A 72,089-nucleotide genomic window follows, 5' to 3' on the forward strand; every position below is an offset into this window, starting at 1 on the left:
AATTACAAACCATAGAGTTAGCCATCTATTCATATCTTTAATCTAAATCATTAACCCTTTGAGAGAGCCCTCTCAGGCTGAGGAGGCTAAGCCTTAGCTAAAAGATTGGTTTGAAATAGTTACACTGAGATAGTCTGATCAGCAGCCTATCAGGGTCCTATTTTGGTGATAACATTTTGGTGCGTCTGCCGGGAGCCTGAAGTCTATTCATTCCCGAAATTAAGAGGCTGAACTTCTGAAGGTAGCAGGAGCTCAGACATCTTTTTGAGGCTGAAAAACTACCTTGGTGACTCCACACATCGAATGAGAAATTGGAAGGTGACTCCACTGCTAGAAGATCAGTAGCTTGATGAAGTTTCAAGATGAATTCCACTGCAAGAATGAATGCCAGATATGCTCCTATGAATCGGTTTCATATCCCTGGTTTTCCAAATCCTATGCCAAAGGTTGATTGGTTAGAGAATCTTCCGATATTCAAAGATGAAAAGAAAGACAATGCTGCTCTTCATTTGGTTAGGTTTCATATGCATGTACGCAGTCTTAAGGTTCACTTTCCTGAGGATTGTCTCATGAGGATGTTTATGACCACTTTAGAAGGAAAAGCATGGTCTTGGTATAAAAGTTTGGAAAATGGTTCAGTATATTCTCTTGCTGATTTCCATGATGTGTTCTATGACATGTATAAAGAATGTCATCCTTCCTTATTGTTGCTCAAAGATTGCTGTAGACATTCTTTAAGTCTTATTCAGTACTTGGAGGATTGTTATGATGATGATGAATTTATGGATGAAGAAATTTTAGAGGCTCTTCATAACAATGCATTTCAGCACCAAGAAGAAAGTATAACATCTCATGAAATGCATCATGAAGATCAGCAGGGGTTTACTTATGAAAATCATATTACATCCTCTGAGATTGATGTAGAGATGCAGCAGACTTCTCAGTCTTCGAATCATAATGAAGATGAAAATGATTACACACAGCAAGAAGAAATACTGGAGGAAATGTTCTATGACCCTCAGGCGGAGGAAAAGGTTGTTCATTTTTGTGATTCCTTGCAGCAGCTTGCATCAAAGAATGATCTTTATAATGAAGAAAATTACATTGTTTGTGGGCATCATTTAGAAAGGCAGTTGGATAGCATATCAAATAAATTTGGTGTGGCTGAGGATCAGTTGTTTGAAGATATAGAATGTTATGAGAATCATCAAACTAACCATGTGTTTTTTGACCCTATAGCTGACTACATGGAAAAGATTTACTGTTCAGGCTTCCAATTATATGTTCATCTTGAAGAACAGTTACACATCATGCTTCCTTGGTTATTTCAGTATCTGGTTTATTTATGCTTCAAGCACAGTAAGGAAATCCAAGTTTCAGATCAGATTGATGATTGGCTTCATTGGAAGTTTCATGTTCCTTGAGCTACAATTGGAGAATGCAGCTGATAGGGTAGGTAGGTAGGAAAATGCAAATAAGCTCAAGGTTGACTGAGCATTTTTTTTAGTAGTGGTAGATTTCTTTATCTCACAATGATCATCAAGTTTAAACCTGAGGTGAAGGCCCAAGAAGTTGGAAAGGAATGCTCGTCAAGCAAATCTATGTTTTTCATAAAATGGACAAAGCACTGGACCTACGAGTTCTTAGTGTACCACAAGGGCACACTATCCCAAGTGGAGCCACTGTTATCACTGAAAAGATTTCAAAGGAAAAGGGTAAGGTAAGGGAGAATTGGTCTTGGTTATTCTCATACTCCTTTCATGCATAAGAAGCACTTGGCAAACTCAGGGTCAGCATACATCAGAATTCTTTGAAGGCTCAAGCAAGGCATGTAAGGTAATCCTAAATTTTGATATAGATTACATTTTGAAAGTTTTCCTTGAAGAATGGTGTTTATTATATTCAGTTTTGAACAAGCTTCATGACATGTGGAGAAAGCCATTTCAAGAAAAAGAAAGACTCAACAAGGTTAAATTTTGGTCTTAAAGTTGTGTTTTGAAATTACACAGCAGTTTCGTAGCGCGCTACGAAACTGCTGTAAGTGATGCCTAATGCACAGCAATTTTGTAGCGCGCTACGAAACTGCTATAGCTTCATATTGTGATTTGATGGATCATTTTTGTAAGACAAAAGGATATCTTTTTGAGGATGGGCAGCTAAAAGGGATTACTTACAAGGTATAAACATCAAGCAAAGGTGAAACAAGGACAGGAAGGACATTCATGAACTCTAAACTCTATGTTATGAAAATGGTCATTATCTCATAGTTAGTATTGATTCATAATGCTCCAGGCGCCATTAAAGAATTTTTGTCTTAGCACAAGTATTTGAGCAGGGTATATGGTTGATTTAATGCATTTCATGTGGTTAAAGAGACAGCATGGTCAGCAGAAGGATTCGAAGATGAACATAAGAATGAAACTCTAAAAAGGAGGAGTTTTGTTTCCCTGTTTTTACTAGTCAACTTCCAGAAGAGTTTCTGAGCAGTTGAAAACTCATCTCTGAAAATTGAAAAATATTTTTATTCATAAGATACTAAAGTACAAAAAACTCTTCCACTTTCTTCAAATCCATTATGATCTGGGAGAAATGAAGGACCAAACTTGCGCTACGAAACTGCTGTAGGTGCAGTTTTCTACAAGCTTATTTCTCTGTTTTACACCTGTTTTTCAAAGACGCATTCTCGGCGGTACGAAAAGTGTTTCAAAAAACCAAGAGAGGTTTTTGTTAAGCACAGATTGTTTCACAAAAACCTCCTTCATTTTTTCCAAATACAGTTTTTACGAGAAGTTATGACCTCTGTCCCAAGACCTATTTTTCAGCCAGAACAGAGCAAGGGACAGTTTCCTGTTTGACACGTGTTTTTCAAGGACAGATTCTGAACAGCTGGAGGAATGTTTTAAAAAACCAGGAGAGGTTTTTGTTTTAGACAACATGGGCTACAAAAACCTCCTTCAGTTTCATAAAATGTGTCATGGATGAAGAGATAAAGGCTCTGCAATTTTCAAGGATCTAAACCTAAAAACAGGGAAACATGTTCCCTAATTTCTAGGGTTTGTCATCAGCAGTTGGGTGACCACGTGGGAGGCTTCATCAAATTCGACTTCATGGAGTGTTAGGTGTCAAAGAATGCTTTAAATTTTTAGATAAGGTTGTTGTAATCATAATAAGGAGTTACACTCCTAGTTGTATTAGGTCACTAGCACTCCTAGTTAACAGCTAGTTCTAATTAATGGTTTGTTTTATGGTTAGAATAGGTGTCACTGATGGAAAATTCGAATTCTCTTGATGAGGGATGATGGAATACTAATTGTAAATGCTTTATATAGAGCAAGAGGTCGAATTAGCAAAGGGTTGGAGACTTTTTGGCTCAGCTGCTGCTCTATGTGCAGACTGTGTATATTTTTAACCTAATGCAGATTTCTACTTAGACAACTCAAGATTCATGAAGAGTTCTTGTATGTTCTTGTTATGATGGCATCTTCCAATACTTACATTGCAGTGGTGTTTACTTATGATACTCAGAACTCATCACTGATGCTCTGACTTCCTTCATAGATAAACTTACTATGTTTCACTGTTTTGTATTGTCATTTCTACACTCGAACTCTATAATGCCTTGACTTCCATGCTAGGTAGAATGCTTTGGCTTCAATACTCAGGATTCATGAAGGATTTCTTATATTCATAATGTGTGTTGTCCTTTCCTTAGTTTTGTTTACAGTGGTATGGATGTATAATCACTCAGAATTCACTGAATGTGCTATGATTTCCTGTATGCATCTATAAACTGTGTGGTTCCATATGAGTGTATGTTCTGAATATTCAAATGCTGAATGCCCTGACTTCATGTTAAGTTGATCTTGTTGTGGTACTGAAACATACTTTGACTCCATAGCCCAATGGTAGCCAGCCTTCATCTTTCAACCTATAAACATATACAATTACAAACCATAGAGTTAGCCATCTATTCATATCTTTAATCTAAATCATTAACCCTTTGAGAGAGCCCTCTCAGGCTGAGGAGGCTAAACCTTAGCTAAAAGATTGGTTTGAAATAGTTACACTGAGATAATCTGATCAGCAGCCTATCAGGGTCCTATTTTGGTGATAACAGGCGCTCTGAGCGATGCTGGTCTACCTATTGCTTCATGCGGTTTTGAGCTTGATGAAGATTCTCTCTAAGATGAGCGAGCATGGTTGGGTGGTTTTGTAGGAGTTGATCCACTGCTTGTACCTTTGAGCACCCCTTGATATAAGAAGTAGGAGAAGGAGGGAGTTGACCATATACTGCTTCAGAGGGAGTCATTTTGGTGGTGGCATGATAGTTGGTGTTATACCACCATTCATCCAGAGGTAACCACTGTACCCAAAGATGTTGCTTTTCTGAAGTGAAACACCTAAGGTAGGTTTCCAAACATTTGTTGACGGCTTCAGTTTGACCATCTGTTTGTGGATTATAAGAAGTGAGTTTTAGTTGGGTGCCTTGTAGCCTGAAGAGTTCCTGCCAAAAATTACTGGTGAAGATCGGGTCGCGATCGGACACAATAGAAGTGGGCATGCCATGCAATTTAAAGATCTAATCCATGAAAGATTGAGCGACCAAAGTTGGTGTAAACGGGTGGGGTAGGGCGCAGAAATGAGCATACTTTGAATGTCTGTCCACAACCACCATGATGACTGACTTGTTTCCTGACTTTGGAAGACCTATAATGAAATCCATAGAAACCTTCATCCATATTGCTGCCGGGATAGTTAACGGTTGTAATGTGCCTGGTGCTTTGACGGTCTCCCCTTTGTGGCATTGACAGACATCGCATTCTGCTACAAAAGTAAGGATGTCCTTTTTCATGCCTGTCCAAAAAAATGATCTTCTGGTGCGAGCATACGTCTTCTGAAAGCCTGAATGTCCTGCAATGGGGGATGAGTGCAATTCTGCCAAAATGCGACTTTTGAGGGTGGATGTTGGTGATATTATGACTCTGTCCCTGTAGCGAAGAATCTCATCCTGCCACGAGTAGCCCTTGGTGGAATTTGGATCTGCCTGCAATTGAGAAATGAGTTGGGAGAGCCCGGGATGTGAAAACCATTCCCTGCGAGCCTCTTCAATCCATTCTAGAATGGGAAGGGAAATTGCTAACAGGGTACTTCCCTCCTCAAATTGGCGAGATAATGCATCTGCTACACTATTTTCTTGTCCTTTCTTGTAAATGATCTCATAATCATATCCTAGCATTTTGGTGAGCCATTTATTTTGTTGTGGGGAGGATAAGCGTTGCTCCAAAAAATATTTAACACTGTGATGGTCTGTGCGGATTTGGAAATGTCACCCCAATAAGTAAGGTCGCCAGGTCTCTACTGCATGTAAAATGGCCATCATTTCCTTCTCATAGGTAGATTGGCCCAGATTCTTCCCACTTAGTTGTTGGCTTGTGAAGGCCAAAGGTTGCCCTTCCTGCATTAAGACCGCCCCAATACCAGTACCTGAAGCATCACATTCAATGACAAAAGATTTGGTGAAGTCAGGGAGTGCTAAGACTGGAGTGGAACACATGGCATTTTTGAGAGCTGTAAATGCCTGTTGTGCGTCCACATTCCAGAAGAATGAATTTTTCTTCAGGAGTTGAGTGAGGGGCTTCACTATGCGACCATAATTGCGGACAAATTTGCGATAATAGCCTGTGAGACCCAAAAATCCTCTCAGGCTCTTCGAGGTCTTAGGTTGAGGCCAATCCTGCATTGCCTGATCTTTTTGGGGTCCACCTTTACACCTTCACGCTTCACAATGTGGCCCAAATACTCAACTTCTTCCATGCCAAACTGACGCTTGGACATCTTAACAAATAATTTATGCTTGCGGAGCAGTTGCAAGAGTAGATCTACATGCTGAAGATGTGCAGCCCAAGTGAAACTATAGATGAGGATGTCATCGAAGAAGACAAGGAAAAATTGCCTGAGATATGGTTTGAGAAGGTGATTCATAAGGCTCTGAAAGGTAGATGGGGCATTACAAAGACCAAATGGCATGACCAGGAACTCATAATGGCCTTCATGAGTTCGGAAAGCAGTCTTTGGAATGTCGACTTCCTTCATGCGAATTGGGTGCTAGCCTAAGCGAAGATCCAGCTTAGTGAAGAATTGAGCCCCATTGAGTTCATCCAGCAAATCATCAACCAATGGGATGGGAAATTTATCTTTGACTGTCAACTTATTGATGGCCCTGAAGTCTGGAAACATCCGCCACTCCCCATCTTTCTTGAGCACCATGACCACCAGTGATGAATAAGGACTAATGCTGGGACGAATGACACCTGCTTCCAAAAGTTCCTTGATTATTTTTTCTATTTCATTCTTTTGGGTGAACGGATATCTGTATGGGCGCACATTTGGGGGTTGGGCTCCTAGAACCAAGGTGATGCTATGATCATGTTCCCCTCTCGAGGGTGGAAGCTCATGAGGCTTGTCAAAGACCGGCAGATGGTTATTTAAAATCTTTTGCATCTCAGGATGAATTGGCAGAGACTTGGTTTCGACTGCCTGGATGGCATTAAATTGAGCTATAACTCCATGATGGCCATTTTTTAGCAGTTTTTCCATCCTATGCGAGCTGATGATAGAGGGAGCTCCCGCCTGGAGTCCACGGAGGGTATGTGTGGAGTTGTTCTGCTTAAAACTCATATATAACTCTTGGAAATCCATTGTGATTGGCCCAAGGGTGCGAAGCCATTCAGCACCGAGGACAATGTCGCACCCTCCCATGTGTATGGAAAACATGTGGGTCTTCAACTGATAATCCCCCATTTGAATTTTGACATTTTCACAACGGCCTTCACATTTCATTGTGCCCCCATCTGCAATTTGGACTTGGAAGTTAGAAACTGCTCGTACAAAACAATGCACTGCTTCCACGACTTTTTGATGGATGAAATTATGTGTACTTCCACTATCAATCAGGACTACTACTGGGCGATGTTTAATAAAACCTCTGATTTTGAGAGTTTGAGGTGAAGAAATTCCGGCCAAAGCATGCAGCGAAATAACGGGTTCGTCAGGGACATTGTCCTTTTGGTTGTCCTCTTCTACCGCCTCATGTTCCTCCAGTGGTGGATCTTCCTCCGATGAGCTATAATCAGTGGCATCAATTTGAAAAAATTTGGGCTCCTTGCATTTATGACATGGGGAGTATTTTTCATCACAGTAGTAACATAATCCTTGCTTTCTTCTTTCGACCATTTCTGCAGGTGACACCTTTTGAACCTTAAGTGTTTGAGTCGTGCTGTGAGCTTGTGGGGGGCGACCCTTAGCTGTGAAATTTGGGCGACTGTACTGGGCTGCTAACGCACGTTCCACGTTACGAGCTACCTTTCAAGCCTCTGTCCATGTGGGAGGCTGGTGTAGTAGGACGTGGGCTTTTATGGCTTCTTTAAGACCGCTGTTAAAACATTCCGTGTAGAACACATCTGAGAGACCCCTAGTGTGGAAGGCTAAGGCTTCAAAGGTTGTAACATATTCATCCACTGTGCCAGTCTGTCGGAGCTTAGTAAGATGACCCAGAAAAGAAGATTCCTGGTCAAAGCAGTCTGTAAGAGCTTTTTTGAAGGTGGTCCAAGTCACAAAAGGTCCATTGCAACATTGATGCCATTCCCACCATTGCCACCTTTCAGTGTCCAAGTACATGCTCCCCACCATAAGCTGAGTCTCATTATCTAAGATGTTATTCAGATTGAAATACTGCTCCATTTGTGCTATCCATGCTGCCGGGTGAGAACCATCAAATTTATGCATATCCAACTTGGGAGGTCACGGACGGGATTGTTGGTGGGGGCCCCAGAGGTGAAGAGAGTGTCGAGACTCACCCTTACTGTGTCCATTGCCAATATACGCCTCCTCGTGGGCTTCCTGCTTGCCCTTCGGGATTATGCTAGTTAGTCTGTCAAGCTGAAGTTGGAGGGATTGCAAGGTTTGTTCTAGTTTGTCCATCCTCTCATTAGCCATATCTTGAGCTCTAGTTTCTACCATGCACCGACCTGATGTTCTTGAAATTTGGGACCGCCCAAAAATTTTTTCACTAAGAATTGAATGGTACCACCGTGCTCAGCTCGTCGTCCTGATTCTGATGGGCTAGATCACCAATAAGCGCCCCAGAATACTGCAGTAACCGAATACTCCTTTAGGAATACTGCAGTAACCGAATCCTCAAAATGTCAATGCTGCCAAAAGTCCTGCGAAAATCATGCCCGGTATAGGAACCCCACACAACTACTCAGATTCGGTGGATTTGAGAGATCTGAATGGTGGATTGGATAGCTCTGAATGGCAGAACAGATTGCTGCTGCGGATCTGATGGATCTAATAGATCGGAATGGCTGGTCGGAACTGTGGGACTGATGTCTGCTGCTGCTACACCCCTTTGCGCGAGCGGATCTGGCAGAGATGATGCGTGATCCCAAGATAGAAAAGGGAACTATGGTCTCGAGGAGTGTCAAGTGCTACAGATCGCAATATACATAAGGGTCTGAGAGTAGTACTCGGCCCAATGTTTCAAGGCTCTAACTAAGGAGGATCAACCGTACCCTTAGCCGTACAACCCAACTACCCTATCGTACGGGCGAGTAATCTCTCCGAGTGCTGTTCTCGGTGTACTGTAGCAGCAAGACGGCCAACGGTTTATCTATGGCGAGGTTGCAGAGGAGCTAAGGGGCTTCCGATATACCCAGAAGGTAGTTGGAAGACAGTCCGTACGCGGTTCTATCTAATGCACTACTACTCGAAGGGGTACCCACAGGGGTTACAAGGGAGTCCAAGAAGCATGACCACCTCTTGTATTTCTTGCGTGCATGCCTCCCTAAATCCGCAGGTTTATGCGCTCAACGACAGATCCCGTGGTTTAAAGACGCCGAAACACGTGTCTAGCCAAATTTTTTTTTGCTAAGAAATGGAGATCCCATCGGCCCTGGAAAGTGCTCTGATACCACTTGTTATGCTCTTAACCTACAAAAAGATACCCAAATACAGAATATGCGAAGAAAGATACCCATAACATAGAATAGTGAGAGACAACAGCAAATATTTTATTATTCAGAAAGCAATGTTCACTGGCCTCTTCGAGGGGGCAACCTCCAATAGAGCAGAGCTCGATACAACAAGAAGACACAATGCTCCTCGCAGGGAGTCTCTATTCTTTATATATGACTCATACATGCAATACCATGAGTTTTATTAATACCATCTATCTAATACCATGGCCCATTTGCAACTAACTGTGGTCCCGTCATTAATTGCGGGTTAACCACTTAAAATTATTAATATGGGCTTTATTGACTCTTTACTATGACTCGATCCCACTACATAAATAAGGGGGTTAGGGTGGGACCCTAACAGGATGGGACCAATGGAGAATGACTGTAAATGTTACAAGAAAGTATAGGCTAGGTCTGAGTGGGATTTATTTAAATGTAGGGTTCCTCCATTCCAGTCTAGCTGTAGTTACACATTTTTTGTTTTATAAAGATGCCCTTACATGCTCCAGATATCCAAGTTATCAGCGTATCTCACATAGTTCCCAACAGATGCCCATGAGGGGTTTCGGTTTGCATTCCACTGCTGATTCTCAAGTGCTCATAGGATGATAGAAAGTTTGTTTGATTTGCAGGGAAATGATGGATTCAGGAACAACAGAATCATCAACAAGTTAATGAGGAAGGGAAAGGGCGAGAGTGGTGAATGAGGGAAAATCTGAAAAGTAGAATGAGACTGGAGGACCACCATCAACTGGCTGAAAAAGGAATGTAATTCAAAACAGCAGGAAAATAGACTTTGTAGAAAACAAAAAGAAAGGACAGGAATACAACTACACTAACAACAAAATGAAATGAACTCTAACCTACTCAAGAGGTAACCACCATGTGGTGGCTACTGGAAGTATCTCTTGAGATGCTAGCCATTGACAAGAAGTTTTTCAGTTTCTCCCTGTAAGGTTTTCAATCTGTAAATTCCATGACCAATTTTTTCCACAACTTGGAATGGGCTCAGCCATGAGTGTTGTAATTTTGTGTGCTTACCTGTTGGCTCACTCATGAGAGATGAAAAGTAAATAAATTTCTCAATGAAAGATATCACCTTGTATGCACTTCCATTTATAAATTTTTCATGCTCCTTTTTGTTAATGGCTGCGTTTCTGAGTGTTCTTTCACAATGCAGGAACTCAAGGATTTGATTATCACCTTCGAACACCTGCCAATTTGAGATGTTATCAGTTATGGATGATCCGAAAATCAATTCAACATAAAATTTATTCTTGTTTAATCTAAGATTAGGCAAAATTTTTGCAGCCATAGCAGCCATCAAATCGGCATCGTGGTTGTACTTTCGAGGTATGTATGTAACATTGAAAGAATAGAAATTGCCAATTAAACTGCATACCTCATGTTGGTACCTCACCAGGTGTGGCGGATTGCAGTGTATCTTTTTCTTTACCTGGTTCACCATTATCAGTGGGTCATCAAAACTTTGAGCTTTTTTACATTCCTTTCAATGGCTCTTCTTAGGCCTTTCAGCAAGCCTTCGTGTTCCTCTATGTTATTGGTTCGCGCATTCCAACCGGCTGGCCATGAGGCATTGGTTCCCTAGTGGGCCAATGAAAATGCTCCCAGCGCCTGCACTTTCAAGGCAGTTAGAGTCATCAAAGTGGAGTGTCCCAAAAATAAACTCTAATGTTACGCTAAAAGAACTACTTCCTATGAAATTAGTCCTATCATCTACTATAATACAAGGTAATTCATCAATTGGATTATGGGGGTGTTTAATTCTTTCTTCCAACTGTGTGTTTGTCAAAGCCTCCTTGACTGTTTCTGCACGGCACTCCTCGAAACAGGTTTTCGTGGCATAAGAATTGGAACTGTAATTCCCAAGGATAGAGTTATAGAACATTACAGGTTCATTGGGGTTGTTTGGTTCCGTTACCACGTACTTCATGTATCTTTCCTGATCCACTCTCAGCATATCACTTTTTCCCCTCTGAGGCAACAAAAGATGGGACCAATCAGTTGAGAAATATCCATTTAGATTTGATGACCAGTCCCTACTAAAAAGCATCCCATAAGCCTCAGGTATATCCACTACCACTATATCAATGACTTGAGTGTATTGAGGTTTGGCAGCCATCCGAATCAACACATCTTTCAGCTCCCCAATAACTCTCACATTCGTTCTGTCCAACTACATAATTCGAGTTTCAGTTTTATCAGGTATTGCCTGAAGTCTCTTAGCAACAACGTAAGGCATAACAATGGATGAGGCGCTAGAGTCTACCAAGCAATTATGCACATTCATGTTGAAGATTTTGAATGTGATAAGGAAGGGTGGAGTCATAGATTTTTATTTCCTCCCTATCAAGGCTGCATTGACATCTTTTGGCTTTCGATTTATTTTAGATAATGCGGCCTCCATATCTAATGGTATTTGGGCTGTGCTAGTCATACTAATAGGTTTGGACATTGGCTTCTTGGTTTGGGTGCTTGAGGTAGTGGGGATTTTGCAGTTCCGCTCATTCATAGCTTTCAACAGCAAATCTCTTTGTTGCGTTAATTTTAACAAGTAAAAATATGTGATATTAGCCCTAGACTTATTGAGATCATCCACAATATTGTAATCAATGTTGTAAACTGGATATGGCAGAGTAAACATACCTATTTTTCCATTATTAGATGGGAGTTTACCGTCTTGAGTAGCCTTTGTTGCAGTGGGAGATGCATTTTCTTTCTCTGGGTGACTTGCAACAGGGGCATTCTTGGATTGACCGCCAGGTCTACTATTCTTGATAGGAACTCTGGGAGTGGATGCTTTTACAGGGTGAACATCTTGCTTTGTTCAGTCTAAGGGCTTTGTCACATCTGGGAGCGGCCCTTTACTTCATGTGTGGATTTCATTAGCGTTGATTTCTGCAATGTTATCTCCTTCGTCGTCATTCTCATCACTATGGAAATCCCACAGCACATTAATCTGGGTTTCCTCATCTAAGGGTTATTCTACTTGGTATTCCTCCTTCTCTCCTTGCTCTGGTTTGAGCTCTAGTATAGGTTCTTCTTTGTTAAGGAGCAATCCAATAAGATCCAACTCTTTTGTGTTTAAAGCCCCTTCATTAGGTGGATCAGGCAATGCAAGTTGGCCGTGACCACCTTCTATTTTCTTACGATAGAAAGGCTTGAAGGGCTTTCTGTTGTTATAGTCTCCTCCATTACCACTAGTACTCTCTCCATGATTCCTTTTCATATCAATGACTGTGTTCGTTAGTTTCTTAATGATCTGATGCAACCCTTCCACATCCATGGTGTCCTTTTCTTTAGTTTCAACCCCTTTGTTATCATTTCCATTATTCTTCTTGGATGTCTGAGAGGCTTTCTTTTCTCTAGTTGTAGGGTGTCATGCTGTAAGACTGAGCATTTCATTCTCGACCTTTACTGCTTCATCGATAGCACCTTGTAAGGTTTGCACATTACTCCTTTTAACCCACATCGTTGTAGGGACAGGGAGAGCAGAGATATAGAATTCCATTAGCACCTCTGTAGTAGGTCTAGTGGTGGCTGGGATTCTGTTGAACAAGGTGTTGAACCAAATGTTAAAATCCTTAACTTTCTCCTTACTTTCCATTTTCAGATGGGATAATTCTAAAACTAAGGCCGCAGGTGTTTTTCATCACCAAACTTGTCCAAAAAGGCCTGTTGAAAAGCATCCCAAGAGGTGATTGACCCTATTCTCAAGCTGAAATACCACGTGGAGGCTGCACCAGTCAAAGTAAAAGAGAATAGGTGGCACACCACATCTTCATCGACGACCGCCAACCTGCGCAAAGCTAGGAAGAAAGAGCAAATATGGTTATCGGTGGTATCTCCCTGCTCAGGATCAAAATTGGGTAACACTCTTTCTGTATTTTTGGGTAAGGGATGTTGCTACCCAGGTACCGCTACAACATCCTGTGCAAGCCAAGGAGGGAGTGCTCCCAGAGGAGGTGGGGGTTGATTCCCACCCAGAGGAGGAACGCTGGCGATATTATGGGCAGGGAAGTTTTGGTCGGAGGCTTCTTTGTTAGGATTCTCAAAATCAAGCGAGGAGTTACCTTTAGAGGGGGAATCCTCAGGAATTTCTTCCCAAGGGGTGTCGATACTTTGCAAGGATTATAGCACAATATCTTCGAGAGAAGTGGCTGCAGATGTATCTTCGCTTAGGGTAAAGATCCTTGGATTTCTCTTAGTTGTTGGAGGTAAAGAGTGTGTTAGTGTCGGTATCTTCATCCCTCCATCAGTGATCAAATTCTCTTGTTGCATTGCATGTTAGGTGTCTCACTCGATCAGCTGCATTCCATTAGGGTCATGGATCATCTGATGGTAGTGGCATATTATACATTTTCCCTCATGTTCTTTACCTGTTGGCCCATTTTCATACATCTAGATCATCTGTAGTCATTTTTTGTCTTTAAATATGCAAAAGTCATTTTTAGGGTTTTAGGTCTCATTAGGTCTAGGGTTTCGTCAATAAGGTCTTCAAAATACTCAATAACGGTCAACAGGCGCATGAGGAGGTCAAATAAAGTCTCAAAAACAATAATTTCAATAATCACATGCTCAGTGATTGATTTTTCCTCAAAACCCTGTTTTGAGGAAAAACAAAGTTTTTTATGTTTCATGTACAAATTTGATGTAATTTCATTTTTTCCATATGTAATAATTTCAGAGGCAACCCTGGTCACCTTGCCAAGCCTCTGCAACTCCACCACCTACAAAACAAACAAAAAGTCAAAGCATTCAGTCCATCAAAGGCAAAAAGTAAAGCAAACTGCCCAAAAACAGAGTTTTTAAAGCAAGTGAAAATCAAACATTAGCAAAGTGGGTTTTATTGAGTAAAAAATTAAAGTCATGTCTATATAAAGTTTTTTCAAATCAAAGGAGGCCCATTTGTTTCTGCAAGTGAAGAGAGCAAGTGCATTTCCATTTTTAAAGGCCAAGAGAGCGATTTTATGTTTGAAGGGTGAAAATCGGTGGCGCGGCGCACCTGGGTTAGAGCGCGGCGCACAGAGCCAGCGCGGCGCACCGGGCAGTAGTTCATAGTGTAATTTTACAAGGGGCGCGTCACACAGAGTCAGCGTGGCACACTTGTAAGGTGGCATGGCGCACAAGACTGCAAGGCACGAAATTTCTCACAACTTCCTCCAAATCAAAAAATCGCTAACTCCTCAATTATCCAAGTAAGTTGATGCTTCTTCATGGCCAATGAATGAGTTTATCTTGGTGTTTATGGTGATTGAATGGGAAAAAATTGAAACCCTAGATCCTTGCATTTATTGTTGAAAAACCATTACATAGGGTTTATAAATTGCATTTCTTGTTGCTAAATCCCACTCCCATCATTCTCACTCCCTCACTCCCTCACTTCATTTTCTCCTTCCCTCTTCATTTATATTTACCCATTCCATATTCCCCATATCCCTAAAATACTAACCCTAAATCCCTAATCCCAATATCCCAAACCCTAATTGCTATCCCAAACCCTAAATCATCCCTTAAACCCTTTTATTCCCCAAATCATACACATTCCCTCCATAGTCCCTCATACATTCATATATTTGGCAGCAAAAATCTATTGACACCATAAAATATCTTCATACTCATCTAAGAAAACTCAAACATTGGCAAACATGGAGTCAGATTCTTCCTATGACAGAAATGAGGAAATAGTCAGTGACTCTTCTAGAGAAATTCATGCACCAAGGAGGCCTCATAAGAGTGGAAAACATAACCAGGAGGAGCCTACTTCACTTGCCGAGCTGTTGGCCTGTCCTCTTGCTGTCACTTGTTTCCAGTATCAATCTTGTTATCAATTTTGTGAGATGGTGGAAAGAGTCAAATACCACCATGAGCTGGCCAGACTGTTTGTGCTCCATCTTCATAATGGCCAAGTCACTTTGGCAGGTGTGACATTCACCTTGACACCTGAGACTATTGCTCAAGCAACCGGTATTCCAAATGTAGGTGAGCAGTGGAATAAGGGGCAGCTGGTAGATAGAGATCATTATGAGCTTTACATCAAGGCTGGTTTTCAGAGACAAATCAGTAGAGTCTTCCCATTCAAGTACCTACAGGACACATATGCTCCCTTGATGAAACTCATAATTAAATATTTCAGCTGTGAGGGCAGATTTTCTCGTCTGTACACCTATCATATCAGATTGTTGATGCACTTTACTAGGGTGAGAATGATGAACCTCCCCTATTTTATTTGCCAGAATATTGAGAAGATGACTACATTAGTGCAAAGGAAGCCTCCTCATCAGCAGTATAACAACATTTATCACTTTGCACTAATCAAAATTGTGGTTTTGCATCAGCTTGGTTTACTGAATATCTCATGGGAGGATTTCATTGCACATGAGGTCTTTACAGGTCCTCAAGTGCCCCCAACAGTTTTTCATGAGGCAGGAGAGCCTTCACATTAGCAGGAGGTGCATGAGACACAAACCACTAGTGTTGCAGTGTTTGTCACATACCAAAAGGGCACTAGAAGGTTGTTTGCAGTAGCGAAACGAGTACTATCTCCACTGGGGGTGGAAGGGGTCTCGTTTCCTCCATCAACAGAGCAGGTACAAGACAAGGGTAAGAAGCCCTTGCATGATGAGGGACCTTCAGGAGGTCAAGAGGCAGATTTCATTCTTATTCAGGATGATGACATTGATTTGGGCTCACAAAGCTCAAAGCTCAAAGAGATCATTCGGGAGCAGCAAGATGACATTCAACATTTGTCTCTCAACCTGGAAAGAACCAAGTGGATAATTAACTATTTGGAGCAGAGGAACAAGCATTTAGAGGATCAGAAAACCATCATGGAGCTCAAAAACATGAAGGCAAAATGACAAGCTGCCAAGAGGAGGAAAACCAAGTTGACAACACTTGAGAAAGAAATTCAAGCTGATTGTGAATCTTGGCTCAAGATAACAAACTTGCACTTGGAGAGGATGCTGGAGAAGGCCAATAGAGAGAAAAATATGTTGAGGAACATGGCATACCACTGCTTGTCAAGAAACATGGTGTGCAAAGCAAGGATCAAGATTTTGAAGGCCAAGTTGAAGAAAGCCATGAGGAAGAGAAAAGAGCAAGATTGACTCCAAATCTTGTCTGAGGCTTCCTTAGCCCAACATAGCACCTGATGAAGAACACTCAGCACAAATTTCAAGAAATTTGGGAAACTTTTTGCAAATTTTGAAATTTTGGCCTAAAAAACAGGTTTTTCTGCTTGGTGCGCCACGCCACTTGGCGCGTGCTTTTGCTAGAGACCTCCTTTTGAGGAAAACTCAGAATTTTTGGATTTCTCATGAAAAAATATGAATTCCATCACATGGACAAGAAATTTCGTCAAGTTTTGAGCTTCCAAAAGGGTCAAAAACACCTCAAAAATGCCCTTTCTGCCCCTTTTTCGCCACACAGGAAGCAGTGTTGGGAGAACTCATTTTTGGAGGGGAAAATGGACACCAAATTTAGAAGTTCCACCTGTTATGGAAAGTAGACAGATAGGCCTTTCCAAAAATCCCACTTGGAGAAAATTTGGTGCATGAGAAGGCCTCCAAAATCAGCTGAAAAAAGGTGCGACGCACAGGAAGGAAAATTGACTTTTTTGGCAAAAAACTCTGTTTTTTCGCCTAGTTTTTTATCAGTTTGACTTTTTTCTCTATCATAGTCAAACTCATGATGTAATTTGATGTAACTTGATGGAATTTTATGTAAATATGCTAAAATTTCACTCATGGAGGTAGATACATCATAAAAAGGTAGTTTGAAACTAAATGAATCAGTTTCCTAGGTTTTAGAGGCAAGCTGTTCAACTACCTACTTTTCAGTTCTTAGTTTAGATCTTGTTGAAATAGCTCCTAAACTCATGAATTTGACCCCTAAAGCCTAGCATGAGTTTTTTTTTGCCTATATCTAGTAGTTTTTCAGTCATTGGTAAAGGTTGGACTCTTGTGAATGCTTTGAGCATTATTGTACACTCATTTCAACAATTTGGCAAAGGAATAGACCAGGGTTTGCAGCACTTTATGGGATTCTTGTGGCAAATTGATTTGGTATTGTGTTTCCTTTTGTAATTGAAAGTTGACATGTGTTTTATGTATGCCATCATCTCTCTCTATTCATCTTAACTAAATGAAACAAGGATAAAGGTAGAATTCATTGAAGTTGTAGTGCTCTACCTAGGGTTTGTTTAGTTATTTATCTTTTCAGCTGTTTGAAGAGGATCCTTGAGAATTTCATGCCCTCTCCAACTCCTCACCAATCTAAAATCTCTCCATATCACTTAATTTGAAGTGCTAAACCATTTTCCTACCTCGCCCCATAGAGATCTTTGCAAGACTGTGTCCATTCCTCGGACCCAAATCTGCCTTTCACATTTGAGCCAGCAACAGAAAATTAAATTCAATCAAACTCCTTAGCTCACATACCTAGCCTAAAATCAGTCTTTACATTAGTCATCTAAAGCTTTATTGACCATATTTTCCTGAGATTGACAAGGAGAGAGCCCTCTCCCGACCTGGTAGGGCTAGCTACCAGGTTAAGCGTGGTTTGATGTTACCCTAGATCCTGCCTTTCTCAGCTTGAGGTAGATTTAGGCCATAATAGAGTGAAATATGGGAAGTTGAGAGAGGGAATGAGCATAAGCCTGACTAAGTGTTCTGATTGGTTGTCCCTGAGTGATAGGATACTCCCACAGTCTTTCTTCCTTGGATGACCCGGAAACAGGACTTAGAGGGGTCTCTATTTCTTCAAAATGAGGCTCTTTCAAATGAGTGGCAGGATCTCTCCCACCTTTACGATCCATACATTAATCCTTTTGAATCCATGCGTGGCACTTATAGATGAAATCTTGAAAAGCTGGAGAGGGCGGTTCGGCCATCCTTCTAGCGCCAATTCGTTGACATGGATAATGTTTGCTATGCCAACAAGGGGAACTAACCCGATCACAAGCCCCAATTAGACCTGCTTTCGTTTGGAATGGCTAGCTCCAACGGGTTTTAAGGGACCCCGTAAACTGTTTGAACATGTCGAAAGATTGCTTCCAGGAGGAAGACTTCAATTAAATCAACAAAATAAAACAGCTAACCTCTATGTATTAAATCCTATCTATACTACTTCTAACTACTCTAATATAGTCTTAGCTATCCTAGTCTATCTCGCAGAAGCATAATACAAAGGTTTAAACATCATATATATGTTTAGCAGGAGCGTGATAAAGAAGATTAAACATCATGTATAGATTCAAGTCCAAATGAATCAATCACTGAATTCACAGCTGGACAAGACTGTATTAAAGCTAAATTGAAATCCAATCACTCATATAGGAATCCACATTCTTCTATGGAATTAAAACTTGCAACTGATGTTTAACTTAGTTTCAAATCAGAGACCATTCACAAGTTAACCATGAAACTGAATCACATTCAATTTAACAAGACTAATAGTGAACTGTAAGTCATTAATATGCATAAATACAAATCACATTTACATTCATGCTAGTAATAACACTCTAATCCAAAACAATACAATGAGTCTGAAACTATGGCTCCTCCTTGAACCAAACAATCCCCTTTATTCACAATGAATCAAAACTGTTTTTCTCCAAGCCAAAAAGCCCTTTCTCCTCTGCGGAGGTAATACTTATGCAAACGCCCCTGACCCTTGGTCTACCATGCCTCTTCATCTTCCCACTGTATCCAATATGCAAATTGAGTGCACAGAGATAGGATCGTTAGCGTGACCACTGACACGTAGAAAGCATAACAGCCAAATCGATTCATTTCCTGAGGAAGTGAACAAATGTCGGTAAAAAGATCACTGTATGTTGCGTTCTCATAATGAAGACTGGGAAAAAATGTGCTTTCGGAATGTACAGGAAACGTGTGGGGTTTCGACCCAGAACGCTTGCAGCCAGACCTTTAAACACAACACTTCTGCATACATGGCTCTTCGAATTCCCTCCTGCGTCCTTTACTTTTCACTTGCAGAGACAACTATCATTAGCTTCATGATTGTGAACAGTGTAACAGAGATATTCATATAGAACATAAACCTTCATTAACTTTTATAAACTACGGGAACCGGTGTGAAAAGGGTTTATGCCTGAAACACAGTCAACATACAATTTCCCACTCAACCCATAGGCTTGGTAGAGTTTTCGAGGGCTTATTTTAATTGCAATTGGGTATTGCCCCCCCCGTGGGTTGCAATACCCATGCCTTCCACTACCCCGATGCGCAATTAGACTATAAGGACTCCACAGGCCCGCCTTCTACACTGGAAACTCGATCCCTTTGTTATTTCGGAAAATTTGGAAAACACATGAAAACATAGAAAATCCCTCCCCGATCGCTCAAGTCGGACATCAAATGCTATATATTGGAGTCTATAAATATCGCCAGGTTCAGCCTATCGCATATTGCAATATGCACAAGCCTGGGGCTTCGCCTATCGCGATATGCGATAAGGCTTCAGACCCGAAAGTATATATATATATATATATATATATATATATGATAGATAGCTCGGTGGGTCTGCCATATCGTTGCGTGTATTATGTATAAGGCCCGGGCTCCACCGATATGCGATATGCGATTGGGGGCCGGACCCGATAATGTATACAATGCGGTTCATAGTGCCATCGGGTCTGGAGGCCAGGGGCACGCCATATATATATATATATATATATATATATATATATATATATATATATATATATATATATATATATATATTGGTTTATAATGCCATCGGGTCCGGCCCTTATGGCATGTGTTGATTGCGATAGGCCTTGAAAAGGATTTATGCATGCTTTGTGAAAGATTTCTGCTATAAGGCATTGTGATGGGAATAATAATGTGATGAGGGTTTTTAGAGGTTAAACAAATCTCGATAAACATAGGAATGAAGGGCTTAAGCAAGGGATTTGTTAAAGGGATTTACCCATTTGTAAATGGAAGATTTGGCTCTCCATAGAGTTAAAATCATTGGGATGAAACAGATCATTCAGAGAGATGAAAGACCGGACTTACAGGGGACCCATTGAAAATTTTCTATCAAAGCATGTTTTAATGGGGTGATAGTTGTGGCCACAACACTAGCCTAAAATTTACTGTTAAAATTGCATAAAAAGTAATGAAATGAAAGAGCAGGGATGAGGCTCTTACCTGTCACAGACGGATCGTGAAATGGTACCCTAGATCTCCCACAACAGCCACTGGAAAATCAAGGAAATTAGGGCACAAAAGCAATTTTAGAGCTCAGTTTGGTAAAATGGTAAAAAATGATTTTTTTCTTTCTTTCTAAGTAAATGCTAAATCTATTAATATAAGGTAACCATAAAATTACAAGGAGGACTGAGCCTCGACATAGAGGACCTGCATGCTTTCAAAACTGACCGAACTAACCCATATTTGGGGAGACCATTTACAGGAGACATACATTCAGGATGGGTTAAGATCTTCCCATTTCCAGACCAAAATTTCATAAGCAAGAACATAGTAATAGAAGCAGAACCGTGTCAACAACACCTGTTACACTAAAATTTGTCACCATGACTATCTACAGTCAGTATGGCTCTATCAACTGTCATACTATCCTCCTTAGCAAGTCTCATACCTCTGCTCCTCATGTCAAACTCCAAGAAAGAGAGAAAGTGATTAAAAATCTATATATCTCTGGGTACGCAGTTTCTCTTAGCCTTACCTGCATGTACGCACCCCAAGTTCACAATACCTGCGTACTTGTACGCTCTGTATGTAAAGCAATGGGTGCGTACTTCTGTAAAGGTCAAAAGGCGCAAGTTTCACTCCAAAAAAGTTACTTGTGGTCATTTCTAGAGTATTCTAGAAGCTTGTTTGACGTGTATGAAGCGCCTCCAGATGGTTCATGTATCCCTACCAAAGAGGAACTTATCCCATCAAGAGGGGAGCTATCCCATCCAAAGAGGGGCTTATCCCATTGATGGTGGACCTGAATAACTCCCTCTAGAGAACTATAAATACAGGCATTGGGCCAAAGGGAGGGAGGTTGAAAGCTGAACATTCCTAAGGGTAGATGCTGCTGGAATTAGGACTCCCTTGTAAAGCTTGAGAGGAGAGATTCCCATCCTTTCCTAGCCTTATTTGAGAGTGGGTGAGCTGATCAAAGTAAAGGAAAACTCTTGCTGGACCCTAGGAGGGACTTGCACAACACCAAGGCTCAGGTTGTAATGGTTCCTTTTGTTACCTTTTAATGCAAATGAACTTATTTTTCTCAACAGATTGTTATTCATGGTTTGTTTCATATACTCCTTGGTCTGTATGATGGATATGTATTGTTTTATGAGTTTATCAGGTGCTATTTAATCTTTTGGCTTGTTAGTGAATGCAGGTTTTGAAGAGAAGGAGGAGCTCATCCGGATCGGCGAGGCTGGACTACTACAAAGCGTTGGACTAAAGGTATGTTAAAGATCCCCTGATTACTTGTATTTGCAATGCATGTTTAGAGAAAGGTAGGATTTATTTGTCTTGTTTGTCACTAGAAAGCTTTTGCTTCTAGGGAGGTTGGTTGTGTCCGCACTGTCGACTCTTTCCGCCTGACAAAATGGCGACTCCGCTGGGGAATCCATTGATGTGAATGTTTTTTCCTTTGTATGAACTTTTGATCTGAGAAAAGTCGTTTGTTTTCTGGTTTTTGGCTGTCTGACTGTGTATTTGGGTGGGCTAGCTTAGGGTTAAATTAGATTTTAGTTTTTCTTTGTTTTGCTGGAAGTACGTAGCCTCTGAGTTGAGCACAATGCGTACCTGTACGCACTGTCGCTTTGTGCACAGAGCGTACCCGCACCTGTGCAAACAGGTCGCCTGCGTACCCTGTCAAAACTAAGAAAATTTCAATTTTCTTCTTTTGGCCTTTTAGATTTTGTTTTTAATTTGTTTTTTCTGCCCAGATCCACTGGTTTTCTACCATAAATCTTCACCTAAGCTTGTTTCGTCAGTGTCGAGGGTTTTAGTGAAATTCATAGGGATTTTGCCTTAGGGTTTGATTTTTAACTGGTCCTGTAGTGGCTTTGGCGTAAGAGGTTGTCAAACTTTGGATCTCCTTGGTTTTGTTCAGTCCTCTTAGGAGTCGAGCCTGTCATAGAATTTACCCTTGTGAGAGACCTACCTTTGTGTCTTCTCTTTGCGAATCTCGAAAAAGTTTGTTGTTTGAACTTTGAATTTTATTCTTGAGAAAAAGAACAAAAAGATTTTGATTTTTGTTTTTGACTAGTTTTTGGTTCTGCATTAACTAGTCCTTAGTTACATTTTGACTGAGTAAAACATCCAGGAATCATCTTTAGTAAGCTTTTGACTCGTTAGATTTACTTTTAGGTGCTTTTCTCTTAGATTTCCTTTTGAGTGAAATTGAGTTGATTTGATTGCCATAGCTTTTTTAACTTTGATTTTTGTTAAAGTAAGTTTTACATGCTATATTAATTAGGAAAAAATACAAAAATATCTTTTGAAGGAAAGTTTGCTTTGGTAGCATTTGTGTCTTTGAAAGAAAAAGGAATTTTCGTGAAGTGATTAGTGGTCATGTCTCGTATGTTTTGAAAAGATAAAGAGTTTGTTTCTTTGTTTTCATTGCCAAGAAAGTTGTTTTTATATCAAGTTTGCATTCTCCAACTCTCTTAGCTAGGGAATTCATTGAAAAAGAAAAATTAGTATAAATCATCCTAAGTGCATCTTTTTAGTGGATTTCGGTCGAGTCTACACACCATCAGTTTCATCTCCACTACCTTTTGTCTTAAAGAAAGCCATAAAATTAACGCTTAAAGTAAAATCAACTTAGTAACTTTTTATTTACTAGGGCTCTGAAACACCAATATAGATCAGGCTAGTGTCTTGGAGTAGGAGAGTAATTAACTCTCCAAGACAACAAAACCAAACAAGTAGCTCATCTTGTGGTAGGATAAATCCAACTGTTTCATTTGTACTCTGGGAAAGCTCCTCTTAAAGGAGAAGCACGAGCTCGTGTCTGAACCAGTGAGGGGATCAATCCTCCCTCGTTGGGAACAACGCCAGACACGCACGTATTACAAACAGTAAACCTCGGATTAACCATTGTCGAGGAGCCAGGGGTCACTTGTCGGTAAACCTTGGATTATTGTCAAGGAGCCGGCAAGGGGATTGAGCATGATACTCTGCCCTTGCGTGCTGTCAGAGTGTAGACTGTTCCCCCAGGTGCATTTGTTGTTGTTGGTAACCTTAGTGACCATTATCTTTAGGATTCTACCGAGGTGACGGTGGAGGGAAGATCCCACTGTACCTGGAGCAGACGTCGGCTAGACTCACTTGGATTTTCCGGGGGGTTCACTTCACTCGAGACGGTTAAAGTGGAGGAACTTGTGCCGGTCTATTCCTTAAGCAAGTTGTCGGGGTAACTGTTCCACCCACCACTTATGTACTGAATTCGACGATGTTGGGTTTCATCTCCAACTAGTGTTTTTGGTCCGGAAGGCTACTGTTTGTGTATGGTTTGACGCCCTAGATTCTTTAGGCGTGTGATTCAAATTTGTTTGGTTCTTTAGAGGCTTTAGGTGGTTTGCTTTGAGATTTTACTTTGTTTGCGTGTGCAGTAGTTAAAAGTTTTTAACTGTGGCTGAATTTTCGAGACAGTCCCGTAGACTTCGGGGCAAGTCTCCTAAGATTGTTATCGTGGCCGATTTGTTGAGGAAGTCCCGTAGATTGCGGGGCGAACCTCCTGAAGAGGTCCCGAGTCATTACGAAGGTTTAAAGGTCCTTGTAACTCCTAGTGGCAGTAAAGTAGGTTCACCTGAAGAAGGAGAATCGTTGTTGGTAGTCCATCCAGATTACCAAGGTCTAGAAACAGGTTATAATCCCGAAGTAGTTGCAGTTTCCGAGCTTGCTGGTAGTTTTTCATCTACTAGTGATATAGGCGAAGAACCTGAAGTATCTGAACCTGTTACTCCAACTTCTAGTGCACCTGATTCACCTAGGGTAGAAAGAGTCATTACCAAAAATCTTCCTGTTGGTTTGATAGCTATTGAAGAACTTGCTCCAGAGGAAGAATTAGGCATATCTATCCTTGAAGATCAACCTACTATTGATCTAAGGGAGCGTGAATCTATCTTTTATAGTCCTCCTAGAAGTACTACTTGGTACCTTTCGTTAACCAATTATTTAGACAACTCAGGGATAAGTTTTTCTCCACCTCGTACTCCTTTTCCACCTGGAGGTATTTATACTCCTGTAAATATGTCTGGTCAGTCGTCCATGTTCACTCAATCTCCTGAATCTTTCTTGTACGGCGGTCCTTCTGTTCCCTCCGAGTATCAGTGACTTTCTGGTACCTTTGCGGGAGCATCTCCTCAACCCGTTGAACATGGGTTATTAGCTGGAAACAATGGTAATAAACCGTTGGGTGTAGGAGACATTTACATGATGTCAGGTTCAGTTCCCGGTTCTCAACCTCAAGGTGGCCAATTACCGCCTGGGGGGCAGCCTCAGTTAACGCCTGGGGGGCAACCTCAAGGTACACAAATTGTGTCTGGGGGGCAACCTCAAGGACAGTATGTACCCATAGTACAATACATTCCTCAAGGTCAACCCCAACCTCAATATGTACCCCAGGGTCAACCTCAGTATCAATATTTACCTCAAGGGTATCAACCTCAAGGTCAAGGTCAACCCCACTATCAGTATTTACCTCAAGGTTATCAACCTCAAGGTCAATACTCGAGTCAAGGTTATCAACCACCTCAAGGTCAATCATATGTTCAAGGTACGGGAACTGTGCCTTTCAGCTATCAATCCTATCCTCAATCCGGTTATGGATCTCAATATCCTCAACCTGTCATGGGTCAATACCCCGGAATGAACACAGTGTGGGATCCATCGCAAGTTCAACAGGTATTGCAGCCAAGTATACAGTTGTCATCTCAAGCTGGACAACCCTTAGTTGCTGGTCCATCCCAGCAACCGGTCCAGTCTAATGTTCAAACTTTTGTAACTTCGGTAGTTACTCAGCCGCCAATCGCACCTAGTACTCCATCTCAAACGGCTGCTGCAACTACCGCAACATCTGCTCCTTCCACCACACTTGCTTCTGGAGTATCGACAGCTCCGGTTTCTACTGTCTCTGCAACTACTCCTTAGAAATCTTTACCATTGTCTGGATCTACGATTCAAACTACGGTTCAGATGCCTATAGGACAGCCTGGTTTAAGTACGATTGTCACTAGTCAACCACAATTCACTTATCAACTGTACCAGGGACAGTACCAATACGGGCCTGCTGTCCAACAGCCGGTTTACCAGTATCAACCGTATCCTGGGTACACTTATCAACAACCTCAGCAACCCCAGTATGGTCCGGTTAATCCTGGTTTTCCAGGAGGATATAATATCCCGAATGTGATTCCTATTCCAAGTTATCCTGGATATCCTCCTCCTGGGATTGGTCTTGTGACCCAGAGTTTTAGGGATCCTAATCGGCAATTACCGTTTATCGCAACTTTGGATTTACCAGACTTGACGTGCCTAACGAAAGATCCAATACAATATCTTCCGTTCTGGCCGCCAATGCCAAATAAGTTGCCCAGTGATATACCCAAGTTCAAAGGTAAGTCTGGAGAGGATCCGTCCAATCATGTGATGACTTACCACCTCTGGTGTGCTTCAAATTCTATTTCGGATGATTCGATCCACTTACGTCTTTTCCAGCATACGCTCATTGGTCTCGCGGCCAAGTGGTACATTGAGTTACCACGGGCCTCTTTTTACAATTTTAGTCAGTTAGCTACCTCGTTCCTTACTCATTTTCAGTTGCCGGTCAGATATGATAACGGCACGGAACTACTAACTTCACTAAAACAGTCGATGTCCACTTATATTTCCGATCATATCCATGAATGGAGACGTCGACGACGATTAGTGAAAGTTTTTATTCCGGACCAAATCTTAGCTGAATGGTTTGTTAAATCATTATTACCGAAGATTACTGAAGATGTAGCTAAGGCCGGAGTAGTTACTGAAGAGCAAGTAATTGCTCAAGCGCAGTACCTTGACTTAGTTTACACTCAGTCAGGTACGTTACATGAAAAGATCCCAGATCTTCCAAAGTCAAATCAAATCGCTGCTGCTCCTTCGGGATCTCATGCTGCTGATGGCATGATCGGTTCGGTAAATACTAAAAGCAAGAAGAAATCTTCAAAGAATTCTTTGCCCATTATAACCTTACCAGATTCCCCGACAGGAGAGTCTTCTCCTGAAATTTCCGCTGATATTCACGCTGTAGAGTCATCTACAGCTAAATCAAAAAATGGTGGGAAGAAGAAGGGTAAGAAGAAGGGTAAAGCAGACAAGACTCCAAAGGAGAAAACAGAAAAGTCGGAAACCAATGACGAAAAGCGCAAACCTCGATATCCTTGTCTAATTTGTGAAGAGGATCATTTTACGAGAGATTGCCCCCATCGGGCCGAGGTTGTGAAAATCGTCAAAGGTTCCTCAACTCCTGCTGTTTTGAAAGATCCATTTCCAAAGCAGGAGAGTAAAATGATAGGTTCTTCCTCGAGTGCCACTGAAGAACCCATATTGATGATGTCTCATGTAAGGATTGCGACTCGATCTCACGATTATGGTAGTAAAAGTCCTGTTGATGGATCGAAAGAAGCAGAATCTTCTCATTCAAATCCATCAACCTCAGCTCCCGGTTCCGATCCACTACAGATCGAGAAACCTAACCCTGACTTAGTAATAAAACCGCCCGCCAAGGGTGTACTTCGAAGGTCTGCTTTCAATCCACATGAGAGAGCAGCTCAAAATTACAACATTGTTGAGGATTTAGCTGTTTCACCCTCAACAATGTTGGCTTTAGAAGTGCTGCAATCATGCCCAGCACAGCGAAAATTACTTTTGTCAGCTATAGGAGCTGTTGATGTTCAGGACCCGAACCTGATAATATTTGATCTAGAAAATAGTACACCACGTCTCCCTCATCAGATGGCTTTCCAGATTCCAGTGATAGTAAAAAACAGGCCTATTCATCAGACTGTAATTGATGAGGGAGCTTCTACGTGTATTATGTCGATTCAGTGTTGGAGATCGCTTGGTTCTTCTTCGCTAAACCAATCCCCGACAATTCTTAAGGCCTTTGATGGTCGTGGGTTCCATCCGTTTGGCATTTTACAGGATTTTCCTATAGGGGTTGAAGGAAAAACCGTTAGTCTGGATGTGGAGGTGGTTGATGCCCCTCTAGACTACAACCTTATCCTGGGTCGAAGTTGGTCTTACGCTATGACAACGGTCGTTTCGTCAGTCTTCAGAGTCATAAAGTTTCCACATAATGGCAAGATCGTGACAATAGACCAGCTGGCTTATTTTTCATCCGACCCAGCCTCTTCAGAGAGTATCCAGCATGTTGGTAAAACGACTATCCCTTATAAGGATGTTGGCGTAGGATTAGTTAAAGATTCCGGTTTACTGGGAACTTTTCCTTTTCCTCCAATCAACGCAGACCCTTCATTAGCATTCATTCATATTATTACTTCAGACACTATTATTTACGATGATCCTTGGATTGTCCCATCTGAATCTGAGATAGACTCATTCGGTGCTGCAATGCCTTTGAGTCCATATGAAATTGCTTATGCAGCTGTGCAGTCTTTTTCCGACCCAAGTTCAACCCAAATCGACCAAATGAATGTGGTCCGTGAGGAATCCCTTTTCGCATCAACCTCGGAGTTAATAAAGTTTCCCGAAGTTGTGTCATCTGACGAACAACTTTGTGAAGTCCTGTGGGTAGACGATTTACCATGGGACGATCTCCATCATAGATCTTCGTTTTTACCTGAGGATGATCGTTTTGAAAACGATTTCTCATCAATCTTTACAGCTGAATATGTCAAAGACACTCAGAGTCCAATGAAACATCCTGATTCAGAGCTGAATTTGGAAAACGTTTCTCGCACTATTCCCATTGACATTTCAGTGAAGCCCGGAATTGTTGAACACATTCATATAGGTGCCTCGTGTTCAGATGACGAAATTCAAACATACAAGGCCCTATTTTAGGAATTCCGCGACGTGTTTGCCTGGTCCTATGAGGAAATGCCAGGAATTGATCCCTCCATTGTTGTTCATGAGATCAAGACTTACCCGGACGCTAAACCCATTCGGCAACGTCTGCGTCAGATCCACCCTCGGAAAGCGGCTGCAATTAAAGCAGAAGTTGAGAAGCTGTTGAAAGCAGGTTTCATTTATCCGATCCCGTTAACGGATTGGGTATCGAATATTGTTCCGGTTAACAAAAAGCAGGGAACAATAAGAATATGTATCGACTATAGGGATATCAATCGTGCTTGTCCCAAGGACAATTATCCCACGCCCTATATCGATCAAATAATTGATGATTGTGCCGGCAGTGAAATATTTTCTTTTATGGATGGTTTTTCCGGTTACAACCAAATCAATATTCTACCTGCCGATCAACCAAAAACGGCTTTCATTTGTCCATGGGGGACATTTGCTTATTGCAAATTACCTTTTGGGCTTAAGAATGTCGGAGCCACTTTCCAAAGGGCGATGTCTTATGCATTTCATGACATCAAACACATTGTGCAACCGTATCTCGATGATTTGCCCGCTCACTCCTTACGCCGAGCTGATCACCTTGTCCATTTACGAGCAATTTTTATGAGGTGTAGGCATTATCGTATACGGTTGAACCCACACAAATGTGTCTTCTGCATCGAAGTGGGACGATTGCTGGGATTTGTAGTTTCAAAAGCCGGCATTCGCGTCGATCCCTCGAAGGTCGAAGCTATCATCAAATTGCCTCCTCCTTCGAGTCTGCGCCAACTCCAAGGTTTGCAAGGGAAAGCAAACTTTTTACGCCGATTCATTCCTAACTACGCCGAGATTACCAAGGGCTTTACCCAGCTGTTGAAACAAAATGCTCAATTCTCTTGGGATGAGATAGCTCAGAAATCTTTTGATGCACTAAAGCACGCGTTGACCCATGCACCGTTGCTGCATCCTCCCAACTACAACCAGGATTACTTTTTGTACCTCGCCGCCGCTCATTCCACCATTGGAATGGTCTTAGTACAGGAAGATGAATTCGAAACAGAACATGTGATATATTATCTTAGTAGGACGTTAAATCCCACAGAGCTAAAATATTCGCATGTGGAGAAATTGGCCCTGGCAGCTGTTCAGGCTGTCCAACGTTTTCATCATTACATTCTTCTCCGTAAAACTACAGTCATTTCGGATTGCAACCCTATGATCTATATTTTGACTAAACAATTGCTAGGGGGCAAGTACTCTAAATGGATTGTTATCTTGCAAGAGTTCGACTTAGAGTTTGAAAAATCTAAGTCTAAGAAATCTTTAGTTTTTGCGGAATTGATGTGTGATTTCCCGCGTGCTGACAGGGAAACTGTGGCAGAGGAACCCATTGCGGATGAATCTCTGTTTCTCATCAGAACTTTAGATCTGTGGTATGGGGATATAATTGTCTATCTCCAAACCCAATCCTTTCGGCCCGAAGCTTCAAAGTCGGAACGCCGAGAAATTCGATTCCAGTCCCAACAGTACAAAATTATTGGAGATACTCTTTATCGTCGTGGGACAGATTTGGTTTTTCGCCGTTGTTTAACTCATGAAGAGGCAGAAAGGGTTATGAATGACTGTCATTCTGGAGCGTGTGGCGGTCATATGTCTGGGTATGCCACAGCTCAGAAGGTGTTGCATGCTGGCTACTTCTGGCCGTCCATGTTTAAAGATTGTATCATTGCGGTCCGAAAATGCCACAACTGTCAAGTGTTTGATCGCAAGATGGGCGCACCACCTGCTCCTCTCCACCCTATAATTACCGTTGGTCCTTTTGCTAAATGGGGTATCGATTTTATTACATGTAACCCTCACTCGGCCGGGGGCATGCGTATATCATCCTTGCGGTTGATTATTTTACTAAGTGGGCCGAGGAGATGCCTACATTCGAGGCAGACGGTAAGACAACTGCGATTTTCATATTCAATCATATTATTGCTAGGTTTGGTGTCCCACAAGCGATAATCACTGACCATGGGCGCCATTTTCGAAACATTATGATGACAGAACTTACAAGCCAGCTTGGTTTCCGTCATGATAGTTCTACTCCTTATTATCCCCAAGCAAACGGTTTGGTTGAGTCCATCAACAAAGTTCTAGTTATCATGATTCGACGAATCATTGGTATTCATCGGTCGAATTGGCACAACATGTTATTTTCAGCGCTTTGGGCGTACCGAACCTCAGTGAAAACATCAACAGGGTTCACTCCTTTCCACCTAGTTTATGGTTTGGAAGCAGTTTTGCCCATTGAATGCGAAATCCCATCACTTCAAATGGCTATCGAATTACTTCCAGCTACTTCCGAAGAGGAGAAGCGTCTATTATACTTAGCTAAATTAGATGAGACTCGACGTGACGCTGCATTGGCAATCGAGACTCACGCAAAAAGAATGAAAGCTCAGTATGATCGCAACGTGACCCCTCGTAATTTTTCGGAAGGAGACCTAGTGCTATTATATGATCAAGCTAACGATAAATTAGGTGCTGGAAAATTCGTTCCCATGTGGCATGGGCCCTACATTGTTAAGCGAAAGCTAGCAAAAGGGGCCTATGAGCTGGTAGATTTTGATGGGGACTCTTTGGGTAAACCCATAAATGGACTTTACCTAAAGAGGTATTATGCTTAAATGATGGGTATGGAGATTTAGTTAGGTTAGTTTTTCTTTCTAGCTGGTATGTTTGTTAGTATAGACAATGTGCTTAGCTTAGAGAGTGTGTTTTTCGTCGTTATTCTGGCTTATCTTGGTTTTACTCTTGATATTGCAGATGCCGACGCCTCTCCAAACGTACATTGGATTTGCTGATGGTGCTTGTCGTAGTACATGGAATATCTCTTCCGCAGCTTGGGTTATTTATTCACCCTCTGACGAGTTAGTTTCTATGCATGGGGTGAGCCTCGGTCAAACAACAAACAACATTGCAGAATACAGTGCAGTGATTGAGTTATTATCTGAATCTATTTCATTCGGGATTCGGAGTTTTATAGTGAGGTTAGATTCTGAACTCGTTGTATTACAGCTTAATAGAGTATATGCCATTAGAAATCCAGTGTTATTAAGGTTATTTTTGAGAGTGCGCCTCTTGGAACGTGAATTTGATTACATTGAATATCAACATATTCCAAGGTCATTAAATACATTAGCAGATGCAATTGCTTCTCGAGTGTTGGACAGACATTTGCGATAATCATAAAAGTAAATTAAAAAAAAAACATTTCATCATACATGTTTAACAAGATAAGCCGGTAATAATGATATATATATAGATAGGAGTGTGTCAAAAATATACATCGTCTTCGATCATAGGTTGAAAAACACCTTATGATCGGCAAAAATGATAAGTACAAAAACCAAAAATGTCATATGTGTCTACAAAAAGTGACTAGCCAATCACTGGTGGTGCTCTCTATACGAGACCACTACCCGCGCTACCCTACACAGGAACCTCCTGAAAGGTCCTGGAACTGCGACCACATAGCGCTGAAGTCGGATAGGAATATCGTCTATAGTCGTCTCTGGTATGTCTGCCGTGAGACGCTCTAGGTCCTATTCCAGCTCGGCTAAGGTCTCTGCGGCCGCATCCTGTGGGGCCGGTGCTGGTGCAACTGGTACTCTTCTCTCGAATGGCCGGAGATTGGCCGGACGCTGTGGACCTACATCTGCATTTTGAAATTTGTCACTGTCAGTTTTGAGACGATATAAAAACAAAAAAAAGTAAATAATTTAAAAACTTGTGGAAAATGAAGTACCTCTGTCGTCCCATTGTTCTCCATGTGGAAGAACCATGTCCGGATCACCGCGAAAATCTACTCTGGCATAAGGAAAGTCCTGAATCGCGAAGACCTGGTCCTCCAACCAGTGAAAGTAACCCGCAGGAAATCGAACAACTCCCGCTCCCTCATCAGGATGCCGGGCCATCACCGCAACCCATCGCATCAACTTTGGCTCCCGAGGAGGCCCAAATGCAACAGTGAGATGCTGTGGGATCAGCATCGGAACCCTCTCTAGGGCAAAGCTCACAACTAGAGGCCCATACCCAAAGGTCTTTAATTGCCCGTTCTTTGCCCTAGTCAGTTGGCCCTTCATATTGGCCAACACAACATCACACCAATTGACAATGGTGCCTCGGTAGCAATCTATCGCTATCCGCATTTGGGACCCGGTGGAAATATGCAAGGCGGCTGCGTCGCAGAGTCTGGTAACTGTAAAGGCAATTACCATAAGTTTAGGCAGGGATATGTATTTGATTTCTATCCCTTTCTCCTGGTTCTGATTGTTGCACCACTCTAGCCGGAGGCTAGCAAGGGATTGGCCACCCGGCCTAGTCCCGGACAGAGTCAGTTGCTCGCCCCTATTAGGCAAACTAGTGAGAAAATATATGTCTGAGGGCTCTATCTCGAGCTGTTGCCCTCCGATGTAGAAGCATTGATCCTGAACGTTCCACCTTTCAACCAGCCATTCTAAGAATCGCACCTGGGCCCTCATGCCAGGTATGGCCCAGTATTTATAGAGACCGCATGCCTTCAAAGCATCAATGGAGGGTTGATGATCTATTGCGGCCAAATTGACATCTTCGTGTTCTCTTTCGTGCCAATCAAGCATGGTGGGAAATCTACACATCAGAAAACATTCATTAGAATTCATTAAATAAAAAATTAATGGTTAGGTTTTGAGATTTGGGGTTTTGAAATTGCTTTGCGCGGAGTACGCACCCCGCGTTCAGAAACAGAGCGTATGGACACAACTGTTTTGAAGGTAGGCTGCGTACTCCGGCCATTTTCCCATTAACGAAAATGTCGGGGTATGCAGGTCGCCCATGGGGCACCTGCGTACCTCGAAAGGCGGATCCTAAAACCCCAAAGCCCTCAAAAAATCAAGCTACGGCTTAAAATGAAATTCTAAACAGATGAAAACAAAGAGGAGGATGTTGTGAAATACCTGAAAGAGACGGCACTCGATTCCGACGGTCGGATTCTCTGCAAAGTCCACGGGAAGTTTCTTGCCAAAAGCCCTTTTCTCTCCCTCAACAGTAAAATGGTAAAAATGACATGGTAAAAGGTCTTTTTATAGGTTTTTTGGATAAATGAATGCTAAGTTTGTTTATTTTTCACCATGGAAGGATATTTCTCAATGCATTTTTGCTTATCTTAAACAGGTATGAGTAATGTGTCGTTTTTGTGCAGGACAAAAGGACTTTCAGGGAAAATTATCATTTTTCACGAACCAAAACATCAGAGTCATCTTTTAAGCCCTTTTCTGACTCCTAAAACATGAAAAGGTTGCCGAGCGTTTATTTTACACTCGTTAAAATGGAATTAAAAGACGGTCCCCTTATAGCTCTTTTCTGACCGTAAAAACAGGAAAATATTGCCGGGTTTTTGTCGTTTCAAACTCGATACGGAAATAAAACGACGTGTCCTTGATCACTTTTTACTTTTCAGGTCAGAGGCACTAATCATGAAAGTACTCCTTGGTCGCAAGACTAAGCGGTTCTCTCAAGTATTATTTTATACTTTTTCGGGCTTGGGAGACACAACTTTACGAAAAAGTTCAACCTGGAGTCTTCTTAAGTTTTTTCAGACTCTCTAAAAATGAAAAACGCCGAGTTTCTCCTATACTGGACTCGTTAAAATTTCACAGTAAAGGACCTGTTCGATTACAAACAGGAACGGACCACTCCTTCTTAGGGTTCGAATCAAAACTAAGTTGGACTCATCTGAAGGATGAGCTTATAATCAAGCATATGTTATCCTCCTCAAGCTTGTAAAAAATAAAGAGGTACTTGCCAGAAATGGTGGGGGAAAAGAGAGAAAAATGAGCCCATTTGTTATCCTTTGTCTCAGAAGAAGCCTTATTACCACTCTTGAACATGACACTTTTCATTCACCTGGGTTGGGAAATCCTTTGCCTCACAGTTGATCAAACCACATTGAAAGTCTTTAGCCGGGTATTAACTTTGGGTCAAATGTTGATCTGAATTTGAAACTACTTGAAATTTGTTTGCAAGGTATTCAATTCAGAAATAAACATATTTAAAAGCTTTCCATGTCTTGCAGAAATGAAACACATGAACTTTTCAGCTGATTACAACCCATTTAAGCATAGCAGAATTATTTCTTTTTACTGTTTAACACATAAAAACGAATTTGTTCTGCAAAATAAACCAACCACATATGCACAAGAAGTTGATAAAGCAGTTCACCCCCTCCAGGGCTACGTCTGCTGCGTCCAAAGCCTCCAAATGGGCTTGTCCTTGTTTTTATTAAATGCTCAAATTGAAAATACAGCTGAATAGAAGCATCTACATGAGAAATAGATGGTAGAAATGGATTCAGAACACATGAATCCTTCAAGATTGACTATTGGATCACCTCCAATGGATACCTGCAACCCTGTACAGTCTTCCCAATACTGGCCCCTGGTGGCTCCTAGAACTTTCACGGCTCCAAAATGTATGCAAATGACCTCTGATGGCTGTAATACCTGCACCAATGGCTTCAGAAGGTCGAAAATACCCAAAATCAAAAAAAAATTCGTCCAAAACCGACTTTCTGGGCCAAAGTTATGGCCATTTACTCCTGACTGCCAGTTTGGCCTAACAAAACCCCAGTTAACTGTAGTGGAGGCCAGTTAAGCCCGCCAAACATGGCGGGACCGCCAAATTTGGTGCTCTGCCAAATAATCCGCCAACTAAACTGCTGTTATAATTAATTTTGCATGTGACCAGCTGGCGGGTTTGCGTTGGATTCTGTGCTCGACGGTTAGTGCGCTGGCTCCTGGTTCCCGGGCCGAGGTCACATGGAGGGCGGGGCTGGCCCTCTTTGCTTTTCCCGCTCTGCAAAATTTAAACTTTATTAACATTTATGCTCCGCCCATAAACAAACGGAATATTGGTAGCGCGTTGGTAAGTCTGTGTAGTGATAGAACGGAGGTCATGGGTTCAAACCCAGCCCACGCCAATTTTTTATAATGCGCCCCAACAAAAGTTTGCTGACGTCATCTGGGGCCACGTGGCGCCCTTTAATTGGCTGTTGAGAGGGGAATATTCCCTGGAATGTTTTAAGGAATATTTTGCGGAATATTCTTTTTTTAATTTTTTTTTTTTTAAATTCCAATTTTCTAATGTTTTGGGCAAAATATTGTTTTGGCCATATCTCCCTCATACGACGACCGTTTTCCGAACCGTTTGCGGCGCCGGAATCGGGAGGACGAGCACTTTCCAGTTGTTCAGCTGTGAACCAGTTCTGAGCACTTTTAATTTTGAGCATTTTTACAACACCTAGGACTTGAGCACCTGATCACGCCTCCCCATTGGGAAGCTTTTGGACCCCAAAAGCCTTCAATTACCTGTTAAAGAGGTGAGGGTACAGCTCCCTCACTCTGTCCACCTCCATCCACTTTGCCTTGTTCGGTTTGCTGCCTTTGAAACCAACCCGAACATAATCTACACTGCCCCTCCTTGAAGTGCGTGTCCTTCTGTCAAGGATTGTATCTTCTCTCAGCTCATCTAAGAATTCTGGCGAGAAATCTTCTATAGATGGCAGCTGAACAACACTTTCATGATCAACAATCAAAGGAGGTTCATACAAACGTAAGTTCTCCACATTGACAACAGAATACATTTGCATGTAGGAAGGCAAATCTAATTGAAAAGCATTATTTCCAACCTTCTTGAGGATTTTGAATGGACCATAACGAATAGGCTTCAGATTTTTACCTTCTCCTTGCATCCTTTCCTTACTAATGTACAGCCATACCTCATCCCCTTCTTGAAACTTGTGATCGACTCTATGCTTGTCGTGTCTTTCCTTGTACTTGCTTTGACTCTTCTCAAGCTGTTCTTGAATTTGCTGATGTATTTGCTGAATTCTTTCAATGAATGAACGAGCTTTGTCAATATCACTATGTCCCTCAATGGCGACATCTTTCTCAAGAATGAAATCAAGAGGTGATTTTGGCAAGTAACCAAAACAAGCTTCAAACGGTGAGGTGTTTGTGGAAGAGTGCTTGGCACGGTTGTAAGCATGTTGTATGTAGTGCAAATGTTCATCCCAAAGCTTGGGATGCTTGCTGCAATAACCTCTCAAGAGGTGCACAATGGTTCTGTTCACAACGTCGGTTTGTCCATCTGTTTGTGGATGGAAAGCAGTGCTTTTCTTCAACTTTGTGTCCATCATCTCCCATAAGTTGGACCAAAAATTCCCCACAAATCTGGAATCCCTGTCACTAATAATGGAAGTAGGCAAACCAAAGTGAATCCATACATGATGAAAAAATAATTCAGCAGTTTGTTCAGCAGTTATAGTTTTCTTACAAGGCATAAGTATACACATTTTGCTGAAACGATCAACTACTACATATAAGTAATCATGCTGCTTTCTAGATGTTGGCAAACCTCCTACAAAATCCATAGAGATGCTCTCCCATGGTCTAGAAGGTACCGGCAAAGGAGTATACAAACCAAGCTTCCTATTGCTAGGCTTGCTTGTAGCACATAATGAACAACCTCTTATAAACCTTGAAATAGAATCTACCATGTGAGGCCAATAGCAATACCTCTGTAGATGTGCAACTGTTTTGCTCACACCAAAGTGGCCAGCAATAAGAGAAGAATGAGCTTCTCTCATGACATTTATCCTCTCCCCCTGTGGTATACACAACTTGCCCAAATGAAACAACAAATTGTTATGCATGTGATAATCATTTTCCTCTACATGATTCCCTTTACTAAAGTTAGCATACACATCTTTAAAGTCATCATCAGATGCATATTGTTCTATGTAACTATCATGTACAATGGAATCATTCTTAAGTAAAGTAACAGCACCAATAATAGGCCTTGAAAGCATATCAGCAACCTTATTCAAAGTACCTTTCTTGTACCTTATTACCAAATGGAACTGTTGCAAGAAGCCCATCCATCTGAAGTGTTGTGACTGTTGTAACTTGCTTTGTGATTGCAAGTACTGTAAGGGCTGATGGTCGGTATGTATAACAGTTTCTTTGCCCATCAAATAGTGTTTCCACTTTTTGACGCTTTGTACCAACACATACAACTCCTTATCATATGTAGGATAATTTACAACAGCACCATTAAAAGTTTCAGAATGAAAAGCAATAAGCTTACCATGCTGTAGAAGAACTGCACCCATAGCATAATCACTAGCATCAGTTTGTATCTCAAATGGCTGTCTCAAATCCGGTAATGCAAGGACTGGAGCTGAACTAATCTTCTCTTTCAAAGATTCGAAAGCTTTTTGTTGCTTGCCTCCCCATTGGAAAGCATGCTTCACACTTGTCACTGCATGCATAGGAGCTGCTATAGAAGAGAAGTTAGAGATGAACTTCCTCCAATATTGAGCTGCACCCAAAAAACTTCTTACCTCTGTTATGGATTTGGGAGTAGGCCACTTCACAATAGCCTCAATCTTAGCAGGATCAATTCTCAAAGCACCTCCTCCTACTATGTGTCCCAAATAAACCAAAGAAGTCTTTCCAAATTCACACTTTGACATTTTAAGAAATAACTGATTCTTCTTCAAAACATCAAGTACTTTTCTAACATGCATGACATGATCTTCTCTAGACTTGCTGAAAATTAAGATATCATCTAAGTAGACAATAACGAAATCATCAAGAAAAGGACGCAAGACATCATCCATTACTCGCATGAAAGTTGCAGGTGCATTGCACAAACCAAACGGCATCACAAGCCACTCAAAGAGTCCTTGTTTGGTTTTAAAGGCTGTCTTCCAAATGTCACTTTCTTCAATTCTTACTTGATGATATCCACTACGCAAGTCTAACTTAGTGAAATATCGAGCATCTTTCAGCTGGTCTAGCAAATCATCTATCCTTGGGAGTGGGTAACAATTCTTTACCGTTATCTTGTTCAAGGCCCTGAAATCAACACAGATACGCCAAGTGCCATCTTTCTTTGGAATCAATACAATCGGTGACCCACATGGCGAAGTACTTGGCCTTATGAAACCCTTGTCCAACAAGTCCTTGATTTGCTTCTTTATTTCAGCATTCTTTATAATAGACATGCGGTACATGCCTATGTTTGGAAGAGGACAATCTGGATGCAAATGGATTTCATGCTGAATCTCCCTCTTAGGAGGAAAACCTGTTGGCTCCTGAAACATCTCATGATATACATCAACTACATCATACAGATCTGATTTAAGTTTTGGATCACAATTGTCAAATGACTCATGATTCACATCAACCTTGGGCTTAATCATAAGAAGAACAAAATTCTTACTTGAATTGACCAGCCTTTTTACCTGTCCTGCATTCACCATCGCTATATTTGTCTTCTTGCGATGAGCTCTAACAATGAACTCCTTGCCATCTTTGAACAGATGATATTTGTTTTCATGGCGATGAAAGATAGCTTTTCTGTCAAACAAATAAGGACTTCCCAAAACAATTCCTGCTATATCAAAAGGTACCACATCAAGTTCAACTGTATCAATAAAATGTGCAGTAATTGCAAAGCGCAATGTGCACTTTCTTGAAACTTGTAAATTTGCATCCTTGCAAATCCATCCAAGTGGATATGGCTTCGGATGTGGAACGGTCTCAAGTTTAAGCTACTTGACCAAGTCCTCTGATATAAGGTTTGCTTGTGACCCACTATCAAAAAGTGTGTCAATCTTAGTATGTTTTGAAATCACCCTTACATGAAACAGTTCAATTCTTTCTTCCTCATTAGGAGCTTGTACATGGCAGTTTGAGGTACTAGTGTTGGCTTGAGTTTCTATTTCTTTTCCCTTCAAGTTTTTCAAACCCATGGCTGTAATTTTGGTTTCATCACCTGAATCTTCCCCTAAATCTTGTGGTGTAGATGTAGTAGCAGCAGTTTTCTGTTTCCCTTTGGATTTGTTAAATTGAGGTCTTTTTTCAGGATATAATTTCCAACAGTTTTTCTCCTCATGGCCTAGTTTAGAACAGTGTTTACTGATCACTTTTTCACTCTCTTGTTTAATAGATGCATTCTTTTTACCCTTTCCCTTGGAGGTTTTCTCTTTGCTTTTCCCCTGGGGGGCTTGTTTCTACCCTCTTCAAATGTGTTTTTTCCCCTTGCCTCTAAATGGGTAGCTTGGACACAGACCTCGTCCAGGCTAGTAGGGTTAAACATCAAGATGGTGTGTCTAAGGTAGCTATGCAAACCACCAATGTATTTCAGCAAGGTGTCTTGGGACTGTAAATCTACCCCTAACAAGAGAGCTCTTCTCCTGAATTCTTGGGTGTAGTCTTGGACACTCTGACCCTTAAGTTGTCTGAAATTTTGCCAGTTCATAATGGCTTTCTGCATGTGAGCAAGAGGATAAAATTGCTTTTTAATGGCTAACAGAAATTCAGGCCATGTTAAGGTAACCTTACCAAATTTCTTGATCTCCTCTTTAGTCTTGGCCTCCCACCAGACCAAGGCTGCTCCATCCATTCTCAAAGAAGCCAACTGAATCTTTGTGGCATCATCATGCATATTTTGGATCCTCAAGTAAACTTCCAACTGCCTAATCCAGTTGTCAAGCTTTTCTGCATTCACTTCACCATTAAACATAGGTAATTCGAATTTTACATCAAGCTTTAAAAAAGGACTTTTTCCAGAGGATCTATGCTTATGAACAGAAGAAGACGAAGATGAAGAGGAAGAAGGTGAAGATGGGGGTGGTGGATCACCATTTCCTCCATGTCCTTTCTTGGAATGATCATCATCCTTCTTACCTCCTGAAGAGCCTTCTCCTTCAGGTGGATGTTTGGACCCTTCTCCAGCCAATTTCTCATTTCTTTCTTGGTACAATATCCTCACCATTTCAGTGAGATCTAAGAAAGCCTTTCTGAAGAATCTTTCTTCTTCTCTTGGATCTGTCTCTAGAGGAATTTCTCCTCCATGTTCAGACATCCTTGAAGCTTCTGTTGAGACTCTTGAGGGTGAAATTGAAGGTGGAGGTGATGGCTCTCTGGCCCTCCTTGACTGAGGATTCTCTCGTTCTCTAGTCAACTGTCCTTCCCCTCTTTTAAGTTTCAACCTGGTAAGCATCAATACTTGCAAGACAATTAGAAGATCTTTGCACAAAAACCCTGAGCTCGGATACCAACTTGATCTGAATTTGAAACTACTTGAAATTTGTTTGCAAGGTATTCAATTCAGAAATAAACATATTTAAAAGCTTCCCATGTCTTGCAGAAATGAAACACATGAACTTTTCAGCTGATTACAACCCATTTAAGCATAGCAGAATTATTTCTTTTTACTGTTTAACACATAAAAACGAATTTTTTCTGCAAAATAAACCAACCACATATGCACAAGAAGTTGATAAAGCAGTTCACCCCCTCCAGGGCTACGTCTGCTGGGTCCAAAGCCTCCAAATGGGCTTGTCCTTGTTTTTATTAAATGCTCAAATTGAAAATACAGCTGAATAGAAGTATCTACAGGAGAAATAGATGGTAGAAATGGATTCAGAACACATGAATCCTTCAGGATTGACTATTGGATCACCTCCAATGGATACCTGCAACCCTGTACAGTCTTCCCAATACTGGCCCCTGGTGGCTCCTAGAACTTTCACGGCTCCAAAATGTATACAAATGACCTCTGATGGCTGTAAGACCTGCACCAATGGCTTCAGAAGGTCGAAAATACCCAAAATCAAAAAAAAATTCGTCCAAAACCGACTTTCTGGGCCAAAGTTATGGCCATTTACTCCTGACTGCCAGTTTGGCCTAACAAAACCCCAGTTAACTGTAGTGGAGGCCAGTTAAGCCCGCCAAACATGGCGGGCCACGCTCCGCCAAATAATCCGCCAACTAAACTGCTGTTATAATTAATTTTGCATGTGACCAGCTGGCGGGTTTGCGTTGGATTCTGTGCCCGACGGTTAGTGCGCTGGCTCCTGGTTCCAGGGCCGAGGTCACATGGAGGGCGGGGCTGGCCCTCTTTGCTTTTCCCGCTCTGCAAAATTTAAACTTTATTAACATTTATGCTCCGCCCATAAACAAACGGAATATTGGTAGCGCGTTGGTAAGTCTGTGTAATGATAGAACGGAGGTCATGGGTTCAAACCCAGCCCACGCCAATTTTTTATAATGCGCCCCAACAAAAGTTTGCTGACGTCATCTAGGGCCACGTGGCGCCCTCTTGGCTTGCCACGTGGCGCTCTTTAATTGGCTGTTGAGAGGGGAATATTCCCTGGAATATTTTAAGGAATATTCTTCGGAATATTTTTTTTTTAATTTTTTTTTTTTTAAATTCCAATTTTCTAATGTTTTGGGCAAAATATTGTTTTGGCCATATCTCCCTCATACGGCGACTGTTTTCCGAACCGTTTGCGGCGCCGGAATCGGGAGGACGAGAACTTTCCAGTCGTTCAGCTGTGAACCAATTCTGAGCACTTTGAATTTTGAGCATTTTTACAACACCTAGGACTTGAGCACCTGATCAAATGTCACCAAGCCATCTGTCGTGTCGTTATGTGTTCAAGAGGTCTCTGCAAAATACTCGTCATCCATTTTGACCATCCCTGAGTCAGTCCTTACAGCTACATTTCTTCAACTTGATCTATGATTTCGTGTTGTGGGCTTGCCTGCAACGGGTCACTTTCTATCGACATGAGCACATTATCTAGAAATATGACCTAGGAATCGTCAGTACCTTGGAGTCTGCATGCATCAATGGCAGGTTTCTTGCCTTCGACGACAGTTTACATCATTGACTTTCGATCGAAGGATTCTGTGAAATGTTCGACATCAACTCATTCATTCACATCTCATGGATTGTACTGGGTACTTTGAGAACCATTGACATCACTGGTGGTCTCGCTCACGCTTGTTAACAGTTTACATCATTGACTGGTAATCAAGTGGTTTCTACCATGTTCGACATCAACTCATTTATTCGCATGGATAGAATCGCCTGGATCTAGTTTCCACCATCCAGGCTGCGAGGAGTTTTGTATTCATTATACAGTAGACTAATCATAAAAAGATGGTTGCGTCCATACTGTGTCTACAAATGTCTATGATTATGATGTACTGCAGAATCATTCCTGTATCAGAGCAGTAGATAGTCAATTAGTTAAAGTTTTCAATCTGAGTATGGGAATGCCTACCTCAGCGATGATATGATCATATATATGTAATTTGTGTTGAATACTTGCAGGTTCCGACTGGGCTCTCCACAAGATAATCCTTGAAATGATAAAGTACTTCACCCTTCCTAGATGATATGAAACCCTAATCTACTATAGGCTTCGCACTTTAGGGGGCAATCTGTTACACTAAAATTTGTCACCATGACTATCTACAGTCAGTATGGCTCTATCAACTGTCATACTATCCTCCTTGGAAAGTCTCATACCTCTGCTCCTCATGTCAAACTCCAAGAAAGAGAGAAAGTCATTAAAAATCTATATTTCTCTGGGTACGCAGTTTCTCTTAGCCTTACCTGCATGTACGCACCCCAAGTTCACAATACCTGCGTACTTGTACGCTCTGTATGTAAAGCAATGGGTGCGTACTCCTGTAAAGGTCAAAAGGCGCAAGTTTCACTCCAAAAAAGTTACTTGTAGTCATTTCTAGAGTATTCTAGAAGCTTGTTTGACGTGTATGAAGCGCCTCCAGATGGTTCATGTATCCCTACCAAAGAGGAACTTATCCCATCAAGAGGGGAGCTATCCCATCCAAAGAGGGGCTTATCCCATTGATGATGGACCTGAATAACTCCCTCTAGAGCACTATAAATACATGAATTGGGCCAAAGGGAGGGAGGTTGAAAGCTGAACATTCCTAAGGGTAGATGCTGCTGGAATTAGGACTCCCTTGTAAAGCTTGAGAGGAGAGATTCCCATCCTTTCCTAGCCTTATTTGAGAGTGGGTGAGCTGATCAAAGTAAAGGAAAACTCTTGCTGGACCCTAGGAGGGACTTGCACAACACCAAGGCTCAGGTTGTAATGGTTCCTTTTGTTACCTTTTAATGCAAATGAACTTATTTTTCTCAACAGATTGTTATTCATGGTTTGTTTCATATACTCCTTGGTCTGTATGATGGATATGTATTGTTTTATCAGTTTATCAGGTGTTATTTAATCTTTTGGCTTGTTAGTGAATGCAGGTTTCGAAGAGAAGGAGGAGCTCATCCGGATCGGCGAGGCTGGACTACTACAAAGCGTTGGACTAAAGGTATGTTAAAGATCCCCTGATTACTTTTATTTGCAATGCATGTTTAGAGAAAGGTAGGATTTATTTGTCTTGTTTGTCATTAGAAAGCTTTTGCTTCTAGGGAGGTCGGTTGTGTCCGCACTGTCGACTCTTTCCACCTGACAACACCATAAAAAAATGATAGACCCAAAACCAGACAAAAGAGAGCTGAGAAGGCCACCGGGAGTCATCAAGTGAGCTTGTCTTGGTCCATTGGCACTTCCTCCACCGGGCATTCGTTGCCATACCATATGTCACCACCACATATCTCCTCACCCTCCCCGCTGCCACTAGGGGGCTTCAGGGCCTGAAGAGAGCTGCTTGAGCTGCTGTCGCCTTCCAGTGTTGCCGACGCGCCATGGTGGTTTCCACCCGGCTGCATATCCAGAGGATTAAGGATAATTTTAGGGGCGAATGTTCGCCCTTTGGCGAAATTAGGGGGTTTTAAATTTTTAGTGGGCGAATATTTTGTATCATAGTACATTTTTACAAATCACCTCAAATAGCCCACCTTATTTTAAGGTAGAGGGTAAAAAAGGTAAATTTAGCCCTTGAAATTAGGACTTACAACCTTCCATTCGCCCATTTTCAAGAATAGGTTTTATTTAAGTGAATCCTATGGGCCAAATACCATATTTATAGAAGAGGTATGGTAAATTAATAAAAATATAAATAAATGAGAGGTATGGTAAATAAATAAAACATTTTTTATATTTACTCCATAAGTCACCTTATATACATGTAAGGGTGTAAACAAATAAAAATATAAGTAAAGTGGACGTATGGTAAATAAATAAAACGTCTTTTTATACTTACTCAAAAGGTATGGTAAATAAATAAAAATATAAATAAACTAGACGTATCGTAAATAAATAAAACCTCTTTTTATATTTAGTCCATAACCCTCGTTCTATTTGTGAAGGCTCAAGAAAGAGGTTTTATTTAAGTGAATCCTATGGGCCAAATACCATATTTGTAAAAGAGGCATGGTAAATTAATAAAAATATAAATAAACAAGAGGTATGGTAAACAAATAAAACATTTTTTTATATTTACTCCATAAGTCACCTTATATTTACGAACACTCAAAAGATGGGTTATATTAGGTGAAACCTATGGCCAAAATACTATGGGACAAATACCATGGACTAGATTGTTATTAATACCATGCAAAAAACCATTATTAACCCTAATATTAGAATTAATAAAAATAAAAATGGCACATGGTATTGACCCATGGTATTCACCTGGAATGTAGCCTATTTAAATGGGGGAATTAAACCAGCATGTAGCCTATGCTAAGTGTTTAGTCAATTTAGTGTTCCTAAATTGATGTCATTAATTGTCAACCCGGGGCTCGTAAGCTGATGAAGTGAGGGTGTACTATATGTACTTAAGCAACTTTCTTAGAGCTTTTGTCGTTTGGGGGGTTGTTTATGGTTGACTTATCTTCCTAAGATGGAGTGATGATTATAGACAGATGAGTGCAAGTGTGTGAAAAGTGAGTTCTAGATGAGTGAAAGTGTGTGATTGGTGATTTCTAATTACTTGCTGAATTTGTAAAGGAAAAGAACTTGAAAGAAATGAATAAATTGAAATGACTTGAAAGTAAATGACCACGTTCTAATGGCATTAGTCTCTATCCATATTGCTGCAAATAAAAGAAACAAGAAAATCACTTCAAGGATTGATGATAATGGTTATCTCCTCCTAACTCCCTGCTTCTACCACATAGTACTGCGTAAAACACGATTAGGAGGTAGCTGAAGACAAATCCAAGAATTGATAAAAACTCTAATTGACAAATTGTAACACTACTAAGCCTTTTCCATCATACTGCTTCCTACATATGTGATTATGTGTAACAAGTGGAAAAAGTATTAGTATCACAAGCCAAGACTACTTAAAGACAAGCTGCAATTAATTAGTGTTCTGTTCTCTTGAAAGATAAGCCATTCATGATAAAGAGAGCATAAATTAGTTAGCATCCAACTTGTAAAACTAAGCTAAAACTAATCTAGAAAACAGAGTAAAAAGGGCAGCATTATGAACAAGACAACTGCAACTACCATTAGATATTAAAGCAAACACAACACACTCAATCCCGGGTAAAAACCTGCAAAGAAGCAAATCTGATCAGTGAAAATAAAGGCTGCAGCAATGAAAAGAAATCAAGCTGTACATAACTCAAGAAAGGAAATTCTGTATGTAAAATAAGGAAATTGCAGAAGTATAAACATGAAATACTTTACAAGGCTAATATGAACAGGGGCCCTCCATTCATATCATCCACAGAAAACTCAGATGCTCTTAAGACTTCAAAACAGTACTGTTTCCATTACTTTATATGCAGAAATACATAATCAAAAAGTGCTGGAACAGCTCTTATAAAAACAGAGTTTAAAAACGTGCCAAAATTCTCACAAGTGCATAAACTACAGCTTCTAAAAGTTAACATAAGCGTACGCAGACGCAAGTATATATAGGCATCTGCAAGATGGCCTAATACGTAAACATAAAACAGAAAATAAACTGACTGTCATGCGTATTAAAGGTGCAGTTAACACGTCATAAGCTTTATGGTCGAGCTGGAGGTCCTGGTCGATATGGGCAATGAATCCAGCATTAGATCATGTCCCCCATGGCTTTCAAAACACGGACAAGTCACCTTTTCCACCGACGTGATCAAACAGCTTACGTATCCACGTTAAGCTGCCTTTATTTGACCGTAACTTGACCCCCTTTGACCGGAGGTACAAATGACGTGGCCGGCTGAACTGATGGCACAGGAACCTCGAGCATGTATATTCCAACATGCCCACGTGGCTCGTTCTACAAAATAGCACGTGGAACCTTGAAATCAACAAAATGGCTGCGGGATCATCAGATGGCTGCGGAATCAGCAGATGGCTGCGGAATCAGCAGAAGGCTGCGGAATGCCTGCAAATATGTCAAAAACTAAACAAAACAATTACCCATTAGCAAAGCTCACTTGATCATGTTTAATGACAACTAATGTAATGATCTGGGTGGAAAATGAGGCAAAAGAGAGAGGAAAGTGATGAAAACAGTAGGTAATGATGGAGGATAAGGTGTAAAGTAGAGACTCTACATACCCCCACTACGAGGGCATTGCATGTCCTCATGCAAAAACACTGATCAATCAACCTGTTGTGATGCCTCTGCCAAGACATCCAATCTCCTCTTCTTTCTCTGTGTAGACACATTTACCCTTGGCTTCTTTACTAAGCATCTGAACTTTAGGTTGATCAAGGCTCTGTTTAGCTTTTTGCATCTCTTCCTTAACTTTTTGTTATTTCTTTGCCACAGGCCCAAATGTAACATGGTGTTATCATGAATCATCTTATCCAATTTGGCTTGCTCTTTCAACTTCTCATTTTCTTGCAAGATATGTCGATTTAGAACCTCAATCTCAAAAATTTCCTGTTTCAAGGAGTGGACTTGTTGTTCTAAAGGCTGAACATTACTTGGGCCAGCGGCTGCTTGCTCCAATGTTTCCAGATAATTATACACTTTTTGCTGCTCCGGGTCCACTTCAGGTGACTTTTTGGGACTTGGTTCATAATCAAATTCAGATCCATGTTCATGCTCAAGTTCATGTTCAAACGGACTTTCCTCACGTGGAGGACTAGTCTCATTATGCTCATCGTGTGAAGGACTTTTCTCCAAGTCAGGACTTGCAACACCTTTTTGGGGTGAGCTTAAGTCAATGAAGAATGACTGTTTACCCTTTGTAGCCCCTACTTTTCTATTTTGTAATCTGCTGCTCCTTCTTACAGAGGTACTCTGTTTTTCTTTTGGTGCTTTCTGCTGTTTTTCTTTTGGTACTTTTTGCTTCTGTTTTCCCTCCTTTTTGGAAAGGGCAGTTTTGTGAAGTTTGGCCATTCTTTGAGCTAAGGGTTGAGTGTCTTCCTCACTAGTATCCTCAGGAGTGAGGTGAGTTTCTTGGACTACAGATTTACCTTTATCTTGCTTTCGTTTCTTCTTTCCTTCTTTTCTTTTCTGAGCAATTTCTTGAGCAAGTTCTGAAAGAGTTTCAGAGATAATTCCTTGGGCTGCTTGGTTATCATCTTCAGTAAATCCAGGATCAATATCCTGTTCAGGAGGCTGTATATCAGTTTCCTCATCAAACTGGTCTTGAACAGTTTCCTCTTGGGCAGTTGTTTCAGGCATAGTAGTATCAGGAACAATAGTTTCTGTTTGGGCAGTGGTTTCTTGGTTAACCCCCTCTCCTCTTTTTCTTCTACTTCTTTTTGGCACTTGAGGGGATCCTCCAAAAGTTTCTCCTAATTCTTGAAAATGATTTTTTATGAGAAACTTCTCCCATGTGTCTCTTTTTGATTTTAATTGTTCCTCAACCAGCAATTTCACAAGACCGTGATGACATAAATGTGCTTCAACATTTCTGGGGTTCTTTTGGACCATTGCACACATTTTCTTAAGACTTGAAAATAGAAAGTAAGGGAGGTTAATATCATCTCCTAGAAAATGCATCATAACCTTTGCATGATAAACATATAAGACCCCAAATCTTCCTTCACAAGTGAAAAATTTCTGCACTAACAAGAGTAAAGTGGTCCACTCCTCCTTAGCATAAGAAACAGGAATCCCTTTGGTAAAGATACTGGTATCCATACCTGGGTTTTTTAGGATTCGTTTCCACTGCTGATCTTGAACTGACCGGTTCTTAAACCACCTTTCTCTGGTCTGTGGAAGTGAGGTAGCTTGTGCTATGCTGCTTTCATTGACTGTGAATTGTAAGTCCCCTATCTCCACGTGACCATCTTTTTCTCTGAAGGACCTTGCAAAGGCCTTTGTCACCTCCCTATGGTAGCCTTTGAACTTCTGTACGCATTGTAACCAATTTTCCTTTTGTAATGCCTCTTTGACCTGAGGATAACCCTCCAAAAACTTTGAACCTTCCGGTTCTGCCCTCAAGAGCTTCCCCATTGGCTCTTACAGCTCTGTTCTATTTGAAACACGGCTTCAAAACGGCTTCACACAGTCAATTCACGGCTTTGGTTTCAGAACACGGCTTCAAAACGGTCTTACACAGTCAATTCACGGCTTTATTTTAGAGCACGACTTCAACAAGGGTCTTACACAGTAAACTCACGGCTCTGTTTTGGAATACGGCTGCAACAAGGGTCTTACACAGTGGATTTACGGCCTCAACACAGTGGTTTATGGTTTCAACTTTGAATACGGCCGTAATAGACCTCCACTGGTGGCTAGAATTAGCGGAGAGAAAAAAACAGAGTATGGTGAATGGCAACAACATAGTGGGCACAGCATAACAGAGTGTGGTGAATGGTAGCAGTGTAGATGGAATGAAACATGTGAGTGGAAATGGGAGTGAAATGAGTGTAAGAGGGTAGAAGGGTTATGGAATAACGAAATGACAACGGCTATGTCCTTAGATCTCGGTTTCTGAGTTACACTTGGCTGCGTGAGTTATGTCATCTAGAGACGTAGTACGTTAGGTTACGTCACCTAGGTACGTGATCTTAATGGAAGAAGCAGCCACAAGTGAAATTCAAAATCGTGGTAATCAAGGACTGATAGTCGTGGATGATACGTGGGTATATGGTCGCATGACTGGTAATCATTACACTTAGTGGCAAGAAACATAACCTAGAGAACTTTGCATAACGAAATAACTGTAAGCTTAGGATTTGAACCATACCTTAGATTCCCTCTTAGATTTGCCTTTGATGACTTGCCACTAACCCTTCACTGATTTTTTTTTGCATGACTATTTTCCATTTATTATTGATGGCTACTGAGCTGTAAAGAAATTTCAAACAGACTGTGTTTTTTTTTTATGCAGGTACAGAGAGCTGCGGAATCATTAGATGGCTGCCGAATCCTCAGATGGCTGCGGAATCTGCAGTAGTAGCCTCCGACTGCACAAAAGCAACTTTAGTTGTAAAAAAAATGACTTTATTGATGAGATGGAGTGTAGTGGGTGGATGGATGAATGAAAACAAATGAGGTGGAGTGAAAATGAATGAAATGGTGGGTGAAATGGTGGTGATTGATGAAATGAGATGAAATAAGGGAAGAAAGAGAATTTTTTTCTTTAGAAAACATGAGGTGTCAGGTGACCCTGATTTTCACCTCAGGTTTTCTGTATGAGACTGCCAATCAGAGATTGGTTTTCAGGCTCATGCCCCGGGTTGACAATTAATGACATCAATTTAGGAACACTAAATTGACTAAACATTTTGGCGCCGTTGCCGGGGATTGTTTATGGTTGACTTATCTTCCTAAGATGGAGTGATGATTATAGACAGATGAGTGCAAGTGTGTGAAAAGTGAGTTCTAGATGAGTGAAAGTGTGTGATTGGTGATTTCTAATTACTTGCTGAATTTGTAAAGGAAAAGAACTTGAAAGAAATGAATAAATTGAAATGACTTGAAAGTAAATGACCACGTTCTAATGGCATTAGTCTCTATCCATATTGCTGCAAATAAAAGAAACAAGAAAATCACTTCAAGGATTGATGATAATGGTTATCTCCTCCTAACTCCCTGCTTCTACCACATAGTACTGCGTAAAACACGATTAGGAGGTAGCTGAAGACAAATCCAAGAATTGATAAAAACTCTAATTGACAAATTGTAACACTACTAAGCCTTTTCCATCATACTGCTTCCTACATATGTGATTATGTGTAACAAGTGGAAAAAGTATTAGTATCACAAGCCAAGACTACTTAAAGACAAGCTGCAATTAATTAGTGTTCTGTTCTCTTGAAAGATAAGCCATTCATGATAAAGAGAGCATAAATTAGTTAGCATCCAACTTGTAAAACTAAGCTAAAACTAATCTAGAAAACAGAGTAAAAAGGGCAGCATTATGAACAAGACAACTGCAACTACCATTAGATATTAAAGCAAACACAACACACTCAATCCTAGGTAAAAACCTGCAAAGAAGCAAATCTGATCAGTGAAAATAAAGGCTGCAACAATGAAAAGGAATCAAGTTGTACATAACTCAAGAAAGGAAATTCTGTATGTAAAATAAGGAAATTGCAGAAGTATAAACATGAAATACTTTACAAGGCTAATACGAACAGGGGCCCTCCATTCATATCATCCACAGAAAACTCAGATGCTCTTAAGACTTCAAAACAGCACTGTTTCCATTACTTTATATGCAGAAATACATAATCAAAAAGTGCTGGAACAGCTCTTATAAAAACATAGTTTAAAAACGTGCCAAAATTCTCACAAGTGCATAAACTACAGCATCTAAAAGTTAACATAAGCGTACGCAGACGCAAGTATATATAGGCATCTGCAAGATGGCCTAATACGTAAACATAAAACAGAAAATAAACTGACTGTCATGCGTATTAAAGGTGCAGTTAACACATCATAAGCTTTATGGTCGAGCTGGAGGTCCTGGTCGATATGGGCAATGAATCCAGCATTAGATCATGTCCCCCACGGCTTTCAAAACATGGACAAGTCACCTTTTCCACCGACGTGATCAAACAGCTTACGTATCCACGTTAAGCTGCCTTTATTTGACCGTAACTTGACCCCCTTTGACCGGAGGTACAAATGACGTGGCCGGCTGAACTGATGGCACAGGAACCTCGAGCATGTATATTCCAACATGCCCACGTGGCTCGTTCTGCAAAATAGCACGTGGAACCTTGAAATCAACAAAATGGCTGCGGGATCATCAGATGGCTGCAGAATCAGCAGATGGCTGCGGAATCAGCAGAAGGCTGCGGAATGCCTGCAAATATGTCAAAACTAAACAAAACAATTACCCATTAGCAAAGCTCACTTGATCATGTTTAATGACAACTAATGTAATGATCTGGGTGGAAAATGAGGCAAAAGAGAGAGGAAAGTGATGAAAACAGTAGGTAATGATGGAGGATAAGGTGTAAAGTAGAGACTCTACACTAAGATTCACTAGGACTTTACAAAGTTTTATTATTTAGTGAAAGACTCGCCAAGATCTTACAAGACTTTATAATTGAGTAAAATATTCCCCATGCCTGGTGAGAGATTCACCAAAAATTATATATACATATTATATTATTGATAAAATCGCCTTCCATTTTTCCTATATACCATGGAGATTCGCCCATTTATTATATTTATAAATTTAGGGGGGGTTCTTAAAATTTTCCGTGCAGAGGATCACTGCTTGAACTGTCTGCCATTCCTTTGCCTGCTTCCCTTGAACCACCTTGCTTACTTGATTGACCAATGTTGCCCTGTTGTTGCTCTGTGCTAAGGCGACCAGCAATTCTGAGACCTTCTTGGGATGAGTCTGCCATGTCATTTCCAGAGGCTTGGATAGAAGACTCCTCTTCTGTGAAGATTATGGAAATATTAGCAGAGATGATTGGCCGATTTAAATTGCTCTGAAACCTGAAATGAAAGTTTTGAAAAGCATGATACGGAAGCGGTCTGCGCGAGGGACTAGCCGGAGGCGTCATTGCTTGAGGAGCAGGCTGAGAAGTCTGAGAGCGCCTGCTGCCTCCTCCTCCTCGGCTTCCACCACGACGACTCAACAATCTTTGCCGGACCTTGACCATTCTGCCAACCCAAAAAATACTGAGCCAGAAATAAAACCCGGGATAGAGCAGACAACAGTGAATATAGCTAGACCAGTCGGGTGGGGAAGAACAATGTAAATCAGGCGCCTGAATGAACGTAAGCTTTTCCCACTGAGCAAAGGAATTTCCTTGGCGGGGATGCTTCAGAAGGGAAAGGCCATAACCAAAAGATGAACACCAAACCATAAATAAAGGTGCTGCAAGTTGCCTGTTCAGAACCATCTAGACTGTATAGCTGTCGAGGAGGAACATCAAATCAATCTACAAGATGAAGTAATTGCACATAAGGTGAACTTGCTTGGGCTTGGCGCTAATTGGGAGAGGAGTGCATCGCTTGAAGCTGCAGGACGATGTGCCGGCAGTCATAAATGCTCCCATTAACTTTGATTTATGTCACCCGCATCTGGGTGGTAAAAAATGAAATTACTTTTACCTATTTATAAGTTTTGAAAGTCTTTTTCTCAAATATTTTTGTAATATTTTAGTATTTTCTCGATATCAGTGATGGGTGCGTTTCTTCTGCAATTACAGGTGCCTTCAATGTGAACAATGATTAGTATTGACCGATTCTGGGAGTTTTATTTTATCTCTTTTTTAGACTCATTAAATAAACGAAAAGGAATCCCCCTGGAGTCATCTTTCAACTCTTTTCTAACTCTCAAAAATTGAAACGATTGCTGAGCACTTGTTGTTTCGAACTCGTTAAAGTAAATGCAACGTCACCTTAGTATACATTTACCCCTTTTTCGGGCTGAGACTGACTATTTACCAAAAAGGTACACCTTGATCGATATGGTGAAGAGGTTCCCTCATATATTGTTTTCTACTTTTTCGTATTCAAGGGACAAATTACGAAAAGGGACATGATGGAGTTTTCTTTTTCGTCTCTCTTTTCAAACTCTCTAAACATGAAAAAGACATCAAGTTATTCTTACATTGAACTCGTTAAAATTTTACGACGAAAGACTTGTCACCATGATGAGACTGAGCTTCTCCTTCCTAGGGCTCCTAAAACTTACGAGGATGGATTCATTCGAAGAATTAACTTACATAACAAGCATATGTTATCCCCTTCAAGCTTGTGATAAAAATAATTGGGGTACTTACTAGAAATAGCGAGGAAAAATGAATATGAGACATCTTTTCTATCGGCAACATTTCGCTCTTGAACATGAAACTCTTCTACTCTTGTGTCGGGTTTGGGATATCCTCACTCAGTCACTTTTCCTCCCGAGTTTGGGTGATCCATCTTGCTTCCACTACAATTGCATCCCAAAGTGACAAGAAATTTATGCTTCACTTGCTGTTAGAAACTAAGAATAGGGCTTGTTCTAATGAAAAATATGACATTCAACAAGATTTGCAAGAGAAAATGCAATTCAAAAACACTCAAACTAAGTAAACAAAAAGCATTGAATTGATTAAGCATCCCTTTGTGTTGGACACATTAGCATACCATGAAATTATGAGACAATTAAATCAAGAGCAACAATCAATAATCAAACAAATAGTTCTATGGAAAAAGAATAATCATGGTAAGCGTTTCTATTTGTTTATCATTGGAGGTGCAGGTACATGAAAAACATTCACTGCACAAGCACTTTACCATGCACTCGTACGAATTTATAACAAAGATTTACAAAGTGACCCTTTGAAAAGAAAAGGTCTAATACTTGCATTTACTGGAAAAACTGTATATATTTCACATGGTGTTACATTCCATTCAGCTTTTCATTTGCCACTTTCACCATGTCACATGGTGCCATTGGCTTCTAACACACTCGATGTATTGAGCAAAGAATATGAACAACTTAAATTTCTGTTGATAGATGAGGCTTCATTAATTGGGTCTCGATTGATTTATAGCATTGACAAGCGACTCCACGAAATTATGCATACTCCAGCTTCCCCGTTTGGGAACCTTGACATAATATTTTGTGGTGACCTATGTCAAGCACAACCTGTATGTGATTGTTGGATATTTGAACAACCGCATCTTAAAGGAACTAGTGCTCCTTACAATTTTTGGAAAGAAAATGTGAAAACTTATGAACTAAAATAGGTAATGCGATAGGACAATAAACAATTTGTATCCATCTTAAACAAAATCAAGACATGTTCACATATTGATGATGATCTTGCATTCTTGAACAAACATTGTTATAGAGTGACACCAAATGATCCAACTTTTCCATACATGTTTTATTTAAACAAGAATGTACATGAACATAATGAAAGAATGTTGTCTCTCATTGACAAAGAAGCAATTATATTAAATGCATATGATAGAACAATTGAATCAACAAATATAAGTCACAATAAACATATCAAATTGCAATTGCCATCTTCTATTGTGTTGAAAGAAAATATGCTTGTTGAACTAACTGGCGGAAATTACAATATTTAGGATGTCTTGTTGAATGGTGCCGAAGGAATTTTTAAAGCATCGACAATGTTTGAAAATGGTGCAATTTGGATTTAATTAGCTGATGTAGCTGTTGGCACTATTCAACAGGAAAAAATGGATAATTTGTACAAAGACGGAATAATGATTATGTGGACACCTGTTACTAAAGTTTGTAGGAATAATGAATCAAACAACATAATTAATTTTACAAGAGAACAATTTCCTATTCAACTGGCATGTGCACGAATTATACATCAATTACAAGGATATACATTGGAAAAATTGGTCTTTGACCCAAAAGGGGTTAGACAACATGGACTTGTTTATACTGCACTTTCTCGTGTCAAAGATATTAAGTCCTTGTATTTATTAAACAAATTGGAACATAGTAACTTTTCTCTCAATGACAAAGTTGCTATTGAACTAAATAGACTTAGAAAAAATGCCTCCTATGAGCTTGAATATAACATATATCAAAATAATACAATTGATAATTTGACAATATGTTCATTGAACACTCGTAGTTTGTCCTTGCATTTCAAAGATATCGTTGCTAACTATGATCTAATGAGTGTTGATATTCTTTCTTTGCAAAAAACAAAAGAAGAATCGCCTCCATCGAATCTATTATTGTTTAGAAAATATGACTACATACATTTATACCATTTACATGGAATTCTCACATATTATAGAAAAAATATTGTGGTTGAGAATCATTTCAGTTATACAAATGACCAAATTGAATCAACAATTGCAACATTCCATGTTGAAAAAAAACCATTATAGTTTCAAATGTATATATTGCACCAAATGCAAACATTGAAGAAATAATTAATTTCATCAAATTCATTTTAGAGGACACATGTAACAACTACCCAATTGTGCTCGTTGCTGATTTCAATTTGGACATGTTGCAAACTAGCCATCAACAAAAAAAACTACTTTCATTTATGCAAAATAATGGCTTCAATTTTCATACAAAAAAACCAACAACTGACTATAGCTCAATGCTAGATCACTTTTGGACAAATATTTCAACTAGTATTGTCTCTTTCCATGTCTTTGATGCTTATTGGATAGATCATCATACAATTTGTCTTGCCATATCTTTGTTGTCACCTTGAGTCATTTTTCCAATGTTCGTATTCTACAAGTTCATTGTTGGCTTGTCACAATATTTGTCACATTTGCAAATGTGCACCTTTGACATATGCCTTGATTTGAAAATATTCAAAAACAAAGAAATTTTGCACAACCAAAACAAGAAAAACATGCAATTATAAAATTCTAGCAAGTCTTTGAACCATGAACATAAATTTGTTGTATTTGTATTCTGTAACTATAAATTTTTATGCGATGCTTGGTATGTAATTTACACATTTTTGTTCTAACTTTGTTGCATTTTGCTCCATATACTGAATAGTATTATTTTCTTTAGCTTGTAGTTCATATTTCATTATTTCTTGTACACTTGCTTTTGAAAAAAGAGAAAAAGAAAAAGAAAAAGAAAAAAGAGGTGCCCATCGTAATTCTTAATGGCACATTTCCAAAAGTGAACTATATGTATATTTGTCAATGAAATCTATAAAACATTTTCTTTATTGTAACTTATGCACGGTTACTACATAACCACCAAAAGTGGTTAATAACACCATAAAAACAAAAGTCATGTATATATACTTTATCATTGTAAAGTATACATTGTTTTAAATGTTCTTTATACACTTGTCTCTTATTTGACGGCTTGCATTTTCATTTTCTGGCAAAGATTGGTCTAGTCATTTGGAACAATATCATGGAAACATCTAGCTCTAGCAAATAGATATTGGAAGAACAAATGGTGGAAAATGAGAATCCATAAAGGTTAGGTTTGTGCTGCATTGAATGTTTGTATAGTCAAATGACATGTCTACATTAAATCAATGTCAGTGTTTTTTGAAGCATGTTGTTTTGTTTTGACTTTGCATATAAGCATAGCAAAAAAAATGGAACTAGCATCCTCGTCAACATTGAAATATGCTCAGGAGCATATGAAAAAACTTTTGAAGGTGATATATTGGTTATTTATGGGCCAGGACAAACTAAAAGTACTAACTCTCTTGCAAAGGCGCGACTGTTCCACAATGATTTGGTTGATAGCCACGACTAACTGAAAATCACAGTGAACATGGGAACAATCTTATAGAGTGTTTCAAAAACATGTTTACTATTAGAAGTAGTGTTCGAATTACAGATTTTGCGATAAAAAGCAAGGGTATTTATGAACGAGGAGACATAAAATGTTGCATAGTGTTACAAGACAAAACCATAGTTGAACCAATACGCACTTATTACCTATAATTTAATATTGTTGGAATGTTTTATGAAATACTCTTTAAGTACACTTATCTTCCATTTGATGTACTCAGTATAGCAGTATTATGCATCCACATAATCATGATATAGTTAATAATGCACTCATTTATGGAACTGAAACTAATCTACATGTATTGCACATTTTAATATTTTAATGTTAATATTATAATTAATCTCACAATGCATAATTTTCCCTATAGTTTTGTGCTTTTCAATCTTAGTATTTGTTTTATCATGTGGTTTTGCAAATAATTCATTTTGCTACCTTTCTTATGGGTTTCGTATTATATTGTTCTTTTGCTTGCAGGATGGTACAAGTTGCTACACTAGCTCACTGAATCCAGAAACTAGAAAAACAACAATAATGTGAAACTAATTTCTAGGTAAACCAGGAAGTCATAAATAACATGTTTTACTCTTGTCAATTTTGAAATTTTTTATTTACATTGATACTTAGGTCTTTCTTTCACAGGAAAAATTATGATATATTGATTTTTGCACTAGGCCTCTACAAGGTCTCCTTATGTGCTTCGGCTTGATATTGATATCTAGTGAAATATAACTATTGTTATTGTAATAAAACAACAAAAGAAATAAAACATGCTTTCATGTACAAGGGAAAAACTTCTCTTTGTCACATATTAACCAATCTATACATGGTTATGTTTGATCTATGCTTATGTTGTCTCTGTTGCCAACCTTGCAGGAAATTTCATGGTTCTCAAACCCTAGAACCACCATGTGTTCTGGATACTCTTCTATTGTCCTCGTTGTTAGCATAACAAAATTTGTAGGTTTGCCTTGTTTTTCATATCTCCCTTTGTAGTTTCTCTTTGAATTAAATAGAGGTATAGAAATGATATTTCATAAATGAGCTATGAATAAAAAAAAACATTGATTAACATTAAGTCAATCTAAGGATCCTTGGACATACAAAGTATCTCTATGCAACCCTAATCAAAGTGCTAATTAATAGATTTTTGTTAACAAAGGACACAACACATATCTTCCAATCATTGAGCAATATTCCATTTTCCTGCTCCTTTTCCAGGATTCTAATTGAAATAAAGACAAATGTTATCAATGTTATTACCTTTCATGTCCCTGATCAATGTTCATATATTTTTTTCTTATTGATTTTGTAGTTATGCAGTGTGCAAAATAATCGGAAATCTGCGCCACTGAAGAGGAAACCAGTGAAAAACATGATAGCTATGATATCTGTGGTGATCTTAGATATACTTTCCTTTGTTTATACATTCAAAATCCAAAAACTTCGTTACTCATTTGTCCTTTTTATTTTGATATTGTTCTTATTCATTGCTTTCACTGCAATATCGCTACACATGATACAAGTGTCTTCAAAGCATTTTTTTGCAAAAATATTTTTAAATACTTTTGAAAAAAAATATCAAAGCCACCTTGTATTTTAGTTGAAGGAATAGTTCTATGTATAAAAAGTATATAAAATGCTTTCGGCTGCTTGAACAGTTTGCTTCGTGGTTACCAAACACAGTCTACATTAGTAACTTTAACTATGATACATGTAAACAGTTATTTAGAAATTACTAAATCTAGTCTCAATCGCTAGTTTCAAGTAACTAGAATCCAAAAATTTATTTAGACATTTACTAGTCAAGTATTTATTGCTAATATTAATTAAATAACACATATGAACTAAAGATAGAATTGCATATGTAAGCTATTTTTCATTCTCAATTGTAGTTAACATATGAGCATAAATTAATTGAACACAAGAGGAATCAAAACCCTGTGTATTACTGTTAATTTTCTTTGTGATTCGAAATCAAAAAACAATTCTCACTCATTCCATGATACATGTTCTATAATTTTTTGATACGAAAGATATAATTTAAAAATCTAGTCAATCATTTACATTCCTATTATCAGGCTTACAAGAAACCTTTTTTCTTTCATGCAGCACAAAAAAAACGAAAGTATTAAACAAATTATTTGTTTTTTAGAAGACTTAAGTCGCAGAATTGATCGAGAAACATTTTGTAAAAAAATTAACCTCCGAACTACCCGACCTTCTGACAATGCGACTAGAAAGTCGGGATGACTAGGAATTTTATTATAAATAATCCGAGCGACCTCCGGACCTCAAAATTTCCCGACCTCCAAACTATCCAAGCTAATGAAACCGCTCGACTATGCTATAGTTGGGGTAGAGATACAATAGGTGAATCACAAAACAAAAACAAAGCTCCACTGTTTGACCTCCCGACTGTACGAACAACGTGATAAAGACAAATGCTGATTATAGTATAGTCAGAATGCAGATATAATAATCTGATCATAAAATAAGAAAATGCCCAATTGGACGACCGCTAGACCTCTAGTCCGTCTGATCATGCGAATAAAATACTATTTTTATTGATTTGTGTGCAGTGCGCTTTTTAATAAATATTTTGAATTTCGCGTTTCATATTCAATTGATTATTTGTTAAATCAATAATATTTTTTTTAATGCTTTCTCGATTCCCAGAAACAAAAACAATTGGCCTGTTTACAGGGAATTTATGCACATGTTCATTTGCATTTTTTCATGTTTTTCTAGACAAGATTTTAAGATTTTAGGGTATTATGCTTGCATGCTCTCTTCTGAAATATTGTTTAGAGAAAATTTGAATTAAGTAAAGCGAGTACCAGTTCCAAAAAACTCTCTATAAGCATAACCTCATTTGTTTTAGAGATTCCTATGTGCAATTTCAAATTTTAAATTCGCAAAACTTATGTATGCTATATTGGCATTTACAGGTCATAAAATGCCAAAAAATGAAATTCTCTAGACACAAATTTAAGATTTTAAGGTTTTTTTCCTGAACGTTGTTCTATTAGCTCTTGTTCAAAGAAGTATTGAATTGAGGCAACACAATACCAGTTTCAAAAAATTATGTGTAAGTATAATGTTATTTTTTTTACAAATTGCTGAATTCAATTCCAAATTTTGAATAGTCAAAACTTATATATGCTTTCTTAATGTTTACAACTCTTAAAATGCCAAAAAATGCAAAATCTCCAATTGCAAATTTAAGATTTTAGGGTGTTTTGGTTGCATGCTCATTTGTTAAGTCACGTTGCAAGAATAAATGAATTAAGGAAACACAGAACCAATTTCAAAAAATTCTGTGTAAGCATAATGTTAATGTTATTTCTTACAAATTCTTGAATTCAATTTCAAATTTTAAATAAGCAAAAGTTATATATATCCTTTGTTACTATTTACAAGTTATATAATGGGAAAAGAAGGAAGATTTTTAGCGGCAAAGCAACAAATAGATAAAATTAAAGAAAAGATTAAGAGCATGTATGTTGGACCAGCACAATAAGTAAACTTCGCGCATTACTCATGTCAGATTCAACCTACAAGACACAAAAAGTAGGTACGATGACCTGGCAGGAGATATTTGAATTGTTTGAGCAAAGAGAATGGTTAAAAATCCCAAGAGCTGCTGAAACAAATAACAAACTATTTGAAGCAATCCGAGCAACAAAGTTCGATAAAATAGCAACTAGGGCAAAAATGTTTCCCTATTATGACATGATTTCATGGATTCTCTATCACGATGATATTAAAACTTGAACAATATATGACCATCAAGAAATTGTGATAGTGTCCTAGAAATATGAAGTGCTATCGACTATATATAAGCTCAGCCCCCTGCAAATCCCACTCAATTTTGAGTTCCTTCAGAAGTTTCGAAGTACTGTCTTGAAGAAATGTCAAGAGAATTATGATATAGTAATTAGAGGATGGTTGAGAGAAGAAGCAAAATTTTTCAAGCTTATTAGATTTCTTATTAAAATGCTAAGCAAATTATAGGGGGAACAAGATCGCGAGCATTGTAAAATTAAATGGATCCCAATAATCCATAGCATTTTGAATGAGGGGAAGTGCCTAAATTGGGCTGACCTAGTGTCACACAATATCACAGATAAATTGAAGCTGTTAGTATCATCTCACCCCGAGTTCAATTTTATTTTTCGTATGTCTGCCTATTTGTTAGATGTTGTTATAGCCTTAGTCGCTTTTCCGGTAATGAAAGGGAATTACCTGTCTGACCAACAACTACCGATTCAAAATTATGCTCCTATTATATGGGAATATAATTTTAAATACCATTTTTGTGATATTTGCCACTATGTTTTGATTCCTTTGCATCGATTCTTGTTTGGAACAATACCTCCCAGAATAAGTGATAATTTGAAAGGAGGGCTAGAATCAATAGGTTGCTGGTTAAAGAATTATTTTCCTACATCAGAGTTTTTGGCAGCGAAGTTGGTCCCCATCTTCTACCTCGATATATTCTTGAAAGAATTTCTTTGAGAGAAGTGACTAATCAAGTTGTTTTGTATGGACAAGCTAAACAGTTGAGTACGCTGGAAAAGAAACTTTGGCCTAATTTCCCAATAAAGTTTAGTGACATTAATATCTGAGACAAAGGGCATGAAATCGTAGAAGCCAAAGAGCTTTAGTAAATTTGGTTATTTACTCTACCCCATTAAAACTATGATCCCCAAGATTTCATTGACAAACATTATATAACGGTCAATTATATTAAATTTTTTATTCATCGAGAACCACCTTTCGATGAGGTTTTTATATGCATTGATGATTTTCAGCAAGTTGTCCAAAGAAGCAAAGTCCTACATAGTGAATCAAGATGAAAATTGCAATAATTTAGAGAGGAAATGTACGGAAATTTTCCAAAGGAAAAGGCTCTACACCCTCATCTATAATCGAAACTTGAAGGCGATATACAAATTGAAATTGAAATTTTATGTGTTATGGTTAATGGATCAAGTTACTAAACACATAAACAACTGTTTTTTAAACACAATTAACGACAAAAATAGAGAAAAAATACAATATCAGAAACACATAACAACAAACATGATAAAGGAGTTCACCCCTCTCCTGGGCTACATCTCATGGTCCAACTTCCAATGCAGGGCCTCTTGCATTAAGTGCTCAAATTTGCATTTTCATGACTTTACAATGCTCAGAATGAAAAAAAAATGTTTCTCTAATAGTTCCAAAACTGTCAAAAACCCCCATCTGGGTTTTTTCTGCACTTCATTAGACCAAAAACTGAGAAAGTTATCCCTGTTACAAGTTTTTTTCAAATTCCATAGCTAACCATCCTCCAATTCGACCCAAACCTGGCTTGAGCCCCCAAAACCCAGAAATGGTGTGCAAATTTGCCCTATAATCCTGCCCGATGGACAAAATTGTCAGACAATTAAACTGTCCACTAACACCCAATTTCTAAAAACCACGGTCGTATGGGGGCATGTGCCTAGGGGTTGGGGCTAATTGCCCACCCTGTTGGCCGACCCCCAAAGAATTAATATGTGATCTCATGTGCCCGCGGAACCTGAGGCTAATGCTAAAAATCTAGGCGTGCTCCAACTATTTGTGGTAAGGTCTCATTGTGGCCATATGGCCCGGGGCTGGCCCCCTTTGCTCTCTGCGTTGCTGGTTGTATGCAGGGTCATGTGATGTGGGTTGGCCCCTATATAGTACTCTGCTCGTGGTTCTTTGAAATGGGTCTTAGCGTTGTGGGCTGTGACCACGGGGTTGGGGCTAAGCCCTAACCCTTGGTACTGCCCCTTGGTTCTGAGGGCGCGGGGACTAGGGCTAAGGCTTAGCCCCGACCCCAACGTCCAATATGCAATGCATTCAACTTCAAATAAAAGCCACAAACATATATGGTTAAGAAAAATTGTTGTGGTGTGTTGGTGAACGATCTTGCTACTTGGTGGAAGGTTGCTGTTTGAATCCCATTAGGCCCGATTCGACACAAAACAAAATTTTGACCTATCCTTGGAGGCCACGTGGCAACCTTCAATTGGCCCACGTGGCTGTCCCCCATTAGCCCAAATATTACACAATCAACCCACCAATTTCTGAGCCAATCACGAAAGGACACATGTGAATCAACAATTGGCCTGGATTATACAGTCAAATGCCCAGTCACTTGCCTAGTCAACGTACAAACTACGGACTGGGCATACCTACAACCCAATTACAAAAATTTTAGTTGTTTGGAAATTTGATCAGAACACGATATCAGGAGCATACAATATCCGTTTTAAGTGAAACGAGTTACGTTGGATTCAGGTCGCCGAGATCTACACATTGGTACATGTTCGAGCATTTTTTAACACAATGAATTTTGAGCACTATAATGATACCTTGGACCACTCCTCCCCATTGGAAGATTTTGGACCTCCAAAAGACTACTTTCAATCAACAAATAGATGAGGGTACAGTTCCTTCGCCCTTCCAACCTCAATCCTTTTATATTTTCTTGGATTTGTACCTTTGAGACCAACATGAAGGTACTCCAAATTCCCTCATTTTGAAGTTCTCGTCCTTCTGTCAAGGATAATATCCTGTTGCAATTCTTCAAGAAATTATGGCAAGAATTATTCTATTGAAGGAATTAGAACATGCTATCCTTTATCATCAATCAAAGGAGGCTCATATAATCTCAAATTATCAACATTAATAACTGCATACATTTGCATATAAGGATGCATATCCAACGGAAGGCATTGTTACTAATCATTTCTAGAATATTAAAATGTTCATACCTTATTGGTTTCAGTTTTTTACCTTATCCTTTAAGCCTCTCCTTGCTAATGTAAATCCAAACTTCATCTCCAACTTGAAAATTTTGGTCAACACGATGCTTATCATGCCTTGTCTTGTACTTGGCTTGGATCTTTTCCAAATTTTCTTGAACTATTTGATGCACCAATTGAGCTTTCTCAATGAATCACTTGGCCTGCTCAATGCCACTATGACCATCAATAGCAACATCCTTCCCAAAGATAAAATCTAAAGGAGATTTTGCTAAGTAACCAAAGCATGCATCAAATGGAGATGTTTGAGTTGATGAATTCTTTGCCTGGCTATAAGTATGCTAAATGTAGTGTATGTGTTCATCCCAAAACTTAGGATGTTTGATGTAATAACCAAGGAGAAAATGTACTACCGTTTTGTTTACCACTTCTGCTTGACCATCAGTTTATGGATGGAATGATGTACTCTTTTTCAACTTGGTATCCATGAGTCCCCATAAGCTTGACCAAAATTTCTCGACAAATCAAGAATTTCGATAAAAAATAATGGATTGGCAACCCAAAATGTACCCATATATGTTGAAAGAACATTTTTGTAGGTTGTTCAGCTGTAACATGCTTCTTACAAGGCATCAAAATACACATCTTGTTGAAACGATCCACCACAACATAAAGATAATCATGATTTTTTTAGACATAAGCAGTCCTCCTACAAAGTCCATAGAAACACTTTCCCAAGGACAGGAAGGGACCAGAAGTGGAGTATACAATCTTAACTTTCTATTGCTAGGCTTACTTGTAGCACATAAATAACATCCTCTTACATATCGTGATACACTTTCATTCAGTCTAAGCCAATAACAATACCTTTGTAATTGTGCCACTGCCTCACCTACACCAAAATGGCCAACAATAAGAGAAGTATGTGCTTCCCTTATGATGTTGACTCTTTCACCCTGTGGAATGCATAACTTGCCAAGATGATACAAAAGTTTATCATGCACATGGTAATCCAATTTCTCTACTTGGTTTCCTTGACAAAAAGTTACATATACATCTTTAAAGTCATAATCTAAAGCATACTATTCAACATAGTTCTAATGCATGATAGAATTGTGCATAAGAATAACTAAAGCACTAAAAATTGGTCTAGAAAGCATGTTAGCAACCTTTTCATAGATACCTTTCTTATACCTTATCACCGAGTGGAATCGCTGCAAGAAACCCATCCATCTGAAGTGCCTCGCTTGCTGTACCTTAGTTTGTGATTGCAAGTATTGCAATGGTTGATGATCAGTGTGAATGATAGTTTCTTTTCCCATCAAATAGTGTTTTCAATTTTTCACACTTTGCACCAATGCATACAATTCCTTTTCATATGTAGGATAGTTAACTACTGCACTATTAAAAGTTTCAGAATGGTAACATATGGGCTTACCATGTTGCATCAAGACCGCTCCCATGGCATAGTCACTTGCATCTATTTGTATCTCAAATGGTTGTCTTAAATCAGGAAGTGCAAGAACTGGAGTTGTACTGATTCTCTCATTTAATGCATCAAAAGTTTTTTGCTCCTTGCCACCCTAATGCAAATCTTGCTTTATGCTTGTCAAGGCATGTAATGGAGCTGCAATTGAAGAAAATCTAGAAATACACTTTCTCCAATATTGGGCTGCTCCCAAAAAGCTTCTAACCTCAGTTACATTATTGGGCTTGGGCCAATCTACAATGACTTTGACCTTTGAGGGATCTATCTTCAATTCACCCCCTCTAACAATATGTCCCAAATAAACTAAAGAGGTCTTTCCAAACTCACATTTAGACATATTTAAAAACACATTTTCTTTCTTCAAGACATCTAAGACTTGTTTCACATGCTTGACATGTTCTTCACGAGATTTTCTAAATATCAATATGTCATCTAAGTAGACAATTACAAAATCATTAAGAAAATGCCTTAAGACATCATTCATAACTCACATGAATGTTGTAGGAGCATTACAAAGCTCGAATGACATAACCAACCATTCAAACAAACCTTTATTTGTTTTGAAAGTTGTCTTCCATGTCTCCTTCAACAATCCTAATATAATGATAACCACTTCTCAAGTCCAACTTAGTGAAATACACATCATCTTTCAATTGATCAAGCAAATCATCAATTCGAGGAAGAGGGTAATGATTCTTTACCGTAATATTGTTCAAGGATCTGAATCTACACACATGCGCCATATACCATATTTATTTGGTACTAAAACAATTGGTGACCCACATGGCGATGTGCTTGGTTTGATGACCCCTTTGTCAAGCAACTCTTGGATTTGTCTTTTGATTTCTGCATACTCCATGATTGACATCGTGTACATGCAAATGTTTGGAAGAGGACAATCTTGTTGCAATTGAATCTCATGTTGGATTCCTCTTTTAGGAGGCAATCCTTTGGGCTCCTGAAACATCTCATCATATGTGTGTTTTTCTTTTAACAAAGTCAGTTACTAGATTTCTATTCCAAAAAATAAAAAGAGGGAGGCATGCTCCCATTACATTAAGGAAAAATGGAGAGAGGCATCCTAGAAGAAAAACAGAGGGCAAACATTCCCTATCTTCCAAGCCCTTCCCCTTTTGTTTCTGAGGTTACTAATTGCACTATCCTTATAAATACTTACATACTAATTCAACAACAATTTACACTTACATAACATAAAAAACTATTAGCAGAAGACCTTTGCAGAAAAGAGAGGAATGGAGAAATTACTACTAATTTTTGTTGACTGAGGGTTCCTGATGGGACTGAGGCCAATTCTTGCTGCTTTGAATGTTAGAATTTTCTCCTGTCTGATTAATAAGTAAGCTCTTCAAGTAGTTGATCATATCCTCCATATGCTTACACTTTTGTTTTAGAGCTGACATTTCTTTCCTCTGCTCTTCCAGTTGTCTCTTTAGGAAGGAATTCTCAGATTTTGCTTCAAATTTGTAGTCTTTGACCGTTTCTCTGACCTGCTCAATCATGAATTTGTTAGCTCTATAGACTGTGCAGTTTTCACACTTTGGAACATTTGCAAGTGGGTTCCATTCCATTTTTCCTGAGGGATGTAAGTGACTGTTCTAATAGAGAAAAGAAGGGGAAATAAGAAACAAAGGATATAAACGAAAACTACCACTAGACAGGCCCGCAAAGACCAATAGCTACTAGGGAGAGGGAAGCAGAGCACTGAAAGCAGAAGCCACCAGAGATGCACGAAGGGTAAAGATTCTGGAAGGCAAGGGCCACTAGAGATGCGCATAGGCAAATGATTATGGAATTCAGCCTCCAGGGCTGTGTGAAGGCGAGGGCCACCAGAGCTGCGCGAAGGGGAGAAGCGAGACTAAGACAGAGTAGATAAGCTCATTCCCCAAAGGGGCACAACGACAGTTATAGGAAATTAGATTACGACTTCTGAGACAGAGAGGAAAGAAAGGGAGGGCGAAGATGATAGAGATAATATGAATATAGTGAAGGGGGAGTATATAAAGCTGTGCAATAGGCCTCTTCAAGAAAGAGAACTTTAGCATTTCACGGGAAGCTTGAGTAGCTGCGATTCGCTTGATAGCCGTAGTCTGACTATATTGTCTGTTCTTGGAGATTTCCTTGGATTTCCTGATCTTCTGAATTCTAGCCTTTCGAGCTGAAGTGACTGTTGCCCACCTTGATGTTCTAGTCTTGAGTGTTATTCTCTGCACATGGAGGCATGAGGTCCTATGGAATCAGTTTCTAAGCAATCTCATTATCAATTCTAGATTCTCCCATAGGATGGTTGACAACCAGATTAGCCTGCCTGTCGGTGGTATGATTATTTTCTCTAAGGATATGCTTGAAGGTGACTTCACCAAGAAACTGCAAATTTTTTCCCACCCTTTTTGTTATTTGACTCAGAGCCTTGTTCTTGGGGCTTCTACTTTCCACCATTGATTGGATTATTATTGAAGAGTCCCCCATTATAACTAGATTCTTCATACTTCGTTGCCTTAAGATTTTCGTTCCCAAGAGGAGGCCATATGCTTCTGCCCTGTTGTTGGTTAGTTCTCCTAATCCCCATTCATATGTGATGGGATTTTTCCCTCCTGGGTTGAAAAGTATACCTCCCGCTCCAGCCTTGCCTGGGTTGGACTTAGAAGCTCCGTCAAACAGTAAGCAAGGCCTATTTAAGTTTTCTGACCATGTTTTGAATTCCTCTTTTTTAATTATGATTTTCTAGTTCTGAATGTTGTTAGGAGATTTGCTGATGTTTATTTTTTGTTGCTTGCTCATCGCGAATTCGACCCAGACTCTTTCCTCTTGCTGCATGTGTTTGACATCTATTGCTTTAGCTCCTTTGGAGTTGATGAGTTCAGTTGACATGCTCCAAGTTTTAGCAAGAAATGTTTTAGTGTTTGGGGTGTGGTCTTTAAAGATCCTTTGATTTCTTGTTAACCAAATTTTCCAACACATAAATGAGGGTAAACTCAACCAATATATTTTTATTGTTTATTTATTTTTGAAAGAATATGGGTACTTTTTCCCCCAGGTTTATAAAATCTCATGTAAAGGTTGTGATTTCATAATACTAACCTCCAAGGGACTAACTAGCCCTTGCCAGTAGACACGAGCAAAAGGGCACCCCACAAAGAGATGATGAATATTTTCTTCATTCCCCTGGCACATTGTGCAACATGATGGACCTTCATAACCTTTCTTTTTAAGATTATCAACGATCAAAATTTTTCCTTTAAGAAGTGTCCACATGAACACTTTGATTTTTGGCAGGTTTTCAATTTTCCATGCCACCCTGCAGTATTCCTAGTCTCGATTTCCATGCTTATGTGAAGTGGAATATCCAGATTTGACTGAGAAATACCCTCCATCAGGATCCCATCGAAGAGTATATTTTGTGTCAAGACTCAGAGGAGCAACCCCCTTAAGATGAGAGAGGAGGGACTTCCACTGAGGGACAAGGCCTAGAGGAAGGTTGAGAATCCTCCAATCCCCCCATTCTCTACCTCTCCAAAGAGAGATGTCCTCCAAAGTAATGATTCCTTTTGTTTTCATCCACCTTCTCAGATCCTAAATATTTTCTTGATAGGCTATAAGCTGATTTCCCATTATTTTTTCCTTCCATATTTTGATGAGTTTACCATTCCCAGGGATCATGGAAGAGTTTTCTTTGATGAGGGATACCATTTTTTTAATCATATTCTAAACCTAGGTGCAGGGGCTGGTTGGGTAACCTTTTCCCAATAAGTGGATTCTATTGTGGTTCATGTATTTTGCTTCCAAGATTTTCTTCCACCAATTGCTCTCTCCTGTTATAAATCTCCATGTTATTTTTGCTCCAAGTGCCAAGTTCATTATCCCAGGAAGTCTTATTGCCAACCCACCTTTCTCATAAGGCAGAGTTACTTCATCCCATTTCACAAGGTTGTGCTTCTTTGTCTCTACTTTACCTCCTTGCCATAGAAACCCCATGATTACTAGCTCAATTTGTTTGTGTATACTTGCCAGGGCTAGTATTGCTGCATACTGATAAATTGGGAGAGATGTGAGTAATGCCTTAACTAATGCCACCTTTCCTGCCATATTAAGCCAGATCATACCCCAATTCTGCACTTTTTGTGCTATTTTCTCAATATACTTGTTTCATATCTTGGTATTCAAATTTTATTTTGAAATAGGGAGGCCAAGATATTGAAAATGGCTCCATTTTTCTTGAAAAGGAATTTAGTATTTCTGAGATTTTTTGGAGAGTGCAAGGAGGTGTGTTCCAACCAAAGATTCTACATTTCTGATTATTTAGTAGTCCTCTAGAGGCTTCCATAAAACTATTAAGTACATTTTTTATTCTTCTTTCCATTATGCAAGAGGCCTCTCCCATGACAAAGGTGTCATTTGAAAATAGAGAGAAGTTTATGCTTTTTACTTCCAGAGAGATTGAAAATCCTGTGATAGTCCTATCTTGTCTGCATTTCTCAAGGTTTCTACTCAGAGAGTCTTCCATTATGATATATAAAATGGAGAGAGAGGACAACCTTGGCGAAGCCCCCTTGAACTCTGAAAATATTCACTTGGTCTTCCATTGACCAATGGTGCAATCCAAGGTCCCACAATACAAGCTTTTATTATATCTATTTCCTTTTTTGAGAAACCAAATCTCTGTAGGACAACTACAAGGAAACCCAGGTTAACCCTATCAAAATAATTTTCCATGTCAAGCTTGAAAATCATTCCTTTTTCTTTTTTCAGAAGGCTAGAGTGCAATGCTTCCTGCACTATTAGAATGTTGTCAAGGATTTGTCTTTTTGGGACAAATCCTCCTTGGTTTTCTGATATTATTTCTGGAAGCACTACTTTTATTCTGTTTGCCAGAATCTTTGTTATAATTTTGTAGGAGGAATTACACAGAGAAATGGGCATGAATCTACTAAATGAATTAGCTTTCGACTCTTTTGGGACAAGGGCGAGGAAGGAAGAGTTTGTGAATCCTCCTATCTTGAATTTCCCAAAAACATTTCTGATCATTCTTATCAAATATTTTTTGATAATGCTCCAGTTGTTTTTATAGAAGGAAATAGGAAACCCATCCGGGCCTGGGGCCTTATCCAGATGCAAATCCCACACAACAATAGCAACTTCCTTTTCTTCAACTTCTCTTGTGAATTCATTGTTTTCTACTTCACTGATTTTAATGGGAATATGCCATAGATAATCTTCATACTCGTTATTTGATGTTGGGGACGATAACATATTTTTGTCCTCTAACCTCTTTGCCTTCATTATCTTTTATGCTATCTATTTGATTTTGATTTCTCCTTATTCTGGCTGTATTATGGAAGAACACTGTATTCTTGTCTCCTGCTTTGAGCCATAAACTTCGGGATTTTAGTCGCCACTCTTCTTCTTCCTTTCTGTTTTGCCTATACAACTCCCAATACACTTGTTTTTCCTACCATAAGCTCTCCTTTGTTTCCTCTTGCTGCTCTTTTTCCACTTGGATTCTATCTATTTTTTCTGTTATTTCTAGCTTCTTCTTTTTTGTTTCTAGTTGATTGTTCCTTGCCCAATGTTTCATCTCTCTCCTCAGGGCTTTTAATTTAGTTTCCCAAACATAGCTAGGAGAGCCAGTAATTGGATTTGTCCATACTTCAACAGTGATTTTTTTAACTTCTTCATTGTCATTCCAAGTGGAACTGAATTTGAAAGGGACTGGGCCGAAGTTCTCTAACTTCCCAAGTGAAAGCGCCACCGGTTTGTGATCTGATGCTATATTATGAATGATTTTGGATTTTATCTCGCTGAATGAGTTGGCGATTTTGTCTTGTATTAGAAATCTATCCAACCTTTCCTTTATGTTATTTTTACCAATTCTTTTGTTGCTCCATGTATACTTTCCATTGCTAGGAGGCATGTCCATTAATTTGCATGCTTCAATAATATATTCTAACATTTCCCTATATGGATCAACATTGTATATTCCCCCAAACTTCTCCTCTGCATTCAAGACCAAATTCAGATATCCTCCTATGACTATGCCTATGTTTTGATCTTGCATAAGATAGTTTTTTAAGGTGGTCCAACAGACTTCCTTATCCCTGTAATGATTTGGGGCATAAATATTTATAATAAAATATTCTCTTTTGTTTTTTTGTTTTCCAAGTCTGTTTTTATCCAATGCAACTCTTTTTTTTGCTGAATGAGCTCCCAATTCTCTGTTTTCCATAATGTGCATATTCCTCCTGAAGCTCCGGCCATTGGAATTGAAGTTCCTTGATAAATTTTTGTTTTTTGTATCATTGTTTCCATTTCCTTTTCATTTGTATTTGTCTCCTGGATCATAAAAATATCTGGTTTCTCTGAAACTATTAAATCTTTCATTGCCTTAATTTTTGGCATACTTCCCATTCCTCTGCAATTCCAGGAGACTATATTCATTATCACTTGATGTTGTGGGTAGAGGGGCCTTTCCCTTTGATGGGGTGTGTGTTTTTCTCCTTGTTTTTTTCTAAGAAAGTATCCAATGATTTTTGGGTGCCTAGATCCATTTCCTTTGCCGCAACTTCATCTCTAATTTCTCTGTTGGTTTTTCTGCCGACCCTTTTAGGGTGGTCGAGAGAGGAGAGGAGCTCTTTGGAGAGGGTACGAGTGATTATTCGGTCGAAGGAGGAGTGAGAAGGGCTATGGGAGGGGATGGGAGAGGAAGGGGAGGGATTAGAGGGGAAGGGTAGGAGAGGAGGGGAGGAAGGGAGATCAGGGTCCACAAGGGAGCCAAAGGGATTAGATACCAAAAGATCCGATAAGGGGGGAGGGATAGAAGAAGGTGGAAGGGAAGCAGAGGGAGAGGGGAGATATTTAGATGGAATAGGCCTGGAAGGAGAGGAAGAGGGGGAGGAGGGGGGAGGGTCGAGGGAGGGAGAATGGAAATTGAAGAGGGTTGGGAAAATGATTTGGTTGTTGTCTTTTTCTTCTTGACTTGCTCCTATTTTGGTTCCTTGTTTTCTGTTTTTTAGCACACCTATTTGCAAAATGACCATGTTCATGACATACCTTGCATTTGAATGGAATTTTTTTATAATCCATCTGTTGAATGTGAACCCAACTATCAACTTTGATCTTGACTGCTTCTAGTAGTCCTTTCCCCATATCAACTTCCACACATATTCTTGCACATGCATGCATGTTTCCCTTTGCATCACTTTTGTCAATATATTCCCCACTGCGTTTCCTATTG

This window comes from Pinus tabuliformis, chromosome 2_1 (genome assembly GCF_031772625.1).
Source record: "Pinus tabuliformis cultivar Carrire ecotype Pingquan chromosome 2_1, CPIR1, whole genome shotgun sequence".
In the NCBI taxonomy this organism is placed as follows: Eukaryota; Viridiplantae; Streptophyta; class Pinopsida; order Pinales; family Pinaceae; genus Pinus; species Pinus tabuliformis.